Genomic DNA, 51,669 nt, shown 5'->3' with positions numbered 1-51,669 from the left:
TATGTCCCCAAAAACCAACATTTTGGTTTTGCTGATCAAATTGTTTTCACTATGGTGAAGTTATAAGAGGATCCTACAGCACTTAGTGAATATCAGGCTGCCATGGCCTGCTACAGCTGCTGCTGCCACCACTACTACTGTAACTTCACCATGTTCATTTCCATGCAGCTTTAACCTGCCAGCTGGTTACGTAAAGTGTTTTCATATGAAACACATTTTGGTGAAGTCAGTGGAATGTTCAGTCAATGTTCCAAATTAAATCTTGTGTCATATGGGAAGTCTGCAAAAACAATTCTTCTTACTTTTGAAATTACATACGGCCCATGCTGTGCCAGAGGCAGCTGTCTAATGTGTCAGGCATTTTCAGTCAGCTATTCCTGAACAATGCAAAAACATTCGGAGGAAGAAAACGTGATAACATTTCATGTTTGTTTTTAGTAGGGGTTTTTTTGTATCCAAATCTAATTTATTTGGCTCATTGTTAATGCTATTACTTCAGTTTGAAAAATACGTGTGGTCAAAATCAGCCTTTCACTCACAAGGAGGGAAAAAAATGATCTTCTACAACAGGGGGCCTCTTTGTGCCAGATCAGATTTCTGAGTTCAACAGTCTGAGTCAGAAAGAAGCAAGATTAGGGACTCAATGTTACTTCCTGTAATCCAAAACTGCCTGTAAGTACCTGGACCCCACAGCTCGCTTGATCTGACAAAAACCCTTACAAGTCTGCCGCACATGGTTCTCTGTTTTTGTTTTGTTGGACTCAGCGGGTGTATTTCAGGTCATCTATGTACACTGTTGCCAGATGGACAGTAATTGGGTGGTATGGCATTGACTGAGCAGCTGGATGCCTGACTGATCTAAAATATCACTGGTGGTCCTGCAGAGACTTTGACCAATTTTGTTTCTCTTTGTCTGACTGCCGGAAAATTCTGCGGGGAACAGATAACATATACACACGATTTAGTCCTACAGTCTTGTTTATGATGTTTTTCTTTTTGTTTATATTGTATATTTTCTGTACTGTATCCTGTAGCCATCTCATCTCATCTAATCTCACCCTTTCTGATGTCTTATTTTATGTAATCTCATTTAATCAAATGTATTCTCATCACATTTTATCTCTATTGTAATGTAATGTAATCTATTCTCATCTCTGATTTGCTGTATTATGTAATTTAATTGCATTTATATCTATCTACTGTGTATCTAACATAATCTAATGTTACTCTCATCAGATCTCATCCCGCCTCACCAAACACGTCACTAATCTCATCTCATCCTATCTCATCTAATCTCATTTTTTAATTTAATGTAATATAATCTAATTTTATCTCTAATATAACCTCATGTCGTCTGATCTAATCTCACTTCTCATCTAATGAAATCTAATCTCATTCTCATCTGGTCTCATCTCATGTAATTATATGTAATCTCTATTGTAATCTAACATAATCCAAACTCATCTCATTTCATTTCATTTCATCCAATCTCATCTCTAATCTATTGTTATGCAATCTCATCTCAAATCTGTTATAATTTAATGTAATCCCATCTAATTCTATCTCATCACATTTTATCTATAATATAATGTAATCCAATTTTATCTCATTTCATCTCATTTCCTCTAAAAATTCAGCTTGTTATATTACCTCGAAATAGAATTCACTCCTCAACAAAGCCCTACATTTTATCCAAAAAAAATAAAAATAAAGCAGATTAGCACCTGGATGGATATGGAACATTAACAAATAACCAAACACATGAACAAAACAACCAACAAGCACAGCCAAATAGCATAATTTGGCGAGTTACCTTGGCAGCCAAAATGGATACCAAACAAATGCTGCAACATAAAAACATTATCTAAGTTAGAAACATCTGGAGGCTGTATAATACAGTAGCCCCTCTTTGCATCTGAGCATCAAATGATGCCTGACTTTAACTCATTACAGGAAGGCTACACAAAGAAAATGGTGTGTTGTTGCTTGTGGTCAACATCATGGGGCCACAAAGCAGGTTACTCATCTGATGAAGTTTATGTTCTTTTTACTCGAAACATGCTCCAGTGCAGATGAAAGTATCAGGCTCACCATCTCTCTCTCTCTCGTAAAGCAATTGATTCCACATGTGGTTCAGAGGAAGAAGTTGATCTGTTGAGTCACTAACCTGAAAGCATGACAGTCACCAAAATCAACACCAACATGCATATCTGGCACACGTTCTAGGAAGAGGAGATGGATTCTAAGGAGTTAGTCACTTTTTGCTGGAAGTGGGCTTTTGTGACTTGTATGAGGGAGTGGTCCACTTGTGACTCAGAATATTCAATATTCAACGTCTTTTGCCTAACGTCAATGCTTTGGAAAAACAGCAAAAGTACACACAATAAAGAGACCAACTGTTCTACCTTTTTTTTTTTTTTTTCTTTTGGACTAGTCACACTGGAAAAAAATTCTAACTTAACATTTAATGTCATTCACAAGTTATATTTTATCTAAAGGCCAGAATTGCATCATGCATATGATCCAATGTGTATGCTATATTTGTGTGTCTGTGTTTCCCCTTTTGTCTCTCCAGTGGCTAAACATAGCACCATTAAACAGAAACCATCATGGAAAAAAACTGACTCCTCAAAAATGAAGCTGAATTTGGCCTGAAATGGGCAATTAAAAAGCTTGAACTTTTAAACCATAAGTCCTACAGTGACTAAGTTCACGTTGTTGTTTGTCTACATAACTGGTTAACGGACCATTACCGTTTATTATGATGGAATTTCTGATAACTTGTATTTTTTAAGAAGGTATTTCATTTTTTTTTTTTCAGTGTTTATTTCATTTGCACAAATCTTGCCTCCAACAACTGCTGGGTTTAATAATGGATGTGACTCTTTGTGAAACTGAGCATATTTCACATCTAATTTCATCAGCCCTGCTACACAGGACATCCAGATGTAGATGGTTAACTTTTCCATGCATGTGTTATGAGGGTGATGACATCTGTGATCTATACTGGTTGTTTAATTCTGAGACAGGGTTTTGCATTTCTGTAAATTCCATAAACACAACATGCCAAGGATGGAATATTTTATAATAAAAAATCTACCTCAGACAACATGTGCAAGAAATGTGAGTATTCCACATAAACATTTCAGTCTTTAAATATCTGATCCAACTCATATTGGTCCAGTCAGCAGAAGGAAAAAAAAAAAAACTGGAAAAGTGACTTTTCCTCTTCTTTTTAGCCTTGTTTGAACTATGCAGCCCACAGTGTTTATAGTGTAAACACACTGCATCTGTTTTTAACAGGCACCATAGTCTGAGGCAACCTCAAGAGCTTCTGATATCTAACAAACGAACAGGGAAACCCATATGAAAGTGTGCAGTCCTTATAAGGCTCCTGACTTCACATATTTACATTCAGTACTTAATTACCCAGAATAACCTGTGACGTTACTGGCAGCAGTGCAGTTAAAATAAGAGAAATCCTGTGACTGCTGGGCTACTACACCGCATACTTTCCTCAGGAATGGAATGCTGCTGCTCCCAAGTCAGACGAAGGGAGGAGGTCGCTGCTTTTTCTCAGTTAATGCACATTTTTGAATACCTTGTAGTTCAGACCTGATCATAGAGCCTGCTTATGGGAGGGAGGGGAGGGGGGTCATTAGCCAGAGAGAGAGAGGTGATTCATTTTGCAACTGAAGCTTTTATTGAGTATTTCCTTCTCGGCTAATATTGGCAACATCTACTGACTTTGTACAGATTCGTTTTGTAAAGTAAGCAAAAGCAGTCGCCAGCAGTATCTATTTTCTATTTATGGCTCCCCCCGCCCGGCCCCCCTTCCCAGACTGACGTCAGCAGAAAGTTATTTTCATGAATGGAGGGGGCGGTCACGAGGAATTGGTGACGTGAGTGCTTGCGGAAGCAGAGCGTGGAATGTTGGTACATTGTTGTTGTTTTGTAGTTAATTTAGTACGAGGATACACCGCTGCCCGTCTGCTAGACGCTTTCTACCAACTGTGTCAAGTTACTTCGTCGCCTGTATCGGAAACCTACTCCGCCAGTTTTTACGCATTCCGGTTCCACAGACATCCACAGAGGTGAGGTTGTTGTTTTTTTTTTTTTTCTTTTTTTTTGGGAAGATGTTTTGACATTCCTTTCTAAATTGCTCAAGTTCTCACGGTGACATATCGGCGCATGCAGACAGGCTTATGTTGATCACACTCGTCCTTCACGTAGGATAACTTTTGATGTTTTGGTTATGGAAGCTGATGTTGACTGCTTTTTAGATTGTTTCAGTCGTGCGGACACGTGTTGTGTTGGAGTAACTTAACACAATACCCTCCCAAAAAGTGGCTCAGAGCTTGATATATTCGCTTATAGCCTAGGAAGTGGGGAGAAACTGGTAAAAAATTGTTTTTAAAAAAATGTTATTTTGTTTCTACTTTCTACTTTCTGTTTTGCCGGATTGCAGCCATTTGAATCAGCCTGGTAATTTTAAAAATGTATTGAAATTGGTTAATTGTAAGCAACTCCTTTAAATTGATAATAGTTTTGGCAGTCTATGATGAGCACAGAAAACGTGAACATGTAGGCATATTTAGAACATTTAATGAGAAGATAAAAATAAAAATTACGCATTTTTTGCCGAATGTTGTTATTACTATGCGCCACAAAACCACATATATTATAAGACATAGTGGTTTTAGTTTGTCTGGGTTTGTTTATAGACTACTCTTGTCACTGGAGTGAGCTTTCGGGGAAAATGGAAGTGAAATAGACTGACCTGCCTGTTGAAACTCATATCAAATATTTTTACATCCCCTTTCATTCTTGGGCTTGTCAATATAGGCTTTAATATATGCTACAATAACACAAAATATCAGCCTACTTTTGACATTGGGGGGGAAAAAAACACGTGGTCTGCATTTTAGACATGTGGGACAAAGGGCACGATGTGAAGTTAGACCACCAGCGCTGGCCGGCCTACACAGGAGAAACAAGCAGTCACTAAAGAGCAGGAGGAGCGCATATTTCCACAAACAATAAATCACTCCTGAAGAAGAAAAACCTTTATCTTATCTCTCTATTTAGATATCATGAACATTTATCATTTCACGACTTGGTTAAAGATAACTGTGTCTTGAAAGCACAATAGAATAAGTTAAAAAAAAAAAAAAGAAGCTTTTTTATAAATAGTTATCTAATAATAACACATTTTTACCAGAAAAATCCAACCCATCGACTTTTTGTTTGCAACTACATCACTTGATATTATGTATCAGCCCTTTGTCTTTTATTGAATAACTTGGACTTGTGACCTTTTTAAGGCCATTGGTATGAATATATGGAAAATATTTGTCTTTGAGTAATTCGTTCCATTAAGATGGTCACAGATTTGTGTCTGGGAGGCTTTTTTGAATCACTGTCGTTTTCTGGTGGGTGCACAGTGTCTGCTACTTAGAGAGGGAGTGGGAGTGGGTGCACTCCTCTGTCATGAGGTTAACATGTGGTTCAATCAACAAAGTGATGAAGTCCTCTTTGGATGCAGAAGTAAACGGGTGGCTGACTCATTTCACCACCAGCAATAGTCTGACAGTGACAAAGCAGTCCAGGAGAAATTCCCCCGATGACACAGGATATAGTTTAACTGTCACCAGTTATATACTATTTCTCATTTTGCTGGTCAGCGGTGATGGATGAAAAGAGGCATAAATGCAAAACGATTTTGTGGTGGAGTATTGTGAAAGTGAAATAGTTGTGGTTAGTGATGCGATGACTCACAGGGAACACGTTGGCTATGATGTGTTTTGCTCTTCTTACTGGAAAAAAGATGTCGACTTTTGCTTATTGACTCTGGAAGCAAGGGATTTTATACACAGCTGAACATGCCAAACTGAGTGTATACAGGCAATAACAGATGAATGTGTGAACAGGCCTGTGGTGCATCCATCCAAAGTGACTCCTGACAGTTATATAGAGTCTGACTGCCCACTCTGCCACCCACAATGATTTGCATCCTGCTTTTCTGTCAGAATGACTGGATCTCAGTCCTGCTGCTCTCGCCTCAATATGGTCAGAGGTGTGGCAAGTGTAGAGTTTACTCATTTATTTATTTTGTGGGACTGTGTTATTGGGATTTCCTTGTTGGGGCTGACTTGCTGATTCAAAGATCTTTTTCCTTGGCAACTTCCTGATTCCACTGTGACTCAAATTACATGTTGGCAGCAATACAAACAAACACGTTATGGGTCTGCAACATTCAAAATGCATGCTTCGCTGTCACATCTCGGCTGTTCTTGTGCCAGTGCCTCAGCTAGTTGTTTTGAAAGAGAAGCATGCAATCTGGATCAAACAAGAACTGGGTGATTGTGAACATTATTCTAAACAGAGGAGCCTTGCTTTGTTTTGGTATGTCTCATTTGGAGATGAGAGATGTCATGTAATATATGCTCTTTTTCTTGGAAGCAGAATATCAATATTTCTCCTATTATCCACATATTATTGGTATTAAAAGGGAGGACAGGCAGGTCCTTATTTTTTTGCATTCTTGTCATTTCTTTGAATCCCAGCGTCCCTAATCTTTGCTCAGATATTCGGCGAGTTCTCCTCCCTTTCCGCGGAAAAGTTCCGGTGGTCATGCCAACCATTTCCAAGGTTCTCTGTACTTTTCCTTCCTCTCCGCGAAACAACGGGATTTTCCAGGAAACGTCAGATCGGGAGGGTGTGATTCCCTGCCGCTGGTCGTCGCTTTTACCAGTAAACAGCATGACTCACTGCTCAGCTATGCTCTCCATTTCCTTCACATAATATCCCACCAAATGTGCTGCGCTGGAGAAAGAGCAGAGTGCAGCGCGCCCCATGCAGTCTGTAGAAAAACCTCTCCACCTCCCTGAGAAAAATGCAAGAAAAGCAAGAGCTTTCACAGAGAAGCGTATCTGGCTGTCAAGGGCAGCGACAAGTCTACCTTCTGCTTAACCTTTACCTAAAGTGAAACAAATAGAAAAGAAAAACAGAGAGTCCAGACAAGCCAACTCTGCATTTATCACAAGAGCATGAGCGCATAAGTCTTTGATATGCTGTTTATTTTAGGAGAAGGCTGGGCCCCTCAGTTACCTGCTGTAACTGGAGCATTGCCTTGAACTTGACCAGATGCCTGACATTAAAAACATAAAGATGTGGCATCAGTGAACAAATGGTACAAAAGCTTTGTACAAATGGCTCAAAACTGACTTTGTCGACTTGTGCCATGTAGAATTCAGTCTTCTCTTGGTTCTGTGTTTTTCAAGACTTATGAAAAAATACCTTGAAATGATCAAAAATAGCCCTGAAAGAGTCAGTTCATCAAAGCAATGTGTACACCCACTGTAGCAGGTTAACCAGAAAACATTCTGCTTTCCACAAATGGGACACCAGCTTAATAACAACCATGAAATGTGTGTAAAGTGTTTGTAATTGACAGTTAGTTAGTCACAGAGTTACTCTCATTTCATTCCTCGTGTTTCTTATCTGCATCTTTGTGACAGTTTATTAGTCAAGCTTTGCTATAAATGAGTTATTGCATTGTTGCTGAGTAAGTAGTACATGTTTGAGCAATGAAACATTATCTGCTGTATGAGAATAGTAATAAAGTAAAATGAAAGATTTTGTTGACAATGTCTCTTACAAAGAAAAGTGTTTGGACTCCCGACTTCCACACGTGTGCACACAGGCTGTGTTTGATTTGTTTGGGCAAGTGAAAGACGTGAGACACTTCTGAATTCCAGACATTTTGTGAATTTTGTTGCCGCTGTTTTACAAGTGGGATCATATGAACTCCACCCCCATAGCTGAGTGCATCGCAGGACATATTCAGACTGCATGTTCCCTCTCCAGTGAAGATTTGCATGTGTGCATGTGAGGGTTTGCACATGTGTGTTCACTCAGGAATGTGGTTTTGTTCTCTACCCGCCATCTGTGGCTTTTCTTTGAGGTATTTTCCCAGACTCCCTTACTTTAGTGTTGTGAAAAACCTAATAGGAGCTGGTTCTTAACTACACTGAGAGGCCATAATTTGTTGTGAAATATGCCTGTCACGTCTGTGTGGCAAAATAACAAAGGGTGGATTCGGCATAATGTAATAAAATTTGCTGTTTTTCCTCTTAAGAAACTTGGGCATCTTGATTGGGAAAACCTTGTCCCTCTGCTGGTTGCAAAAACATAAGCACATGCCTAAAGAATTTCAAGGAAACAATCTGGGCTCTTGGTTCAAGCTGGAGGCCTCTTGTATAAAGAGAGGGAGGCCCCACACCACTTTTCCATGATCTTTGCAAGGAATATACCAAGGGACCCCCGCTGACGCAATACCACTCAAATTAGGCGTTTTAGGCCAACTTGCTGTCGAGGAATGTTACATATTAGCTCTTCATCTTTATTTGATGCCTCTGAAATCACAGTTATGCAATTCTTTACTCCCCGTATTGCAAAATGAATGAAGGACATCAGAGACCGTAAACAGGAGTTTGTGTGGTACTGGGTTTAGCTGTTTGGTGTATTTGTCGTCTGTTTCTTCATTTTTTTATTTTTTTTTTTTCCAAGTGAGGATTCTTTGAGGTTCATCTGTTTTTGACAAAAACACCAAAATGCATTCTGTAGACTGTGATGTTGAATTTAATCCATTATAAGAACAATGACCATGTTTGGTTTCCATTAAAGACAAAAGGGAGCACAATTATTTTCACTCAGCATCAGCAAATCAACAATTGCCTGTATTAGTAATATTTATGCACGTAGAATGTGAAAAAAAGATAAACATCTCAAAAAGAACAACCACACCCAGATTATTTTCCTCTCTGAAAGCTGCAGCTAACAGAACTGCAAAGAATATTTGCCCTCTTACTGAGGTATCACTTATCGCAAGCTCACTTAAATTGTTTAGTTGGCAGAAATTTGTGTCAGCACTGTGGGCTAAATATATCCACCAGAGTTAAATAAGGGCATAGAGCAGCTCAGGAAAGCCCAGTGTAAGAGGATCCAACCAGCGAGACACAGCCCTAAATCGATAGAGTACATTGTCTCATAGCAAAAATACACCAGTGACTATAAAGGAAACTATTTCTCTGTGACACTCTATCTTCAGGAATGTTCCACATGCGTATCTGCTGCCCTGTAAAGTTCAGCATAACTGTAAATGTTATGCTGATGTGATGGTCTGTTTTAATGTCTGTGATTAGGAGGCAGAGTGGTGTGGACTGACTGAAAGAAAAAAAAATCATGAGACTGCATGAAGGGGAAGCAACAGGATAAAGAGGAAGATCATTACCAAATTGAGGAATTTTGTACATGAGTTGCATTTAAGTTACCGGCACAAGTTAGCTGGGGTATGTGCCTCTTATTTGTACTATGTATAGGCTCTGTTGCGGTTATGAATGAGCCTTGTTTACCCTTTTGGTGACCATGTGACTCACACTCCCACGCCCATTTGCAGGGCGTTTCCATGGCAGCAGTCGAGCATGGAACAGTGCACTAGTCAGCCTGGTCTGCAGGTCCTGAAATGGAGCCTTGGGGGATGTGTGCCTCTCACAGGATCACAGCTCAGCGCTCTTCGCTTTTTTTGGCCATGGCAGCAGTCTGGAAAGCATGTGCTTCACTGTAATGAGCGTAGGAAGGCTTTTTCTAAAAACTGCCCTGGCAAAAATCGCCAAGGCAGAGAGCTCAAATGCAAAGTTCTAAGAAGAGAGGGAGAGAGGTTGCCTGTTTCTAATCTCGCCTGGTCTAGTGAACTACATTGCCAGGGCCCTCCTCCTGTTCACGAGTAAACATATAGGTGCTCCCCAATGCTGGCGTTTAATGGGGTCATGCTGCCCTCTGCTGGCATCTGTGGCACTAACACAAATATTGACACATGACGTCACTGTGGAATGTTGTTGTGACGTCTGTACAGTGAATTTATAGGGGTGAGTGCCAATATAGATGTCATTTTAGCTCCCATAGCACACCCAGTGCCTGCACTACACAGTAATATGCAGAGGTGGAAGAAGTATTCACATCTGTTATTTAGGTAAAGGCATCAATACAAGAATTTAAAAATACTGCATTGTAAGTAAAAGTCCTGTATTCTTGAGTACAGAAGTGTTGTTAGCGAAATATACTGGAAGTATCAGAAGTAATAGTGCTCATTATGCAGCAGAAAGGCTCCTCTGTGTGTGTGTGTGTGTGTGTGATTTATTATTACAAATTACATTACTGGATTATTACTAACGTGTGCATTTACATGTAAGTAGCATTTTAATGTCATAGCTGGTTGAAAGGGAGTTAATTTGAAACAATGCATAGTATTTTATAAAAATGATCATATGTCTTGTGTGTAAAATTTAGAAAAATCAATCTTTAATGTAGTGGAGTAGAAGTATAAAGTAGTATTAAATGGAAATACTCAAGTAAAGTTCAGTACTTGAGCAAATGTGTACACTAAAATGCCTTGTTTCACTTTTTTTTTTTTCTTTTCACTTCTCAGTGTGTCTTCTGCGAGATTCTGGCCGGTTGTCTGCATGCAGGGAATGACGACTAATTTCAAGACGAGCAAAGCTTTAAAGGTAAGTGTGAGATGCATGGACTCAACATCCAGATGTTGGTGCTGCTGGTGCTGTTCTTCATCCATTGCTCATGTCTCATGTCCCGCAGGTCAAGAAGGAGGCGGGCGAGAATGCCCCGGCGCTCAGCGATGATGAGCTGGTGGCAATGTCTGTGCGGGAGCTCAACCAGCACCTGCGTGGGCTGACCAAGGAGGACGTCGTGCGGTTGAAGCAACGGCGACGGACCCTGAAAAACCGGGGCTACGCCGCCAGCTGCCGCATCAAACGCGTCACCCAGAAGGAGGAGCTGGAGAGACAAAAGACAGAGCTGCAGCAGGAGGTGGACAAGCTGGCCCGCGAGAATGCCAGCATGAGGTTGGAATTGGATGCCCTCCGAGCCAAGTATGAGGCCCTGCAGTGTTTTGCCCGGACTGTGACCCGCGGGCCCCTCTCGCCGGGAAAGGTGGCCACCACCAGCGTCATCACCATTGTCAAGTCCGCCAACCACAACAACTCCAGCCCAACCCCGTTTTCAGCTCCCTCCTAGTGTTGACAGGACTGGGCTCTCCTTCTCCTGCCTGGTCCTTCCCGGTTCTGACCCAGCCTGAACCCACTCATCCTGTACTGAGAGGAAGCTCAGTAGTTAGACTGGGGGATGGAATGGGGTGGCAAGCTCTATGTGATGTTATGCTGCATTCACAACTCTGTCTCCCTCCTTCTGTCTCTATCACACAATCTACATTGTCTGTGCACTGTGCAAACCTGGCTCCCCGACCCCCAGCACCGGCAGGGTATTGGGCCTCTGTGACCTCCATGACTGATTAGCAGAGATTTGCTTTTACTCCAGTGTGGAAAAAAGTATTTGACATGCCTCACTGTGGCAGCACTGGCCTGGGACAGCTCTTATGCTTAACGCTATTAAGCATAAAACACGAGAGATTTAAGTAGTACGTATGTGACAGTAAAGCTATCTGTAAAGCCGATGCCAAATCCCATTTTCTTTCTGTAAAAGTACATATTTACAAGTGTCTCAATGTAAATTGAGCCTTTGAAACTGTTGCCTTAAAAGGATCTATGAGTGATCCATCAAAATGATTTCTAATCCTCAGATGTGGTTTAACACATTGAGGTGTTATCTTTCCAGTTTTGAGGTCAGGTGGACACCTCTTCACAGCCATAGTCACCAGTGGTCCCTAACCAGATGCCTTTAAGTGCCAGCCAAACACAACACCAGATGTTTTCACTGATAAGTTTCTTTTTTGGAAGGTCTGAACAGTAAAAATCACCTGGTGTGGTGTTTGGTTGGAGTGAAAACCTGCATACATGTGGCTCTCTTTGGCCGTTTGTGAAGCAGTGTACTATGCAGTTGATAACTGACCCATTTTTAGCTAAAAGGCTCCACTAGTGACATGCTATTGTTTATCTTTCAGTCTTGGTTATGCAAAGATTTACTTGGTGTGTCAAAATGTCAAATAGAGTATTTGCCAGTGAACAGCAGTCAGTACACTCAGTAATGACTTCTATACATACAATGATTGTGGCCTAATTTGGTAGTTTTGAAGTAACATTTTCAACTTGTGTTTGAAAACTTTAAAGCCTCCATTAGACCTGAAGTCTTTGCTGGAATATATTGACTCCCCTTCTAAAATACTATTAAGGAGGATAGTTTGTGCCTTTTTCTCTTCTATTGGCAACTGCACAAATATAAATCTACCTAGTCTTTGTGTCAGGTGGATCAGTTTTTAAAAAAAAAAAAGGCATTTCCACGGCATCTTAACGTTTGATGTCATGATAGCTTATCCATTGAAAGCTTGACTTGTGTAAGTATTTGGGCAGAAAAGCTGTTCAGTTTGTCAGGTGGTGCTGAAAAGCGTTTGTCTAAAAAAAACTTATTTCAGTCCCTTTTTTTTGTAGTTATCCATGTTGTTGATGACATAGGAAGCAGTTGGGAATATGTTGCTATCTTTGTAGTCCCTTTTGACTCAACAAATTATTCACAATTTCTATTTCAGAAATTTCAAAATACGAAACTATACTTAGACTTGAATTGGTACACTACAATTTGAGCTCGGAAGGTTTTGAGCCAGATTCGTTTGGCTTCAGTTGTAATATTGCCCAGTGTCTCTCATTACATAGCACTTATGGGGAAACTGTAAATTTACAGTATAAAAGAAAAAAGATACAGTAAGAATTCACAGGGCTAACAGAAGCTATTGTTGCATTTCTGAAGTTACTTGGGCTTAATTGCACGATGATTGAGTGTGGTGTGACCACTTACTGCAAGGTCAAGCTTAATGTAACTAAGTATGGCACACTTTCTGATATGTATACCGCAGCACTTATTGGGTTATGTTTTGCCTCTTTCTTTTATATATGCCACTCTTTGGTAGGTAATCCATATTGGATATAGTGAAAATGAGAGAGGTCCTTACAAGTGAAATGCAATTCAGCTTACTTCCTGTATATTACAGACTCGGTTTTCACTTTTATCATGAGAGAAGAAATGTTAAAGCTCCCACTGCCTCCTCCGTTGTCACTTTACATTGAGAACTCCGTCCAAATAGAAATCATTCCTACTGCTGGGTCACGAGAAGTGCTGCTGCCGGTGTTGGTAACTCTGAAACAGTAGCTATTTACCTTGCTTTTGACACACTCTTCTGCAAGAGAACTCCTGACGCCCATCTCTAGAAACAGTGGTGTCATGACAACTAAATGCAGTAAACACCTTGCTCCTGTTGTTGCGTTTTGAGATATTTAAATATGTTCATTCACTTGAAATCAAGCCGTTCTTACCGAGGATCCATTCCTAATTTGGAGTGAAGTCAATAGAGATTGTTCATGTCAGGATTTTCTCTTGGCTAAGAGGACATGACTGTTCTTCCCCTGTTCCATAGCTGCAAAGAACAGTATGGGGAACTTTGCTGCTGTACAACCTGCTGTGATTTTTAAGCAGGGGCATTGCTGTGTTCTTACTCTAATTTTGTATTTTCACTTGGTTTCTATGTTGATACATCCTATGTTCCCTTTCTGATACTTAGTTTTATATGCATATACAGTATATAAATATATATATATAAATATATATATTACATATTTTTCTATATTTATGTTACTATCCTGGGAGTGGTGTGATTATGTAATCATTCTTTGAAGTCCAATTATGTTGATGCTGACCTTTTTCTGAAACAGATGTACCCACATTTACAATGAGAAAACTATTCTCATAACTTAAGGCTTTTTATGTGAGTATTTATGCCCCATGAATAGTTCTTCTCAGCACATTTACTATTTGTCTAATCCACAAATTGGGCAGACAGTGACTAAGGTTACATACAGGCTGCGGCTAATTATCTCTAATGGTAAAGAATTAACTGCTAAGAAACACGGAAATGACATTCAGACTGCTGGTTCACATTGTTAGTGGACAGCAAATGTGCATCTATCCTATTTTACTTTATTTCACAGATTTAAATGTGATGAAGTGAGAAGTTGCAAGTGAAACTATGCAAAGGAAGTTCACAAATTTGACATAATTTCTGGATCATTTAACGCAAAGTTTACTTTAGCACAGAAATCAAAGTATATCATTCAACAGAGGAGAACATTGGTCTGATGTGATCAGACTTAAAATAATTACCAAATGTTTTATTCTCTGTTTGGCTCCATTAGTTGAAGAGTTAATTAAAATAAGAGTAAATGAGCTCTTAAAATGGAGTATTAACCTGCTTGTAAAGCTAGTCTGTTATTGTGGACCCAAAGACTGATTTGACATAGTTTTTTAGAGGATCCAATTTATTTAGTTGACAGTTTCAAATAATGATGATGATGATGATGGTAATTTTTGGCTTTTGTAACCGCTAAGAAACCTTACCTGAAAATAATTCCAAAGCTGCTAAAGACTGTCCATCCAGACTTGTATTGTTTTAAGTTCTGCTGAAAGCCTGTGTGAAGATTGAGGCAGAGAAATATAAAAATGCATATTACATGTTTACATAAGTCAATTTTCAGCACATTAGGGTTACAAGACATTGAAGACAACACTGCTTAAAGTGTTCTCTCACAAGCCTTTTAAAACATTACAGTGACCTCTTGTGGTAAAAGCTTCAAAACCAAATGCTGTAAAATGAAGCATTGTTTAATTTTAGTACTTATTTACTGTATTTGGATCTAAGGTGAATGCTTTTTTTTTTAGCAGCACACCTTAAAAATAATACAAAAATGGATAAATTTCTGTGCCATGCCATAATAACAGACAAACCTCTCTCCAGGTGAATTAAGTACTTTATTGGTGATAAAAATGTGACCCAGTGTAGGTCCATTCAAGCTCTTACACTCATGTTGCTTTTAGGCTAGTTTACTACAAGCAAATATTTGCCAGATGTAATAATTTCTGTTTTCTACAAGCCACATTTTTGATAAAATAAACAAGAGCAAACCTACATTTTAATATGAACCATAAACAATGCAATGAGGTTGCTCGGTATATCTTGAGGAGGTAATTTTGTTTATTAATTTAAAAGTTGCTCCTGAAAACATGTCTTTGAGTTAATAAGCTTCGACACAAAAGCTTAGCCAGTCCTACAAGCTATAGTATTTAACTTTAGGCTTGTAGAAAGTCTGTTTTAGTATAGTAGATTGAAGAGTTCAGTTCCATAATAGGAGTGGAGCATGTTATATGGGGTGAATATGTGGGTGAAATAATGGATGAAATACATTGAATGTTAGTTCAACAGCAGCAGTTTCTATGTTAAGTTTGTACTTTAGAGATAAATGGAATTTCCTTGTTTTAGTCTCTTGGCAACATGTTGAGACTAAATGAATGACTGTCAGCGAGGACAGTAATAAGGCAGCATAAACTGAATATGTACCCGTCACAACTTGTCATTACTCTGCTCATATATATTTTGTATTTATTTCATTGATTTGTGTAATTTTATTAAAAAAAACACCTAAATTATTTTTATTTTACATTCATTTACGTGTTTTCTCAATGAACTACCCTCATGTACAAATAAAATCTGTATTTGTTTCTGCTCTGATTTTAAGTATGGTAAATTATTCCTATACATTAGGTCTGCTGTGTCTGTGTTTTGTTTTATTTTTGTTTGTTTTTTTTGTACTTTCAAATAAAGCTTTTTTCTTCACTGAAAAGTGCAAAATTACTCAGTTCCAACATATGCGAGTTACACAAGCAAAATTGTTTTATTCTGCACAAGTGCCAAACAGGAGTAAGAAACATGTGTCAAAACTATTTCTGACAAAAGTATTTTCAAATATTACTGTGTACCCAACTGTAAGTTCATTTCTGCTTTCCCAGAAAGGCAGCAATCATTGGCACAAGAGGGTATCTTAAACTATGAGTTGACACACAAACTTGGACACTACTGGTCTCATATGACAAAAACAAAGATGATAACATTTTGAATGACAAAAATTGACATTGTACAATATAGCAGATTTTGATTCTCCTGACTATTCCTCAACTACACACATTACATATATTAAGCATTTTCCAATTCATAAACCAAAGAGATTTTTTTTTTTACACAAATAGAACATATTAAACACCACAATTAAGCATTACACCAATCAAATTCTGTACATGTGTTATCATTTTATAATCCCTGGAATATGGAATTATAACATAAATAGTGATGTGAACACGAGAAAGTTTACAATAGTGCAGAAGCTACTAAAACTACTGTCTAGTTGCACTGAATTACACTCTTTAGCATGCTGGGAGAATTAATGAGAATAATACAACTCCCACTTTGTAGGAGACTGGTTAATCCAATATGTCCATGGTACGGTAAATACAAAGGATTCAGAAGCGCGATAGTCTGCAGTTTGAAGTGCCTGCTCCAAAACTAATGTGTCTTTGAATGAATTCTTCCATTTGTCAGGAAACTGTGCAGAGGAATGCTCAGCAAATACTTCAAACAAGCACATGCGAGAGACGGTCCATGAAGTGTCATTCCCAGCCATCGCTGGCTTCCCTGCTTTTCCACCTGGAGTCACATATTAATCATCTCCTCTTTGAAACTGGCATGAATCAGAACAAACTTCAGACAGCCAGAGAGCGAGCACTGATATAATGACAAAAACAGAATCAGGATCGGCGCTGAAAATCCAGCGGCTTGATTTACAGAAAATGCGCAGCTCCATACTTTTGTGATACAGTAAAGGTGACATGTCATTTTCCTGTGATTACTGCTGAGGTGGAGACAGATCAGTTCTCTGGTCACTGAGCTATCAATTTCAAAACTATTATTCATTTCATCCTCTTCTTGGTGCTTAAATTATTCATTAAAACTGGACAGAAGTAAGCAGCCCATCTTAAATACTGGGATCATGAAAATTAAACACCTGGATTCAATCCAGCTTCTTGTGATATGCGATACAGCTGTTTCCCCAGAGGGTCAGAGATAGGGGTGGCGAGGACACAAACACCTGGATCTTGCTGGAAACATGCCTAGAACTCATCATCGGAAGTGATCAGCATGATTTTGTCAGACTTGCGGGAGCCTTTGTTGCCTGTGGCTATTTTTCCGTTCATGTTGGGCTGGACCACTTCCTGTGTGGACTGCTGAGTGTACTGCTGGTAAGCTGGGGAGAAGTTATGGATGGCATCCTGCACCATGTCTCCAGGGTTTATGGTTTCCTTCAGACCACTGGAGATGCTCTGCATAGGGGGGATGTTCTCTGTGGGAATAACAAAGGAACGGGGACAGTGGGAGTTTCATGGTTAGACAATCAAACATTTGACTGCTATGCTGCAGTTTTAAATCCCTGAGACAAGACAATCAATCTGGGCCTGAATACAAATGAGGGGGACGTCAATTTGAAGTAATTGAAGAACTGTGCATAATAAAAGGTGCTGTTTCTGTGCAGAGTTTAGAGGAGTTCTGGAGTGCTGGTGTGCTCCGGCAGCATACATAAACCAGTCAAAAGTTTGGACACATCATTCTCTTGAATGAGAATAGATGCCCAAACTTTTGAGTGGTGCTGTATGTTTTTTTTATACAGTATACCATTAGCTTAGCTAATGATTAATTCCATTATCAAATGATTTGATGATTATTTTGTTGATTAATTGTTTAATCTAAGTAAATGTCAAAACAGTCAAAACTGCCCATCACAAGCTGCCAGACCCCAAAGTGTTACTTTAAATTGCTTGTTTTCTCCAACAAACAGACCAAAACCCAAAAATATTTCAAAGATACCCTCTGGAGTTTTTGACCAATAGTAGCGCTATGGAGCAATGTTTTGTTTGTATTTAGCACTTTCACGAGCATGCGGGCAGTGCAATAAACATCCTGCCCTTGGTTTCAAGCTGTTCCATAAATCGATGGTGGTGATAACGTGCCAACAAAGCTAGAGAGGAAGACGCCTGCTAGCAAGCAGACATGGATTTAAACAATACAAATTTTAAAGTTGTATTGTTGTATTGTATTGTAGAGAAATGTACTCAAAACCTTTGGAAGACCTCAAGGATACACAATGTGTTAATGAGAAACACTGATAATAAAGATAAAAGTTTGTTTGTTTACACGAAAACTTCACAGGGCTTCTTTAATTTACTATGATATAAAATAGAAAGACAGCTAATCTTCACTAATTCACTTTGGCTAATTCATATGCCAAAGCCAGACTTTTGTTAATACTTCTACTTGATTTTTCAATTTTAATTTTCTGTTGATCACTTACTAATTAAGTGATACTGTAAACTATCAAATGTAAGACATATTAGCAGTAACATTTAACAGTCACAAAATGGATATGATTTATTTTTCTTATTGTGACTTCTTCACAAGCAACAGTAAATAAATGGACTGAACAGAATCCAAAGTCTCCACTGATGGTCCCTTAGCACCCGGCTGTGACCTAGGTTGAATTCATCCCCGTACTAAAAGGGTATCCAAAGCAAAAAAACAAGAGCCGGCAGACATCCACAGCCTTCTGTTTCAGGGTCACTGGCAGTGCTGTCGGAATTGGCTTTTGGAGGTGGCAAAAGAGAAGGGCAAGGTGGATTGGAGAGGGGGGTACGGGGCCGTTAGGCACGGTCTGCTGAGTTTCAGGAGCTGAGGAACGGTAAGCCAGATGTGTGGCAACGTCTGCATTCACACACATCAACACCTGCAGGTGGGGAGGTGCAGCAACAGAACTATAGTGATAAGGTTAGTGCCAAAAAGTTCAGTTACAGGAAGGGAGAGGACGTTTGAAGCAATAAAACATATCACAAAGAGGAAATGTAATAATAAGCTGTCAAACATTTTAGAGAAACATTATTATTATAACTTAAACTGGATGGTAAATGCGATGAATAATGGAAACCTTTTCATATAGGCGAGAAGAATGGCCGCTGATGAAAACCAATAATTTTATGTCATTATCTTCTTTGATTTTAAAAAAATAACAAGTATCAAGTTTATATGGAAATGTTTGAATTGTCATCATCACTTCCAGCACTTCTGCATGTTAAGCAGCTCTAGGGGACAGAGGGTTTCCTACAGCAGGAAAAAAAAAAAAAAATGGCAGAATGATTGATATCGCTGCGGAAGGCTTTTCCCTTGCCTTCCATTTGTCTTTTACTTGCGAGCAGCATTGACGTCAAAGGGGACTGCTTGCTCCCTGCTTGTTACTGTACTCAGGCTTTGAATGTCTCATCTTCCTCTGCTTTGCTTTACTGGCAACTGTCCTCTGAGCCACGAGTAACAATGTATGCCCTTAGGCCGACGGCAACCCCTGCTGACTTCCAACCTGACTAATACAGCTCACAACAGCACTATATTAAAAAGTACGAATATGTAAATATGGAAACGTACCAGCCTGTGTATCCACAGATAAAACAGGGGGACGGGGATGTGAAATCTAACTTTAAAAGTCAGTCAGGGTGAAGTGGTCATAAAACTGCTAACACTTTCAAGCTTGTGTCACTCATTATTCTGTGAGGGGGGAGGACAATTAGCCTTGAAACACGTTAACACATTTTCAAGGTTTCACACACTACAGTGCTCACCTGGCACTTCATTTTTCTTCTCCTGGTAGACGGTGCAGGTGAAGGCGTATCGGAGCGCAATAGCAGCAAAGAACATTTCGATGCAGATGATAAAGTTCTGCCAGCCTGCTGCCACGGTGCCGGCGCCGACCTCTTGCCCGTCGATGAAGAGCGCGTTGGGAATGACGCCGCAGCGTTCCAGGATGGCGAGGACCATTCCTAGAAAGCATCAACATTTTCGACAAATTATACTTTTATCTTTAAAGATAGTGGAATATGCAATAAAATAAGCAGGATGGAGGTCTTACCTTGCCAGAAGGATAAGAAGATGACAGATTTGATTGTGAGGAATTTGAGCACTGGCTCATACGGCCTGAGCAGGTCACTCGTGGCGAAGTAGAACAGGAAGAGAGCGTAGAGGGCCAGACTGACTGAGAAGTTGTAGATGATTGTGATGTACAGGTATCCTCCGTTCACACTGCACAGAAAGCTCAATTGTTACATATTTGTCATTTAATCATGACAAATTTGTGATCAGTGTGCCAAAATCTTGCATTCGGGATGCCAATTATTGCTTAATTGCCGTTAATAATTGAATCAATTAAAAAAAATGTTAACTGATAATGCAGAAGATGAGGGATGTGCAGTGTAACTGTCAGAAAAAGTACTGCTACGATGCAGTTACAGGCGTGATTGCTGAGCGTCCGTAAGGGCTATACAAATTGGAAAACAAATAGACGTCCTTGCAGTCCAAGGAAGAAAAAAAGTCACTGAGGAGCTGAGCGGCAGACACTTGTCTAATAACTATATCTAATTATTGTTAGATATATGCAACACATCTAGTCTTACCTAATGTATGTTCTCCAATGAGCTGGAAGTTGTGCAACATTGTTTGCTGTGTTTAATACTTTAATACTTTTGTCAGGGACAATCATTGAATATCAACAGACGGGAGAGGGAGAAGTCATTATTTTGTGTTATTTAATTTGTAATTCAAGTAACTTGGTGTTTACTCAAACTGTTTTCAAATTCCCAATGCACACTGATTATGAGCTGAACATAGTCAGTAGTTAAAAAAACTATTTTATTATGGAATAACTTGTATTTCATTAATTATTAACAATTATTTGACTATTGATTGTTAATGTGGCTGACTACTGATTAAGGACATTGCTTAAAATTTGTGTCCCTATTTGAGCATATGATGACATCTCTTAGGGTTACTTTGGGCTGACGGAGTGAAAAAGACTGGCAGCTTTTATTTCATATTTCAGCAATATTGCATGAGCAGCAGTTAATGCAACCTTTTCATCCTCCCTATATCAAAGAGCAGTTAATAAAGCCTGTTTGTACATGGCCTTCTTATTTCAGGATGCATCCAATAAACAGGCAGATTTGTCTATATTTTATTGTCAGCCTGCCTTTCTACTCTCTTTGCATTCTAGAGAGCCTCTGGAGGACTCAGCTGTGACTACGCTAATTACTCGCATGCGGTATAGAGTGCGTGGTTGGCTGAAAGCGAATAAGTAAACAATCTGTGAATCATCATGGTTAAAGAAAGAATTAAAAAAAAACAAAAAAACTGTTATTTCTCCCTGCTAATTTTGCTGTTGAACTCTATGGAGAACTAAGCAGGAAGAATTATTTCGTGTCTGTCTTTCAGCTTGACAGTAAGAGGGTGATGATACAAAGCTGATTGAAAACGTCTGTCTCGAGCCCTCGTTAAACTCTGCGCGTCTTCTGAGTAGCTTAGAAACAAGTGTTGTCACAGCTGAATCTACAGAAAGAGACGCTGAACTGAGAGGTGGAGAAGAGCACCTGAAAGTAAGTCAGGCAGAGTTTATGAGCGGCAGATTTTATAGCTTTTGATTACACGCTAAAGACGATTTTATTGAATATATTACCCTCTCCATATTCTGTTGAGACCCTTATTGGCTCATATGGTACGCCTGGAAATACACTAAAATTACATTTGTCAGTCTGCAGTTTTTCCCTATCCTTTGTATCACTTGACATCTAAAGTAATAGTATGAAATGAAACAATTCATCTCTCCTTAATAATAATGTGCTTCACTGAGCGCAACATACAATAAGAATTAAAAGGCTTCATTTCAGAATACTTACCACGATTGGGGAAAATGTGCATTATTATATTCTTTAGTCCATATTTCAAAAACTCTTGAATTATTCCTTGCAGTAATGGTACCCAAGAGGCTGTTCTGTGCTATGATTATGGCGGTGACAGTGATATAACATGCGGTTAGAGTACCTGCACACAAGTTTGACCCCAGAACTTTCCGCTTGAAATGAAACCCCTTTTAATTCTAAACATTTCACCGTGCCTGCTGTGAAGAGATAATATAATTATCTCCATTTGCAAATTGCTTCCATGTGCATATAAACAGCAAACAAGCCTGCTGGCAATGACACGGATCCATAAGATACATGATGAATGAAATAATGAAATGGAAAAAAAAAAAAAGAGGTATGGCTCACTTAAAATCTCCATCGTGATATTTGCCAAAGGCCTGCAGGATGATGGTGATGACGGCCATGATGGGTTTGACAACGCAGAACTGGAGAGTCGCCTGGAGAATGCATTACAATTCAGTATGAGACACCCAAACATGCAATGACACTATGAAAGAGGAGGAGGATGAAGGATGAAGAAGGACGTTTGAACCTGTTTGTACATCTAATCAGATGGAAAAGATTTATAACTGCTTGCTGACAACAAGCAGGTGTCCATGTGTCCCAATCTTTTTTTTTTTAACCTAACCAGAGGGCATATCTCCCCTTCACCATCATGGCAATGCATTTGTTTCTTTGTTTTTTACCAATATATAGATATAGAGCTATTTAGTACTTTAATTAATTTTGTCACCTAATGCAATGTTTTGAGATCTCTATCTTATCACAGTAACTAAATTATGAGACCTTAATTTATAAGACTTAATTAAAAAAGGTGGTCTTTCCTTCAGTCCTAGAAAGTAAAGCATCTGATACTGATGTCTTACTGCTGATGTCATAATGGTGATGTCAGTGGGGACTGGCTGGGACAACAGAGGATGCCGGGGTGGGGGGGGGTATAGACCTGCATGCAATATCAGACTGAAGGACAGATGTCCTCTGTGTTGTGAATTGAAGCCTGCACCAACCAATTTGACAGAGACTGCTCTAAACTCTCATCACTGCTGCAACACCTGAAAGCAACAGACCAGGAGAGTTCAACTTGATTAGCCGGAGGGAGGCTTTTTAGAATGGCCGGAGTCGGTGGTGGGCTTGACAAAATGACATCAATAATCATTTTTATTGCTGATTTACTTTGAAGCTTTTAGTACTGACAGTCTTTGCTCGCCCTGTGCCTGTTCTAGTGCCAGCTTGTCACTCTGAATATGCTCAGGGAAAATAATTTTGCATGATACTTCCTGACATGCTTGATATTCAAAACACAATGTGCGTTCATAATGCCAGTGGATTAAAAGTCAACTGTGGTTTCTGCCTCAATTTAATTTAGAGTCAGTACCTGCATTCATGCATGCGGACTCTATACAGACTTTAATACTAAGCTACATGTTAAGTCAGTGTCAGCGTATAATGTTCAATACAAATTAAGATAAGAAAATATGTTGATTCTACATACATTTATATAACATGCGTGAGATATTAGGCCACCTCGTCGCGAGCTTGACTAACCTCGTTATCACAGGGCGGTGCATCAAATGTGAAATCAGGATAATGTGCACGTCTATTAGATACATCATATTTGACTTTCCTGTTTTCTGTTAGCAACCTGCTGGCGGTTTCAATTAAAAGATGACCTGAAGCATTTTCTTTTTTATAATTTGTAATACTTTCACTGCAGTGTTCATTGCAATAGTTCACTAGTGGCAACTATTGACAAAACTGATTTTTCATACTCTCCTGAGTCTTAATTAACGGCAACACCTCTCTACATTGTGCGTTACAATGCCGACCTCCAAAGCTGATCCTTTTAAATTGTTAACATTTGAAATATATATATCACAACACAAGACCATTGTTTTTATTGTACTGCTGCTTCACACACTGCCCCAAGCCTTTGTGCCTCTGTCTGCTCTTGCATCTTTAATTTCCGCAACAAAATTCTGAGGCCCTTTTGATAAAACCTCTTCTCAACATCCAGAAATATATGAATAATTTTTTATATTAATTGCTTGTGTATTCTGTTCCTGCCACTAAAAACTAGAAATACCACCTTGCAGTTGTACGTCTCTGCCCACCAGTCAAGTTACAGTTCACTTCCATGCCTGTTCAGACTCATAATATTTAATAAAAAGGTATTAAGTACATTTTCTGGTGAAATGGAAGTTATCACCATATTGACATGTATGATTCCAGTGAATAATTTCCAGTGAGAAACATGCTGGCTTCACTTAGAGACTATTTGGATATAAAATGTCATCACTTCATCATTTTATCCTGTAAGACCTTTGAGTGAAACTTTGTAATAATTAGCATATGAATTATTCGTCTTCGTCACAGTGACCTTGACCTTTGACCACCAAATTCTTATCAGTTCATCCTTGAGTCCAAGTGGATGTTTTTGCCAAATTTGAAGAAATTCCCTAAAGGCATTGCTGAGATGTCACATTCACGAGAGAACAGGATGGACAACCCGAAAACATTACGCCTCCAGCCGTGGCTGTTGCCAACGCTGAGGCATAAAAAAGAAAACTCTTACAAAAACTCTTGTGCCACTGCTTGATGATAACATTTGGGAAGAAAGAGTAGAAAAGAAAGTAGAAAAGAGAGAAAGTAGAGAAGCCAAATATATTAAGAACCCTTTTTTCATGCTGATGCAAAATCAGGTGTAGTGCAAAAACAGCTGCAATGAACTTTGTTAAATGGTAGTCAATTTTTTTTTTTTTTTTTTTTTTTGCGATTGTGCATTTTTGGTGTTATCTTGGACCTTTTCTTGCTGTTTTCAGGATGAGTTCTCTAAATAACAACAAGATAAGGTAACACATAGTAATAATGAAAACATATTTTATTGTAAGACAAGTTACTGAAGTTATGGCCCTCATTACAGTCCAACTGATGGGAATCGGTATGTATGAAATCATAAATACAACTAATAAAAATGTAGCTTCTGCCATTGACAGAATTAATTTGAATTATATATTTGTGTTTTAGGACTTTGTGGTGCTTAATGGAGATGAACTTCTCCTCCTGTTCCATTTAATCTGAATGAGAGGAGTTCATGTGATTGTTCAAAGTCAACCTGACTTCACCTGCTGGTTCTGCTGAACACAGAACCACCTGCTATTAACGATTCATCCTCTGCAGTAGCGCTTGATTTGCGCCACCAAAATTGCAAAAAACTAGTTGGTCATACTCACGTGCAGTTGTGCTGAGAGATTGTTTATTTATTGTTATTTATCTATTTGTACACCCATTAGCTGTAATAAGCACCACAGCTACCCCTAGGGTCCACAGGACTGTGCTTGTGCCCAGTTTCAAGAAAATAAAGCCCTAAAGTGTCCTACAATATGATAAAAGACTTAAAACTGAAATGTCAAAAACCAGTTTAGGATGCAAGAACAGCTTATCCTCTAGCCTTATCTCCAAGAACCACCATAACTCTAGGCTGCTTTTCCATATCAGTGATTCATTTGTTAACGCCTCTTCTAATCACAAACTGAAGCTTGTGCAAAGAATTTTAATGTTCTTTACCAGTAACTGGATCAAGGCCTTTCAGATCTTCTGTTCTGCCAGGATCCTATCTGTCAGTTACAGTACGTGTCTGCAGATATTTTATCCAGGATGAGAATTTCCTCTCACCTGAAGTTTTCTCTCATAGAGAACACACTGCTGTTTTCTTACTTCAAGCCACAACATTATGTGATCAATATAAGGTTGACATGCAAAACTGCATTTGATAATTTGTTCAATATATTTATTTGTGTAATTTTCTGTTTATTGAATAACAATGAGGATGACCATTTTAAAAGCAGAAGACTCCACTCATTGTATACTTTTAAAAGTATTCCAACAATGTAATACACTTTTTTTTAGAAATACTCTATACTGATCATCAGTTGTGCTCTGGTAGTTAATTATCCTTCAAATACCATCTATTTCAGAAATGCCACCAGAGAGAAGTTGCAAGGTTTTCCTTTTAAAACAATTCACGTAGGATTCCTGTCAAGGCACATCGAGTGTTTATCACTTGAGGCATTAAAAAAAGAAAAAAAAAAAAAAAAAATCACTTCAGCATGTATTTTGTTTTGGAGACATAACTCTCAGTTCCAGTTTGCATCAGTGTTAGACTGGGAGCTTGTGTAGCATCCCAAGACACTGTGAGGGAGCTCTGTGCTGACAGCTCATATCATCTCTCTGTGTTTATTATCAAGCTGGTTTCACCTGGCCTCAAATGCTTTTGTTTTCCTTTTTTTTTTTTTTTTTTTTTTAACTAGTGGATGTTATCCTCTGAAACGCACACAGCCAATTATAACAGCTGTCATTTTTAAGGAGTCTGGAGATCCGGACAAAATGGTAATTTACAGCACAGTATTGTTTGTCTTTCAAGACAATTTGATGTATTCGTATTTTTCAATGTGTGTAAATTTATTTCAGTGGCTTAAAGGAGCGTCTCTAGAGCCGAGATAAGGGGATGATTGAAGCTCACCTGTTTGCAGAATCTTAAAAAGCCGATGGAGTAGCTCATTCCAACCAGACAGCAGGTACCATACAGGCAACTTGACCTGTGAAAACAGCAGGAGATAATTCACTATTCAACAGAAGTCACGTCAACACCGAGACATCATATATTTATCATCAGATAACTGACACAAGTTAAAATGTATGTATGGAAACACATATGTGATAGAATACAGAAAAAAGAAGCACCGGCTTGCTTAACATGTTTTTGTTGACATGCTTTGGTTGGCTGTGTGTTGCATGGTTCATTACTGGGTGGTGCTGCATTTGACGGCAATGTACAGAAAGGTGTTTTTAGTGTTTAGTAAACATCATTTACATATATGTAGGAGCACAAATGTTAGAGAAAACACACACACACACATTATAATGTTAAGAGAGTCATAATTGACATGGATAATTGCCAAAAATTGCGTCCATATATTTCATGCAAAACCACCTACATGATAATATCTCAGCTGGGAGTTCGTTACAGGCTTACAACAGCCAATCATGCTAATGAAAGATCAGCTGCTAATTATCCCCAGTCAATTAACAGGTTCATAGAAAAAAAACATATGTAACATGTACTCTATGTATATAAAGTAACTTATGTAAGTAAAGTAACATCACCCATTCACTATTTATTCCAGCACACCTTGCACTGTGTTCGTTTACAATATTTTACAATGATTTTTAATCTTTGTTCAGCTTTGTTGTCCTTGTTCTGGCTGCATGTCTGTGTGTTTTCCAAAACATTGTTCTTGGAACTGTGTGTTAGTGCATCAACAGCCACTATAAACCAGAGTCAAATTCCTTGTATGCATAAGCATGCTCCCAGTAAAGCCGATTCTGATTTTAACATAGGTCAAGGTGTCATGTGAAACAGAGAATTTAAAAAAGGCAAAATCCAAACATCATCATCAACAACAAACTGGACTTGTCTGACAAAACAGAAGCACTGGACAAAAGAGGGCAGATTAGAGATTTTCTTGAAGAGGCTCTTTGTTCAGCATATAGAGTATAAAATATTCTTTGCTACTATTATTTGTCAGTATTATTATCATCAACCCCGGAGATACTCGGTGGTCAGTGGTGTTGTGTTTAGGAGGCAGTTTAGGGAGTGTGCAGCAGCAGAGAGAAAGATTAGGACTAATTTAGCCTCGTGCTAAATAACAGCTCCCTATCAGTCTAATGCAGCTACAGCTAGTGCTTGAGGTGCTCTTCATGCTGCTAACCATTGAGACTGTGCAAAGGTATTGTCCCGTTTTTAAAAACAACATTTCATTACTTGTCTAGTGTCTAAACATCTAATTTCTTTTTTTTAACCCTCCTATTGTTTTAGGGTCAAATCTGACCCATTTTCAAGTTTAGATGTGTGAAATATACTTTTAATTTTTTCCGATCAAAACAAAGCTTCATTACATCCTCTACAATGGCCTACTGAATACAACAAAACACATTTTGATCATTTTTCTTTCTTTTAATGCCTATACAAAAAAAAAAGTTACATCTGTTGTGTTGTGGGTCAAATTTGACCCGGTAGTAATTATGGGTTGTTTATGCACAGAAATACATAGTAAATGTTGCCAAACCATCATGAACAACAACAACAACAACAAAACAAAAATAATAGTAATGAAATCCTATAAATATAGTATAATAATATTGTGTTATAATATTAAAATTATGTTTCATGCCAAGAAAGCATATCTACTTGAATTCAATTGTAGAGTGGCACGCAGCAAATATGATCCCGTGCACACACCCCCACTCTCTCTTTCACTCCCCACCCCATAGACACACACACACACACACACACACAAATGTTGACCTAGGTTATGTTTTGGGGGACATTACATAGACCTACATTAATTTCCTGGAGACTTACCTTAACCCTAACCATAACCTTAACATAACCCTAACCTTAACCATTGACCCAAAAATCAACTTTTTCCCCATTTGGGGACACAGCTGTTGTCCCCAATTGGACAAGCCGTCCCCAGTTAAGTGGTCTTTAGTATGAAATTTGTCCCCAAAAGTAGCCTATGACAGACACACACATATGTACGCACAAACACACACACACCGACACAGACACAGATACTCGTTCCCCTGTTAGCAGTATATAGGCTGGGGCTTTCTTGTGCTTTATTTCTCACATTTTACCGCACACCTGGCAGATCATGCACATTTTTAACGTGTAAGATATAAATATAAACAAGTTATTTTGGGAATTATTTTGTTTATCAGATCATCTCATGGCCTTATTTGCCTGTTCTGTTCATCATAAGCAATAAAAAATAGATAAATTGTGCCTATTTTAAACTATAACCGATTTGTACAATGTAAGTTAAATGTGGTCTAAGGTACATAAAATGCCAAAGTAAGTATATATATGTTATGGTTATTGATGACTAATAAGTCACCTCGCAGGTAAAACATTTTAGGAGGGTTAAACCACTGCAAACAGGTTTCTGATGTCCAAGCACTCAAACGCCACTTGATCGCTTGCAAATACAACATAGACATTCAGTCAAATTGAATTTGAGAAATAAAGCAGAGTGAAAGTAGTCAAAGTTTTTATTGATCTCTGCCTTGATTTCCACAGAACTTACATCTAAGGCGTGTTTTTTAGCATTTTCAGTGTAATTTAGCTTATTAATTGGAAGGTGACATATTAAACTTAATGGAATATAGATATACAATAGCAATTACAGTATGAATAGGCATAATTTGCTACTAAAATGGTTTAACACGCTAACAAGACCGTGAGAATGGCATGCATATATAAATCTTATCTGATTCATCTCACATGCTACTGATTAAAATACACTCAACTTGAACTTTGACAGTATGAGTTATCCTCTCCCTTCCATAAAACTATGCAACATATAATCTGCTTTCAGGAGATTATGAGGATACAAATTATCTGTTGAGTTTTTAGGGATTTAAGACAAAAAAATATCGGATTTCTATGGAAATGTTACATGAAAGCCATGTAACAGCAAAGCAGAGCAGTGAACTATTCAAACGCAAGATGTAGACTTTGTGATGTGTCTCCACTGGCTGGAGTTAAACAATGCCATCATTTATCAGGGCACAACATTAGTGTCTCCACCGTCTTAAGAACTTGGCAAAGAGCTGCTGCCCTGTGGCTGAGTCAGCCATAAAACACAACCTATCCGGGCCGGTCAAAAGCCCAGAGATAAAGGATAACTGTCACAGATTAACAATGCAGTTGTTTATTACCAGCACTTTCACTCTCCTGCTTTTTTTTAAACTAAATGCTAATTCAAGGGCAGAAAAATGCACCTTTAACCCTTTACGATGATACACATGGCGCCAAAACCATATCACAGTTAGCCCAAGTGGAGCTAAAGAGAAGGTGATGAAACATTTGTGATTTATTTATTGCTTCTGATTCAACTTATTATTGGAAAAATACCCTAAAAATCTTCCAAACAAATATGTGCATGTATGAGAGCACTCACTGTATGGGCTTCCCTCGAATCTCGGACATAATTGCACTCTCTCCTCCCAGGTACTCAAATGACAGGCTCAGGAAATTGTAAATGACAAATGCTGTAACAAAAAAAAAAAAGAAAAAAGAGAGGAGTTACTTCTTTCACACAGTGTACCATGCATGTGTGTGATTTAAACTGCAGAATAATTTCTCATCACCTTCAAATATAACTTCATTTAAAAAAAGGTCAATCATTTCAGGAGGAGAAAAAAAACTTCCACACGATAAAAAATAATTAGTCCTACTGTTTGGAACAATAAATGTTTCAGTCCTTACATTAAGAAGCTTCCAAGGGTTCTGTGTCTTGGAAATCCCTTCCTAATCCTTTGTTGCTATTTAAGGAGGGATTAAATGAAGCTAATGCAGATGGTGTCCAGTCAAGAGAAGGTTCATTATGTTTTAGCCGTAGCCGCTGGTGGTATTCTAGTCTGCCTGCTTTCTGATGCGCTTCACTATCAATCAGCCACAAAATTGGCCCGCAAACTGGAAACTAATCTCCTGAATAATGGATTTCCTCCTTTTCCCTTTCTCAAATTACTTGTAATCAATTTTGCATGTGATTCATCTTTGCCATTGGTGAAGTGCCTTGGTCTTATAACTTGAAGACATAATTACACTGTACAAAGGTAATTAAACTATAATCTACAGAACATGGTTTACATAATATCTGAATGTAAATTACACTGAACGAATCAAGAAAAAGTTTTAAAATAAGTGTTACAACCTGAAAGCACACTGTAGGTGTTTTTCCTTCAGGAAACACTGTGAACTAGTTTCCTTCTAAAATAACTCGTCCTAGAAATGTAACACCTTAAATAATAGGGTCTACTACCATGAGAACAATGGCTGGTGTGAAAAACTAGTTTGGTCAGTTTCTTTTATTTCCTGGCAACCATTGGAAACCTGCGGGCAGGGGGGGGACTCACTTCATAAATGACAGTGTTACACCGGAACAGCTGTGACAGTTCTGAGAAGACGCTCTCAGAAAGCAAAAGGGAAAAGTTGAGAGAGACTTACCTTCATAGCAGTCTCGAATAGAATCAAAGTAGACGTAGTACTGGTCGTTGCTGATGAAGAGCAGGCTGAGCCAAGAATCGAAGGCATAAACTGGCACAATAAACAGGATACGGATGATGTAGCGCTGCTCATTGGGGACAGTGTAGGATCTGAGGTGTGTGTAGATCTTCGATGAGAATACAAACAAAAACACATGAAAATATCAGTAAACAAGCACGTTCTCCTGATTTTGGTGAGCATTGTTACAGATTTGAGAAAATGGGTTATGATGTACGAGATTAAAATACAACATGATACAGCCCTCATATAGAAAAGTACAGACTGCCTTGAAAAATATATCCTGCCTTTACTAAAATACTTAAAGTATACAGGCTTTCTGATTGTGGCTCATATTTAGGTATCAACAGTAACAATTCTGGTTCATCAAACACCTTTGGTAAAAGAAGGAAAAATACCAGTTTGTTTGTTTATTTTGAAGAGGGCTCCAACTAACAATTTCATTATTGTTAAATCTGTCAATTGTTATTTGAGTTAAATGATTAGGCCTAGTTGTTTGGTCTATGTTAGAAAATTATGACCACAAAATATTCACTTTTGAGGAGCTGGAATCAGAGAATTTGGACATTTTTTCCTTTAATACTGACTCAAAACGATGAGTTAATTATCATAATAGTTGATGAATAATTTTCTGTCGATTGACTAATCAGTAAATCATTGCAGATCTATTTGGATCCCTGTTGGCTGCTGTATCACAACAGTTTGGATCATAGACGTTGGTTGTTTTCCTATAGTGCTGACGGTGAAGTGATACAAACCACACGGGTACGATCAACGTGATATGTCAGCTTCCTGAGAGCTAACAGCAAATAATCAAATATGTCCCTTATCTGCTTGATATTATTTATGGCTTTATATGATCTCGCCCTGACTGCTCTCTCTCTGTGTAAAGATCTGCGACGAAATGCAGCAGCAGGTTTGCCTGCTGAATGAAGAGAATAAAGAGAGATTGCCCATTTTAATGCCTTCCCTAAAACATTCCCGCATTAAAATTACTGGCCACAGCTAATATCATAGAGCTTCAACTTCACAAACAGAAGCAGATAATTAGATTAGTGAATAAACTTTGTTTTTTTTCACACAACTCAACAATTTAAGGGAATACGCACAGCATATGGCAGATGATAATCTGATTATCATTCTCTTCAGTGACCTTTAGCTTTTAGACAACTTCAAACTAACACCTCATACAACAATTTTTACACTCATGAGTGACATTTAAATGATGAATCAACAATTTCTGAATCACTACTGAAATGCACAGTTTGCCACTGCAGTTGAAGCTGACGTAAGGACCGATTTATCCATTCAGATCTCAAGGAAATACAGCACAGTATGATCTGCATGTCAGCAGAGGAAGATATGTTTTCAACAGTGTGAGCAAAGTACATTTAAACAGCTCCTCTCAGTGCTCCCAGTCATCTCTGCTGACAGATGACTGCAGATTATCAAACTGATGTTTATGAACAAATTGATCAACACAAGCTGTTGGGGAAACTGCTGCAACCACGCAGCATCTCTGATCCCAACAAGGGGTATTTAATAGAAATATGTCAATAGTTTACTTCACTGCTAGTGTATTACGTTGTGTTGTTTCTCCAGTATTACAGATGAATGCGGTCATGCAGAAAATGCTAATGCTAAAACTTAGTGCTGATTAAAGACCAAAGCGTATTAGGGATGCCAGAGACGTGGCAATTCTCTGAGTCATTGTTCTTAAAAGGCCATTTAAAAAAAAATGACTAATCAACTCAAAATTTCTGTCGACAAAGATGCTTACGACCCATTAGTCAGCTAATTGAGTTTTAAGGGGGCAATCCAAGTAATCACAACAAAACACTTTTGACTAATAACTCTCTAAAAAGTAGGAAACACACACACACACACATACACATACACATCACTACCATATTCATGTGTTACCTCATCAGACAATCCTGGGGAGTTTCTTTACAGAACATTAGCCAGGAATCCTACAAACATCCTTTTTTCTTATTAATCATAAATATCTGCAAATGTATTGAGAGTGTTTTGCTGTTTTGTGAGAAATACAAAGAGACAATTATTAATTTAAAACTTTTGAAATTGCAAAGTTTTCTGATTCGGTCGTTTTCATGACTGCATACAGTAGTTTGGGCTTTTTTCATTCTTGGACTATTGACATTATTTTGCACTATTTTAACCCACCATCAGTGGGTTTGAGCATTTTTAAATTTTAAAGATCTACATTTAGAGGAGCAAACCACCACTCAACATCCAGAGTCTCAGTCTGCTCTACGTGTGCAGCTTGATTAAATGCTCATTAGAGGCTGCACATTAAAGCCTGATTACTGTGAGGGCAGGGGGTGTGATGCTTTTGGCCATCTCTACCTGTGACGTGAAGCAGAATGATGCCCTCCATTTGCCTGAAAAGCCGAAAGAACACCTATGTCCTTCCTGATTCCATAACGCTGACCTGACAGTAATGCATACTTGCGTGCTGAATAATGGCTTCAAGCCCGAGTAGAACTCAGACTAACGTGACTGACAGTATGGTTAGGGGGCAGAAATCTTTATATTAAAAAGATAAATACCCTAAAACAGAAGTGATTGATTCTACATATTGTGGCTAAATGAGAGGGCCGTGTGCAAAACATGATGCAGCTTTACAGTAGGAAATAAGTCTATCCTGCTGCTCTTAATCCCAAATGCTTCAGGTTGCAATGCGACCACTAAGCCCACCAAGAAAATGAGCCACACTCTAATGGCTACCAGTTTGAAAAGTATTGGCGACTTTAAAGGTGCAGTGTGTAGGATTTAGTGGCATCTAGCAGCCCCCTTCCCTTCCAAGCATGTAGGAGAACCTACGGTGGCTGCAAAACTTCTGGGCTACTGTAGAAACATGGTGGTGCAACATAACGGGCTCCGTGGAGGAGGACCAGCTCCCTATGTAGGTATAAAGGGCTCATTCTAAGGTAATGAAAACACAACAATTCCTATTTTCAGGGGATTGTACACTGATTAAAACTTACTTATAAACATTATATTACATTTCTGCCGAGTCCGTTCCGCTAGATGCCACTAAAATCTACACACTGCATCTTTAAGGGAAAGAGGATCTGAGGTCATTGTCTATCTGTGTTTGGTATTCAGAATGCGAGTTTATAGCAATCCTCTGGAGCCAAGTGAGATGAAACACCACCAGCATTGCAACGCAAGTCCTGCAGACCGTTTTATCCGCCCTGTGTTACAAAAAGGATGCCTGTTGCAAACCTGCTCCACTCTCCCTGCGGTACACTTCCTATTTATTTGTTCAATTAAAACGTCTTGCTGGCAAGTGTTTGGCCAAACAAGTACTGTATTAAAAGAGATAGAAACCAATTTGCTGGATATTGAGTCACAAATCCCTAAGCAAGGATTGTTTTTGGATCAAAGGATGCAACATGCTGATGCTTTGTGTGCAACTTAAAAAGCTTTTGCAGCTACGCAAATAATAATAACTCATTAATTAATTAAACCACACAGCCGACACAGTTATGACCAGGCGTTTGACTTCAAGGCTGAGGATGCTGGATGGACATAAGGGTTATAAAATCTTCAATTAAATCTGGGAACTATTACAGCCGCACAACATTAAAGCAGCAGTGAACAGACAAAACAACACCCTCATCCTTTAGAACGCTGTAAAATATTATCTCAGTATCAATTGATTTCCCTGCTGATAATACACTGCACCCTACTGCATTCTCTACAAATGATAAAACCATAATGATAAGCTATCATCTGCACACAGTGGGTAACTCACACACACACAAGAGAAAACACTCATTTACACACAGCGCTGAAATGCTTGCAGTGTAAAGGTGGCCTGTGCTGAGCCATTTACTCTGCCTGGCCATCTTTTCCCACACATAGGGAGTGCTTGCTGTGTTTTCATTGTCCTTTAATCAGCTAAAGGATTTTCTCCCGTTTTAATCTGATAGTCTCTGTTAACTGTAAGAGGTAAGAAAAACAGTCCCGTAATGCAGTGTGGCAGTGCAATCGCGAGGTAAAAAGAATAATAAGTGCCCTGAGAGAAAGAAATACTTCATGACTAGATAAGACAAAAAGTGTCAGTGTGGCTATGAAAATAAGAAGTGAAGCCTGAGACGCTGAATTCACCACAGTGAACTGTGAGGTAATAAGCCTTAATGGAAGAATTTGTTGTTGTCCTCTGGCAAGGGAGGTGCATTCTGTCAACTGTCTCTGATTACGCATTTAAACGACTGTGCGAGCAATGCTTTGAGGCTGCATACTCACTAGAGCCGTGTGATGCAGTGATTTAAGATCCTTTGAGCAGAGGTGTTTAAAATATCTCGCCAAATGACACGTGCTTACCTGGTGGCATGTTATGAGCAAGGCAGACCAGACAAATATCCCAGAGAGGCCTTGAGCAGCCATTGTGTTTAAAAACATCTGGTCCTCTATGATTGACCCGTTGCTTGTTCGGATAATGGTCATATTGGAGATATCTGACTTGTCTGGGAGAATTGGTGCAGCCAGGTGAACAATAGAATTATTTTCGGCTGATGAATCCATGTCCTCGAAAGAGATGTTCATCTGAAACAGAAAACAGGAAAAAAAAAAAAAAAAAGGGTCAATGTGGGGCTTCTAGATAAAATGTAAGAATACTGTATTCCCAAGTGATTTCATGCTGCCTGCAGGGCACAAAACAAACCAGTTTAAAGTGTTATAATTAATGAAAGAGGAGAATATTGTATGAAAACGTGACAGAGAGTCCCACAAGTGCTATTCAAGTGATCTTAAACTAGATATGGATCTGCTTTACCGTCAACACAGACACAGCTCACCTTGTCCCGGGGGAGGGTGGAAGCTGCTTTATCCCGTCGACTTGAGACTGTCCACAAACAGTCCAGGAGTGACACAAGCCAACGTTATAGGATCAACATCGAGGATAAAATCGCCTTTCAGAACCGTCAACAGCGGGCATTTACCGTCATTTACTAAGGGCCTGTCGGTTTCATCAACGCACGGCTCAATAGGCTAGACTTCCTTGTTTGAGACAGGTACCTTGACCGAGGTCCAAGTCCACACAGTCGGTCGGCAACTCAAACAATTCCTGTCGCAAAAAAAACACCAAAGAAAACAAAACAAAACAAAAAAACATTCATTCACTTTGGTGGTCTGAAGCGTTTACTGTGCGAAACCAGTTGAAAGTAAGTACGTTTAGTGTAAACGACGGGGACTTGGATTTATTCCCGAGCGGCGAGAGGAGCGGCAGAGATAAACAGGTTGGGCACAGGTGCACGGGTCACGTGGCCATGAGCCGACGTGTGGCGTCATCACGTTGCCTGTATGTTCTTGCCTAAGGTGCAGCATTACTAACGTTCAGATATTGCATGTTAATAATTCTTTTTATTTTAATTTACTTACATTTATAGGCTACTGCAGTCCTATAAACCACTCAGAAATCATAATCGGTTTAACACCTTTCATACACGGAATAAGTTTCACAAAAGTAATAAATATATGCAAATAATGCTGTATATTTATGATTTAGTAATTGGATGTTTACAAGAATAAGACAAAAAATCTACTTTTAAAAAGTTAAGGCCACTATCATAACCAAATTCATATAAATCTGTGTACATAAGTTCATATTTCCTACATTCATTAGTACATAAGTATATAAATAAATAAAAAAATCCCACATTTTATAAATGCATTATATTCCAATAAGACCTGGCTCAAAAAGTGGCAGTCTCGCAGATTTGTGGACCTTCTGCAATGCTGCTTTCTCTCGGGAGTTTAAACCGGCTACCACGCTATACATGGCATGACATTTGCTGAAAAGGACACTAAATGAGTGTTTAACTGCATTGCAGCCAGCATAATATAGCTATAATTGATAAATAAAGCAAAGACCTTAACCAGATTAGAAAAGGTCTGGCCCAATTTTCCAGTTTAATGGCAGTATTTGACAATGCTTAAATAGTTTATCCATTACGAAATCCAAATTATCCTTCACTGGGGCTGGGGCGATTATGTTTCAAAGACAGAAAAAAGACAAGTTTTTGGAAGTGAACTGTTTTATTTCTAAATTCTCCTCATGTAACAATTTAGTATATTTGCATTGTACAGTACAAAAAGAATGAACAGTAGAAAGTATTAAAAACTACAAAACAAACAGAGTAAGGTAAATACACATTTCATACAGTGGTGGAACTGGAACAATGATCATTTTGCAAACTATTTCTCAGTTTTTGAGAGCACAGGGGAAACCCAACTGTAAAACCAGATAAACTTTAAGTTGTGTTTTCCAGAAGACATTTGTCACTGTCTCACAAATCAAGAGGATCAGCGTAAATTAAATTGGATTTATATATTTCTATCTTAGAGTACAACCCTAAGGGCTTTTTTATTACTGACTGGCATGTAGGAAAGAGTAAAATCCTTTCAGTTTAAAAAGATGCAGAAGAAATGTGACATTATGAGGCATTCCTCCAGGTGGCTTGTATTTCATCAAGCCTTCGGGCTTCATGTCCATTTTGTTGACTTCCTACCAGACTTGACAACTTTTTATGATCTCTTTCATTTGTTTTATTGCATCTACAGAAGAATCCTTGAGTGCCAATCCCAGCAGGACAGGCCTGTTGCTGGCTTCTTGCGACACAAACGTTGCCAGGTGTTTGGCACAGACATGTGTCAGGGGCTGTAAACAGAGATACAAATCAGACGTTAGATTATTAAATACAGAAAAACTGTGATGTAACATGTTTATAACAGAAGAAAAACTGTGTGCAGTGGCCTGTCATGTGTGACCTCACTGATGAAATGAAGAAATGTAGTACATTTCTCACACAAAATCAATGATCTTCTTTTCTATATAACATACAAAACAGGGATTTCCCTTTATAAACATGTATTTTTACACGAGTATAGCAAATGATTTTTCCATATCTTCAAACACTGCAGGTTTTACCAAGTATCAGCTCATTTTCCAACTTGTTTCATATTAACATATAGTTAACATATAAACAGATTGTCCAGAAAAAACAAAGACTTTTCCATTCACATTCTGCACTGTTGCCATTGTATATGTGGTAAATAGTTACAGCATGCTTTTACTGCCATGAAGTTTTATTGATTAGTCTATATTTCACACACGTCTGAAAAGTAATTAATTTTTGTGAAGTTCTCCTAAAGTGAGCAGCCTTTCCACATCAGATAATGTGATCAATTCTTTTTTAATGAAACCCCTGATGTGGTTGTAGCAGATTATCTGTCTGCTGTGTAATCAAGTACAACAGACAATAACAGAGATGAAGACTCGACTGTTGACATAAAGCCAAATTATACTGCACAACAGCATTCAGTCATGGTCCTTCATTCAGTCTGTGTCACGATGCCTCTACACTGCATCTCCTTCTCAAACAACCGCACACTTTACGAGAGAGTGCAAATATTGTCTTTTTAAAATTACCAGAAAAAAGAAAAGGTCTGCTCAAGGTCTACCTCATGCAAACATTATTATACTTTATTTCTCTAATGATGATTCATGTTAGCACTCTATGTCAGTTAGAAAATTACATGGTCAGGCAGAGATGAAATAGGTTTCCTTGTGCAAATTTTAACAGACCACTGAACTCTATGCCTGCACACATTTAATTTCTCCCCGTCTACCGGAGCAGCTCAGAACCGATCTCATCTGCTCCTCAACAGCATGAAATGATGTGTTGCAACAAGTCTCTCTGATGTCCTGTGAATAAGTCTACATCACACTGTTACAATATTTATCTGTACAAATTATTCCAGCGTACCTCTTCTTTTCCCAGCAGCACTTTTGTGGAGAACGTCGGGGTGCTGATATCATTAGACCTGGAGTCAGGTGTGACAGATATCAGAGTTCCGATTTTGCCGTACTGAGTGATAACTACGAATATGTAATTACTGAACTCTGTACAGACGACTTGTGTTGAGATTCCATTGACTTCTTTCTCTGTCTGTCTCGATCGGATGATGGGCTCAGCTGAAGACATTTTTTATTAATCCTGGGGAGGAGCAAAACACAGAAAAACAATGCATTAAGATTATTTATGTTCACTATATTTGTTGTCTCAGACTGTCTCAGCTCACTTGTAGTATGAAGAACAACATAAATGTGAGACCGACACATTTCAAATGTTGTTTCATTCAGGAACTCTGATGAAGGCCACAAGCCAAAACACATTGGTCATTTCAGCTTGTCGAAAGCTGAAACAATTAGTCAATTAATCAATTAGTCAATAAACATAAAAATAATCATCAACCATTTTGATAGTGGATTAATCGCTCCAGTAATTTCCAAAGCAAAAATGCCAAATATTTTTTTCATTCTAGTTTCTCCAATGTAAAGATTTTCTGCTATTCTCTGTTTTATGTAAACTGTAGTTTTTGTTTGTCATATAGTGTCACTAAATTGAATATGTTTGGATTTTAGACATTTATCCCACCTTTTTTCATTTTTGAGACAAAACTTTTAATCAATTAGGTTAATTAATAATGAAAATAAGCATTATTTGCAGCCTTATCTAAAAGTGTTGCTGGAATTTTGATCCCTTCAGACTATTTCTCTTCTCTACACGCCGTGGAAGATGCTCTGTTTGTCTGAGACTGTCAAAATAATGACACTATAAATGACTTATTTATGTGTTGGTTTGTTGTGACCATGGCCTGTGTTTAGCACTACATGATACTGCATACGTGCAAATGAAAAACTTCTTCAGTCATTTCATGGTTTATATTTTAGGGACTGCTCTGTGTCGCAGCCTTCAAACAAGTAGAGTGTGCCTTTCACATCACTCTTTACACAGTAAAGTAGAGCTGAAACAATTGTCAATTAATAGATTGACAGAAACATGAATTTGCAACAGTTCTGATAACTCATTAAGTTAATGGTTGCAGCATAAAATCACTGGTCCCAACTTCTCAAGTGTTAAGATTAGCTGCTTTTTGTGTATTTTATATTTTTCACTGTAACATGGGGTTTTGGGTTGTTGGTCGCACAAACAAGACAGATGAAGATGCAACTTTGGAGTTAAAAAAAGCACAGTTTTTAGCTAAATAGGTAAAAAACAAAATGGCATAAAACTTATACAAGTTACGCTGAGATCGTTAGACTCTTATTACAGCACATTGTTGACGGCTATGTAAAAAAGGTGTTTGAGAATCGTGTCCTCAGAAAGACAAACACCCCCAACACTAGCAGAGAGCTTATATATCTATCATTTCTGTTTCCCTCCTCTCCTCAAGTGATGCTCGGCTTCGAGGAAGGAAGCTAACGTTACTGTCATGTGGAGGCTAATGTTAGCTACACAGCTAATGTTAGCTTCCGCTGTAAACTTCACAGTTGAGATAACGATAAACATCTTTTTCAACGTGTGTGTAAAAACAAGTCCTCACCGTTTGACTCAGTCTGTTCTCGCTGTGAACTCGGCTTTTTCACTGAGACGCTTCACTTTCAGCAACTTCACCAGCTCCGTCATTCAGTCTCCACCATGACAACAAACGGCTTTCGCTTTAGAGCGTGCGCAACGTACCTCTGCGTGATGACGTCACCTGAAGTCACTTAGTGTTTTCCTCAAAGGTACAAACTATCCTTCTATCATAACAAGCTGAAACAAGACATTGCGGTTATATGTGTCTGCATACTTAGCAAATAAAATTCATTCTGATTATTTTGTTAGAATTCAATAATTACACTTACCATTAGGCTTTTCCAGTGGTTCAGACTTAAATGCTCTTTATAAAATGGGACATTTAATCATCATTTATACACTCTGCACCACATCAGAATCCATATGACCCTGTTTTGGGCAAAGTAATGTCTAATGTTGTTCATGAGAAAACACAAAAAAAAAAATAAAAACACAATTGAATGTACTTTGTCCACTTGATAGGCTACTTATTGTCTTCCTAAATCAACAACTGTAACCATTAATATTTATATCAGAGTGCCATCATCTATTTTGAAAGTTCTGCAAAAATCAATGTGTCAAGAATAAAAAGTGTTAAAATCCACTGCAGTAAGCTACTGCAGGTTTGCACCTGGATTTGTTTGTTATCACTGAGTCTTTCTGACCTTGGGTACTTCCTTGCAGGCTCACAACAAATATGCTGTAAAAAAGATAAATATGGTTGACTTTACTGTCTTTGCCCGCAGTTGCCAGAGACCTTAAAATTAACTGAGGACTAAATGTACACTCTGTGTTCCACAGTGCATGATTATACTAATTCGATACAGTCATATCTCAGAAGTGATGAAGTGAGGATGATTTAACAGGGCTTTAATAACGTATTATCGTGAGTTAATTTCTTTAAGTACATAAATAAGTTGATCCTCTGCCCTGGTACATTTCAATCAATATTAGTGAACAGAAACAACCCACCGTGGCAAGAAATCACAGAAGCAGGATGTTTTTAATTAACTGTCAATAGAGCTTTAATTTTAGGAGCAGATAAAGTCATGCTTATTTATTTATTTAGTTATTTATTTATTTTATCTTATTTATTTATTTTATTAAATAGTGGCTTTTTACACCCCAGGCTGCAAACCATTTCTTTACTAGGAGAGACAAGAAAATGTCGATAGTCCTATGACATGAGGGGACATGTGATTGATAAAAATGGATGTATAAATAGCTAATGAATTGTTTTACATATGGTACCAGTCAAAAGTTTGGACACACTTTCTCATTCAATGGAATAAGAAAGTGTGTCCAAACCTTTGAGTGGTACTGTGTGTGTGATGAAAACCAACTGAAAAACTGTTTTCCAGGCACACAGCATGGCATTGCACTGACATTCAAACTGTATACAAATGCAATAGGTTGGCAAAGACAATTTAGTAAAGACCTTTCCATTCTGGCCACAGATTGGCCAACTACAGAAGTCACATCTGCGTTCACAGCTACAAGAGAAATGAGCAGTTTAGGAATTTTCACTGTTAGCAAAAGTGCATGCATGACATTTTTTTTTTCCAGGCGGATGTGAGGCTCCACTGAAGTCTGCGAGTGCTGCATCAGGCTGATCCAAAAGAAGCCATCCCTATGAACATGACACATTCACAATGTCAAATAGAACAGGCTCAGCGGAATTGTTATGCACTCTGAGTAGGCAGCCGTAGGTATGAAATTGGTTGGACCGCTCTCTATACTCCCTGGCTGACCATCTGTGTCCTTGACTGACCATTTTGATCTAACTAAATTGTAATGCGAATATCAATATACAATATTTCAGCATTAATGTGTGAAATTGTGTGTCTGTTGAATGTTAGTGAGTGCTAGTGAGAAACTGCCTGCTGTATCCACCGCCTGAACAGAAGGATCAGAGTTTCAGTGAGTCTGTGATGGTGTAACAGTGAAGCTAGAGTCAAAAAGACAGATGGGAAACTCTTTAAAAGCACAGACTGTAACATTATGAGGGGATATGAACACATTTTCTTGTTCAGAACTGATATTGCTTAAAATGAATAAAAGGGTGTAAATGTTTGGACTGATAATGGAAAGATAGCTTCATATTCCTGGTTAACAAAGCAACTTCAACACTGTGTGTCATCTTTCTGATTGTCTGTCTTGGGAATACCTTTGTTCAAGTTCATGGTCACCGGGGATTTTGTCTTCTTGCTCACAAACAGGGTTTTTATTCAGGTCTGCTATTCCTTATACACTAAGACAAGAACCTCTGTTGGAAAGTTCTGCGAGAAATACTGTCATCTTCTTCTTTTTAATTAAAGGTCAAACTTTATGCAGACATGTTTAAAAGGAGAAATTTCAGAATTTTAAAAAATGTAAGACAGAGAGACATGTTCATGTGAACTAGCAACCAACAAAAATGTTTCTGAAATAAGGCCAGGCGCTAGTGAGATAATGAGGATGTAAAATTAATGATTACATTATTCTATTCCTTGCGATGAATATGCATTACTATTACATGAGAGGAGAAATTTCCACATATAACTTGACAAACAACAACGTGTCCCCCTTGGCATTTTTTGTACACTGTAGTTTAAAACACACTAGAATGAACAGCAGCGTACAACACAAACATGTGTTCTAAAGCTGTTTCTAACATGTTGTATACTGTTTTCTTTTCCCCATTCTCCATATCATTGATATTGGTTGAGAATTTCCAAATGTCACAAATGCTGTTCAAGGAATAAAGAAAAAGATCTAATTCTGGGTTTATCCAGCGAGTGATGAGTAGGTTTTTATTATAGAAAATACCACTGAGGCATTGTAATGAGTTCTACTTTCACATGAGTTATTCAATATGAAATGCTTCTTTGTGAATAACACAGGCCGTGCTTTGTGCTTTGCATCGTGAATTACAGTAGACTCACACTAATGGTTACAGTGGCTGTTCTATAAGTTCAAGGGTCCTTGAGCCATTGCCAGGAAAAATTAATACTTAAACTTATTGTAATGTGATTAACTGAAGGTATTACTGGTTGAGAATAATTATATGAATGTTGTTCAAATCAGAGGTTTTGTACTCTTCTATTCTTGTTACCCACATGTTCTCCAAACCACCTAACATAAAGGATGTTTAGTCTTGCAGCTGAATGAGCATGTATGGCAGGATGGCACTGACGAGAGATATAGATAGATGGGTTATATTTGTAAGAATTGCAGGCATTTAATTTTGGTGATATGCACTTCGGATGACACGTTGATGTCAAATTTAGGAACCAGATGCACTTTTAGACCGTCTTGGAAGACATCCTCGAGAGGTGTTGTTTCATGATCTTACTTTGGGCAATAAAAATACTACAAAGATGCCAACTGTATTTCCAAAGCTGAGCGTTGGCGTCACACTGGAAAAAAAAAAAAAAAAAAAAAAAAGTTTGACTGTGACAGCTCTCCAGAAGAGTTGATGGTGCTTAAGGGTTCTCAGCTTTACAAACAAATCCAATTTCTCTGTCTGTATGACTAGTCAACCATTTTCTCTGTCTGTCTCACAAACAGACTCTCTGTGTCAAAATGTCATCCCAGATGAAAATATCTTATTTGCCAGATGAGGAAGTTCCTGTCAGCTGGCCCATCACTGCTCTGCATTTCACCTTCACATTCAAGTGTGCTGCATGTGTTCGTCTCATCAAAACTCTTTTGATACTAACTGAATACATATCTTTTTTTTGTTGTTGTTTCTGTACACTTTCTGTATACCTCAGTATTAGGTCATCACTAATGTCAGACAAACTGAAATATGTCCATTCGCTCTTGAAAATCAGCTCATAGAAGTGAATGGTGGCGAGGAAGAACACTTCCATGTCACTGTATGTCTCACACACACATACACACACATAGATAATTATTACCCTTGTGGCCACTAGAGTGCTGTGCTGTATTACAGATACAGTAGAGCTCAAAAGTGACTTTACCATGACATTTGAAAGTTGCACTCATGCCACATGGGATTAACCAATGGGGCTTGTCTCCCTTAAGTGTTAAGTGTGTTGTTTTTTTGTTTTTGTTTTTTTTTAAATACAGGCAAAGACAAACCAAAAGGGAAAAAAAACATGTTGAGAGCATTTGTTAGAAAGCTTCAATGATTCACCTTTTACTGCCAGCATATAGCAATTACTATAGTTTTGGTTTTATGATTTCATTATGAGTTTGGTTTATCCAGTCAGACCATGAAATAAAAGGAAATAAAAAATATTTAAAATGAATGTGCATCTCACTAATTAAGAGGCAGTTTGTAAGCGTTGTACCGTCCAATGGCAGAACATGAATACAACAAGCACTGCAAAACATTTCATCCTATACCTGAAAAAGCAGATGTCGACTTATTTCATGATCAAGGTTACCAGTTTCTTCTGTTTTGCAAACTACGGTGTAGCCAATAGAAGTCTGTTACTACAGTTTGTCTCTTGGCTTGAACGGGTTATGACTGACAGGCAGGCAGATCCAAATATTTTGGAGTGGAGAGAATCAGAGAAGCAGCAAAAGACACCTCCCACCTTGTCTCATCTGAGCGCTTCACAGCGTTCCAGAAACGCACACATTAAATCGTTACAGGAGCATCTTTCAGCGAGTAAAGGTTTTTAGCCTGATGTATGAACGCTTTGTTAAATTACTCGTCAATGATGAAAGAAGAGAGACGACATCAAACTACTGGGAAAAAAAAAAAAAAAAGATTTCTAACAACTGCATAACATCATTTACCGTGGTTCAAGTACATTTGCAGTGTTGATGTTCATCTTCAGCACACAAGCTTGAAGCTGAGGATATTAAAGACAGAAAGCAAATACGAGCTCTTTCATTTTCTCTTTATGTCTTTATTACAGATGAACATCCTCTGCTCTTCTTTTGTTCTTGCTCTTCTTGTGAGTGGCACTGGGCGGTGACCCTGCACTTATGAATGTATACAAATCAGTAGCCAGTTTGTAAAAGCTCCCCCATGGCCGATGCAATGGCAGCCATTAATATTTTAAGGTGTAATGAAGTTAATACTTCAGAGGAAACAAACGCAGCATGCTGAGGTAATCTTTTAATCCAACTATGATCCGATTAGGCTATCTTTCAAAATAACGTAACTTTCAGCTAAAAGTTTGTCTACCTCACTAACAAGCATGTACAGTACACGTCTGAGGGTGATAAACAAAAATATTCACCAGGATCATGTTTGCTTGATTTAGTTTAATGTACAGTATATACTTAATATGAACAGACAACTTGTCTTACTAAATAATGACCCTGTTTCACGCACATTTTATGGGTTATTACATGGTTTGTGTAGTATAGTGCATTTTTGTAATGAGTATATACTGTATATAGATAGATATATGTATATCTATAGTATACTAAAAATGTTTGATGTCTCAGGTGTTGTAATAATTACATTGTTACCTCAGGATAAAGAGGTTAAAAACTAAATTTGCTATGTCGTGATAGTGAGATAAAGCTGCTTCAAAAATTTATCATTTAACAAACTACAGAGTGAGAGAGGTTGAGAGAGAGAGACATTTATATAGCACCTTTCTAGTCTTATTGACCACTCAAAGTGTTTTACAATACATGCCAACATTCACCCATTCACACACATATTCACACACTGATGGCAGAGGCTGCCATGCAAAGTGCCAGCCTGCCCATCAGGAGCGATGCAGCGCTTCCAATCCAAAGCGCCCCACAACGTTTCTATGCTCACACACATACTTGTGAGTAATTTAGGGTTCAGAGTCTTGCCTAAGGACACTTCGACATGCGGAGGAGGAGCCGAGGATCGAACCACCGACCTTCAGATTAGTGGGCGACCCGCTCTACCTCCTGAGGCAATGCCACCCCAAAGAAAGTAGGAAGAAGCAACACATACATAGTAATTTAGCTTTTATGTCAAATTATCTGTTTGTATTTATGAAAAAGCTTTGTGCTATAATTTGTGGTGCAGATATGGAAGATTAGTGTGGTACACAAAAACAGAAAGAGCCCTGTTGTAAAAATGTTTCAAATAAGGATTCCCCCAAAACAATTACTAAAAACACATTAACTTTATCTTAATTAAATCTCCATCTAACTGCAGTTAACATATGAGTAAGAATTGTTGCTGAAGTGTTGAATGTGTGAATCAATTTATGAAAAATCCACACAGAAGAGAAAGGCAGAATATATCCGTAGACCAGAGTGGAGGTGGGAACTGTGCACTATTAATATTTCCATCATGTTGAAAGTGAAACTTCATCCTTTGGTTGCAAGTGCAAGGTGTTATATAACCGGCAACCCTTCCACACCTTCATATTCCTCAGTATTCAGGTCAACAGTGGATGTATACTTTGCGAAGAAATCCTTGTTAGTTTCCTCTGCATTATTTTACTAACGTTTTTACATTTTTCCCCTTTGATTGAGAATATTTTCGGAATATTAGAAGCAAGGAACACTTTGCTTTAAACAAATTGGCCTCATCTCAGGGATGCTTAAGATATTAAGTGCTTCACATTTCCATTGTTCTCACACATTAAGCGGCAGTATTTAGTCCTCAATCTTGTATTTGTGGTCATTAATCATCACTAATGACCTTCATTAGGTTTTAACTTATCTATATCCATGCATGTTTGCTGTGCAGGCTGAGAGCCAGACTTGGGCAATTATGAAAATATAATAGTTAACACAAGATGGAATTAATGTCACCAAAGTCAGGAGATATAGATGGGTTTCTCTGACGCCGTCTAAATAGTTGAGCAAATTTGGTTGATGAGTTCATTAACGGTAATCAGATTCAACTGCTGCTTGACACATGCATGTAAATGAAACATAAGTAGCATGCCCTTTAGTGTTGTCACACAAATGTATCACCTGATTAATTCAAATAACTTTGTTAATTTGTGCCACTGATTATCTGCCTGGTCTGTGATGCAGCACCTCATTAGATAAGACCGGCCAGAAGGCATTCATCGCAGTCTAGCTGAGAAATTAAATATTCTAAACAATTAATATTGATATTCAGCGGCGTGATGTGCAGCAACACAATTCCTAATTGAATTATTAAATGTGCAATGAAACATATTTGAAACTTCCATTCAGTTCTTGCATAGAAATGGGGAAGCTGAGAAGAAGTTATAATTTTACACCAGCAATGCACTCCAGTCATCACAACTGAAATAATAAAGAGCACTTACTTATTCTTGAGGACAACATAAAAATTGCAGTGGACAAAGTATAAAAAAGTACATGTAGGAAAAAAAAAAGTACATAAAAGTACAACCCATGCGTTTTCACAGATGGTAATGGGCAAGAGTTATTTTTTCCTTGATGCCTCAGGAACTGGACTCAAATGGCATCCATTAGTTTTCTACAATGTCGCTGAGTATTCCCGTGGAGAATTCACCCCACACCTCCAGACTCTATTGATACCAGGACATTAAAGGCCTCCTGGAAAAACTGTAGGCGTGCACACACACACACACACACACATACACATCTTCCAAATCACACCTGAGGTTTAGAAAAAATGTGTGCATTGCATCGAATTCTCCACAACTTGCATCAAAGAGGTCAGAAAATATGAACACCCTCTTGAAATTTTGTGTTTAGGACAAGATGGTTAAATATGTGATATTAACTATTTATTTCATAGATTGTTGGAAGACAATGGCTCTAACTGACACTTATGAATGTGCATGTACAGTTATTATGTTTGAATTCACACAATCCATTAATATTTTAATTGGAATGACTAATGAGTTGCGCATGTTAAAGGAAATCACATCCTCTGATATTTTTATACTGTTAGATTTTATCAGTCTGTCACGGTTAGTGAACGTCAGCGTAACTCCCTCCTCTAACTAAAGTGACTGATCTTCTTCATTTCCCTGGATGATTGCAACAGCTCCCAGGGGAATGGACATGAAGTTATTGCTTTCAATCAAAGATGGGTGTATGATCATGTAAATACTGTACAGCTGGTCAGTCCAGATTAAGTGTAATATGTGACTGTTGGTTAAACACACAGCATTTTTTGTGGCTGTAAACTGAGGCTGGTGGTGGCTGGCTCTTCTACAATGGATTTCTCCCTGTATGATTGTTGAATAGCTATGCAAAATAGGCAAAAGACACCCTCTTTTTTCTTTGATGCTGAAACCTGATCAAAATGAGATTTTTTACAGCTGATCCTGCCAGTAAATGAAACATTTAAATTCGTCTGTGTTCTGAATAAGAAAGAATCCCAAACTCAGATTACAGACACAGAAAATGTTCTTTGCTGACAGCTACTTATATCTAATGTTTTAAAATGTATCAGGGTGGTTTTAGACATGCAGATTTACAGGTCTGTATTTTTATTTGGTGGCTTTGCTGGAATATTTTTGCATTATTTACAGTAAAAAAAAAAAAATCTTATACTTCAGCCTCTGTCTGCAGGCCGTTTTAGCTCCTGTCTCTTTAAGGCCCCCCTAACGATGTGTCCACTCTGTTCTGATTGGCCAGCTGGAAGCTGGACGCTGCCCTTCGTTAGACTTCTGCCGGCTTCAGAGGCTACGTAATCAAACAATAGGTGCAGGATATATAGAATAACCCATGAAACAATCCTACCAACAAAGGCTAAAGAACAAACAGCCAGGGTGCATTTTTACATACGTTCACCTCACATTTTGGAACTTTGACCATGTTTAATATGGACACCCAACATTATAACCGTATATAAATGACAGAAAATCCCAAAAACCCTGGCTGTCACTTAATTTAAATCTATGAATGGTGGCAGTGAATGCAACACTGTTTTTTAAAAAAAATGTCATAACTTGAAACACCTTGTGAGGAAGTGTTAGACATGCAGCAATCATGACTGGCCAGTGTTGAAAAAACTATGATTAATCCTTTTCAGTTGCATTGGAATTGCTGTCATTACAGTGAAAAAAAAAACAACCTCTCATCAGCAATGTTCAAAGTCAATGGCTACCTGTTGGAGAGAACACTTGCTTGAAAATCACAGGTTTTTCTCACCTTCCTTGCACCTTTCAGAACTTGCTGTGCCTTATCACCAGGTTGGTACCATGTTTGTGTGCCTGCAGGAGTAGAGACTGAAATATAACCAGAGATGTGAGAAAACGTTGCCCATTAATGCATTTTTAGAGAAAAGGATGATGCTTTATGATATTTTGATTTGTGTATTTATAATGAAATTTCTCAATTAGATTTGAAATCATTTTAAAAGTTTTTAAAAGTTCTTTAAGATGGTGATAACATATAGCCAAAATTTTCTTAAAAGCATGTGTTCTTTGTTTAAACCAGTTCACATCATCACTTTATTCAGCATGATGTTTTCTTTTATTCATACTGCTTTCTTAAAATTATTCTTAAGGCATCAAAACAAAACAAAAAAGAACATTTTATTCTTTTCTTGTTATTGTTGATTCGGTTGTGACTGTTATTAGTGGTCTACATTTTCTACTGTAAGCACAGGCTCAAATATCCACAGGCTAAGTTCGTTTTAATTGTCGCTATGAATATTCATTTAGAATCTGGACAATTAAAGCACTATACGCTTTGATTTATGAACACTGAAACACCAGGCGAAACCAAAGCAGCTCACTAAGGACCAGTATGAAGGTGGCTACATATTTTAATGACTTGGCCTTTAATGGAACATGCTGAGACATTTTCAAATCCCTAAAGAGCTAGGAAATGAGGAGCTTTAAAATGTGGAGCACTGTGAAACTCTCTACTTTATACTCTGACACTAGAAAGGATAATTCGCTGTGATTAATCCACTTACCACCTGACAAATAAACAAAAAAAAAAGCAGAATTATTCAGGGTAATGAAGTACATAAAACAAGATACTCTGGCTTGTAAGACCTTTCACATGGAAGTGGTGGTATTTCATGTTGGATCAAAACATACATGATATGCATATTTCAGAGAGCTGAGCGTTCTCACCCATGCACTACTCTTAGGAGGCGATTCACATCTGAATGCTTCATGTGACGAAGCGATTCCATTTGCTGTGCGTTTGGCTCGATGCAGCCGGAAGGTTCAGCCAACATGAGTTGAACCTCAAAACAATCAATGAATAAAACAACACTCGTGGCTTCTGTGAGAATGGGTGCTTTTAATTTCCCTGCCCAGATCAGCCGCTGCACAGCATTCAATTTTTCAGTAGTCAGTATTGCTGCCTAGGAGGAGGCTTGTCACAGGGAGCTAAGTTGTCTGTCGCCTGTCCTTGTGAACGATGAGGAGAGCAACTGAGAAAGGTTTTGTTGCAGAAAAAGAAACCTTTTAATCACAGATGTGGTCTCAAAAGACAGCTGTGAAAGCAGCTTCATAATGTTTGGGTCGCTGCATGCCCTAATCTAATATTCTTAAAGGTGGAAAACACTGTGAACAGATTTTTTGGGCTGAGCCAGGAAAATGTAATCTGTAATCTACAAGCAGTTTTAACAAGCATTCTTCATTTTAGCGCAACATAGCGTGTCATTTTTGCAGTCGCGCTGGGTGTTTCAGTGCAGCTGTTGTGTGTCATTTTTGCATGATTTATCACCAGTGTGATGGCTGTTCACACGCATCGAGGACGGTGTCAGGACTCAACTGAAAAAAAGTGCAAGAAAAATGAAATGAAATGAACTGAAATGGGATAACTTCTTCAATATATGACATTTATGCTAATTTGAAATGAAGATCCTCATTTTGAAATACCAGCCTTTATTAAGCCTTTTACATTTCGCCCGCCACCATTGTATCAGTAGCCGTATTAATCTCACATCTTGGCTGGTATTCAGTTTGTTGTTTGATGAATACATGAGACCGTTTGGGCATTGTGTTTCATGAGACATAATGGGCACAATATTTTACAATGACATGGCAATGTCTTTGTAGGCGGACCACCCTAAATTCATTCATCAATCTGGGTGCCTCTGTTTGATGACTGGGTGGCATTTTGTTAAGACTGAGTGCAGGTACAGTGGCAGGTCTGTGATTCTGCCTTGGCATTATTTAGAACAGCAGGAGGCACACAGATACACACCTGAGAAAAGGTCACAGAGAAAAATGGAGAACACTGGCAAATTGCCTCTCCATCCCACTACCAGTCTCGGTTACCACAATATATTACCCAGTCTGCCATGCTATAGGGCTGATGTGAACTATGGGCTCTGACTTAAAGTAATCATCTTGAAGATTTTCATTTAAATAAATGTCTGTTAGGCCACTATCTATCGCCGAATAAGGTAACACAATGGTGATTGAGCCTATGGCCCACTTGCAGTATTATGATTATTACGAACTGGGTGTCGGTTGTGACATTCAAAAGCAGTGCACAGTTAGTGACACGTTTTTCATCACCCAGCAATGGTTGGTCCACCAGAGAGGGTAGGCGGAGCTAACGCAACAC

At 38.3% G+C, this 51,669-nt stretch overlaps 3 protein-coding genes across 4 annotated transcripts; 1 reads left to right on the top strand and 2 right to left on the bottom strand.

The window, feature by feature from the left end:
- Nucleotides 1-3,891: 3,891 nt before the first annotated feature.
- On the top strand, nt 3,892-11,389 carry mafk (v-maf avian musculoaponeurotic fibrosarcoma oncogene homolog K). Of its 2 annotated transcripts, none has more exons than XM_067571077.1 (3): nt 3,892-4,094; nt 10,490-10,568; nt 10,657-11,389. In XM_067571077.1, the coding sequence occupies exons 1-3, from the start codon at nt 3,931-3,933 to the stop codon at nt 11,092-11,094; spliced, it is 681 nt and encodes a 226-aa protein (XP_067427178.1). In that variant the 5' UTR covers nt 3,892-3,930; the 3' UTR covers nt 11,095-11,389. The 2 variants fall into 2 exon arrangements, with proteins under 2 accessions (XP_067427178.1, XP_067427179.1); XM_067571078.1 differs by lacking the exon at nt 3,892-4,094 and adding an exon at nt 4,108-10,071.
- A 4,341-nt stretch (nt 11,390-15,730) lies between these two features.
- Nucleotides 15,731-36,174, bottom strand: tmem184a (transmembrane protein 184a). The gene is made up of 9 exons (XM_067571076.1): nt 35,656-36,174; nt 35,183-35,404; nt 30,770-30,935; nt 29,721-29,811; nt 26,216-26,291; nt 22,042-22,133; nt 19,854-20,023; nt 19,567-19,764; nt 15,731-17,249 (listed from the first exon to the last, which is right to left on the bottom strand). Exons 2-9 carry the CDS (start codon nt 35,402-35,404, stop codon nt 17,020-17,022), a joined length of 1,245 nt encoding a protein of 414 aa, XP_067427177.1. The 5' UTR covers nt 35,656-36,174; the 3' UTR covers nt 15,731-17,019.
- Nucleotides 36,175-36,876: 702 nt separating this feature from the next.
- Nucleotides 36,877-40,393, bottom strand: psmg3 (proteasome (prosome, macropain) assembly chaperone 3). Its single transcript, XM_067571079.1, has 3 exons — nt 40,247-40,393; nt 38,626-38,856; nt 36,877-37,517 (listed from the first exon to the last, which is right to left on the bottom strand). The coding sequence occupies exons 2-3, from the start codon at nt 38,842-38,844 to the stop codon at nt 37,365-37,367; spliced, it is 372 nt and encodes a 123-aa protein (XP_067427180.1). The 5' UTR covers nt 38,845-38,856; nt 40,247-40,393; the 3' UTR covers nt 36,877-37,364.
- Nucleotides 40,394-51,669: the final 11,276 nt, after the last annotated feature.

This window comes from Thunnus thynnus, chromosome 17 (assembly GCF_963924715.1).
Source record: "Thunnus thynnus chromosome 17, fThuThy2.1, whole genome shotgun sequence".
In the NCBI taxonomy this organism is placed as follows: domain Eukaryota; kingdom Metazoa; phylum Chordata; class Actinopteri; order Scombriformes; family Scombridae; genus Thunnus; species Thunnus thynnus.
The sequence above is the reverse complement of the archived record's forward strand: the minus strand, read 5'-3'. Positions and strand labels throughout refer to the sequence as shown.

Excerpts from the sequence above, each read along its gene's own strand:
- psmg3 (XM_067571079.1), bottom strand. The coding sequence starts at position 38,844 with ATGTCTTCAGCTGAGCCCATCATCCGATCGAGACAGACAGAGAAAGAA. Across the intron at positions 37,518-38,625 it reads TGCTGCTGGGAAAAGAAGAG|CCCCTGACACATGTCTGTGC; the intron begins GTACGCTGGAAT and ends CTCTGTTTACAG.
- mafk (XM_067571077.1), top strand. The coding sequence starts at position 3,931 with ATGTTGGTACATTGTTGTTGTTTTGTAGTTAATTTAGTACGAGGATAC. Across the intron at positions 4,095-10,489 it reads TTCCACAGACATCCACAGAG|TGTGTCTTCTGCGAGATTCT; the intron begins GTGAGGTTGTTG and ends TTCACTTCTCAG. Across the intron at positions 10,569-10,656 it reads AGACGAGCAAAGCTTTAAAG|GTCAAGAAGGAGGCGGGCGA; the intron begins GTAAGTGTGAGA and ends CATGTCCCGCAG.
- tmem184a (XM_067571076.1), bottom strand. The coding sequence starts at position 35,404 with ATGAACATCTCTTTCGAGGACATGGATTCATCAGCCGAAAATAATTCT. Across the intron at positions 29,812-30,769 it reads TATTCGAGACTGCTATGAAG|CATTTGTCATTTACAATTTC; the intron begins GTAAGTCTCTCT and ends TTTTTGTTACAG. Across the intron at positions 26,292-29,720 it reads ATTCGAGGGAAGCCCATACA|GTCAAGTTGCCTGTATGGTA; the intron begins GTGAGTGCTCTC and ends CTGTTTTCACAG.